General features: G+C 44.1%; 1 protein-coding gene across 1 annotated transcript; it reads left to right on the top strand.

The window, feature by feature from the left end:
* Positions 1–56911: 56911 nt before the first annotated feature.
* Positions 56912–58817, top strand: id3 (inhibitor of DNA binding 3). Its single transcript, XM_046364469.1, has 3 exons — positions 56912–57331; positions 57675–57755; positions 58293–58817. Exons 1-2 carry the CDS (start codon positions 57029–57031, stop codon positions 57726–57728), a joined length of 357 nt encoding a protein of 118 aa, XP_046220425.1. The 5' UTR covers positions 56912–57028; the 3' UTR covers positions 57729–57755; positions 58293–58817.
* Positions 58818–72089: the final 13272 nt, after the last annotated feature.

The following is a 72089-nucleotide window of genomic DNA, read 5'->3' as shown; positions in this document are numbered from 1 at the left end:
AAAAAAGTATGATCTTTGTCCCCATGTGTAGTTGCAAACCGTAGTCTGGCTTTTTTATGGCGGTTTTGGAGCAGTGGCTTCTTCCTTGTTGAGTGGCCTATCAGGTTATGTCGGTATAGGACTCATTGTACTGTGGATATAGATACTTTTGTACCTGTTTCCTCCAGCATCTTCATATGGTCCTTTGCTGTTGTTCTGGGATTGATTTGCACTTGTTGCACCAAAGTATGTTCATCTCTAGGAGACAGAATGCGTCTCCTTCCTGAGCGGTATGACGGCTGCGTGGTCCCATGGTGTTTATACTTGCGTTCTATTGTTTGTAAACGTGGTACTTTCAGGCGTTTGGAAATTGCTCCCAAGGATGAACCAGACTTGTGGAGGTCTGCAATTTATTTTCGGACGTCTTGGCTGATTTCATTTGATTTTGCCATAATGTCAAGCAAATAGGCCCTGAGTTTGAAAGTAGGCCTTGAAATACATCCACAGGTACACCTCCAATTGACTCAAAGAATCTCAGAAGCTTCTAAAGCCATGACGTCATTTTATGGAATTTTCCAAGCTGTTTACAGGCGCAGTCAACTTATTGTATGTAAACTTCTGACCCACTGGGATTGTGATACAGTGAATTAATAAGTGAAATAGTCTGTCTGTGAACAATTGTTGGAAAAATGACTTGTGTCATGCACAAAGTAGATGTCCTAACCGACTTGCCAAAACTATCGTTTGTTAACAGGAGTGGTTGAAAAACAAGTTTTAATGACTCCATCCTAAGTGTATGTAAACTTCCAACTTCAACTGCAGCTATTTTGTGAGCTATTTATCAGTCGTATTTCTTGGGGATAGAAGCTGTTTAAGAGCCTGTTAGTGTCAGATTTGATGTACCGGTACCTCTTGCTTGGCAGCAGCAGAGAAAATAGTCTTTGGCTTGGGTGGTTGGGGTCTTTGACTGCCTGATAACGAGGTCCTGAATGGCAGGGATTTCGGTCCCAGTGATGTTGGGCTGTCCACACAACCCTTTGTAGCGTCATGTGAAAGAGGGCGGTGCTATTGCCATACCAAGCGGTGATGCAGCCAGTCAGTATGCTCTCAGTGGTACAGTTGTAGAACCTTTTCAGGATTTGAAGACCCATGCCAAACTTTTTCAACCTCCTGAGAGGGAAGAGGCACTACTGCAACTTCTTCACGACTGTGCGTGTGTTAGGACCATTTTAAGTCTTTAGACACCAAGGAACTTGAAGCTGTCTACCTGCTCCACTGCCGCCCTGTCGATGTGGTTGGGGGCGTGCTCGCCCCCTCCCCCGTTTCCTGTAGTCCATGATCAGGTTCCTGGTCTTGCTGACGTTGAGGGTGAGGTTGTTGCTCCGTCACCACACTACCAGGTCACTAACCTTCTCCCTATAGGCTGACTCATCGTAGCCAGTGATCAGGCCTACAATCCTTGTATCATCAGCACACTTGATAATTGTGTTGGAGTCATGTGTGAACAGGTAGTACAGGAGGGGACGATGTTGTTGTTGTCAAAGCGTGCATAAAATGCATCGAGTTCGTCTGGTAGAGAGGCATCTTTGGGAAGATCATGTTTTGGTCTTCCTTTGTAATCCGTAATTGATTGTAGCCCGTCACATCCGGTGTAATATGATTCCACCTTATTCCTATATTGTCCTTTTGCTCATTTAATAATTCTGCGGAGGTCATAGCGGGCCTTCTTGTACTTATTCTTGTCTTTGGCCGTAGCATCAGGGTTGTCTACGATAGGTCTGTGTGCGGCAGCCTTGCTCTTTAGTTTTAGTGCCAACCTAATCCAGGGCTTTTGATTGGGGAAGCAGCGAACCCTCAGCGTGGGTACAACATCGCCAACATTTTCTAATGAAGCTGGGGATGGAGGAGGTTAGATCGTCTCAAAACATATTCCAAACATATTCCAATCCTGTACTTACTGTTTTAGTTTCTTGTTGTAAACAGAAAGCAAGAGTGCATAGTCATGACCTGATTTACCAAATAGTGGACGAGGGAGTGCCTTGTATGCTTGCTTGTGGGTAGAATAGCAGTGGTCTAGGACTTTGTCGCACCTAGTGGCGTTAGAGACGTGCTGATGGAAGTTGGGCATCATGTGTCATAGAGGATTCAAAATCTCTGGCAACCAGAAATTCCAGAAATTCCTGGATGGTTTGTCCTTGGGGTTTCGCGTGCCAAATAAGTTCTGTTATACTCACAGACATCATTTTAACAGTTTTAGAGACTTTAGAGTGTTTTCTATCCAAATCTACCAATTAGTGCCCCCTAGCCTTAAGAAGTTTTAAGCGCCAGCATGTTATCTTTATTATCTTGAGGTGGAATGTATACAGCAGTTACGATAACAGCTGAACACTCCCTCAGAAGGTAGAAGGGTCAATATTTGGCCGTCAGGTATTCCAAGACGGGTGATCAGTGGATCGACACTTACACCGCGAAAAATGTATTTGTTAAAAACTGTTAAACTATTGTCTTTCTCTCTCTTTGAGTTAATAGCTCTCCACATTTTATGCACTGCAGTGCTAGCTCGCTATAGCTTATGCTTTTAGTACTAGAATAGTACTAATTCTAGTACTAATTCTCTGGTCCTTTGATTAGGTGGACAACATGTCAGTTCATGCTGCAAGAGCTCTGATAGGTTGGAGAACATCTTCCGGAAGTTGTCGTAATTACTGTTTAAGTCTATGGAGGGGGTGAGAACCATGAGCCTCCTAGGTTTTGTATTGAAGTCAATGTACCCAGAGGAGGACTGAAACTAGCTGTCCTCCGGCTACACCATGGTGCTACCCTACAGAGTGTTGTTGAGGCTACTGTGTTTAAGTCATTTGTTTGGTGACATGAATATATTTAGTATAGTTTTATCTAAAAATGCTAACTTTTTTAATGTTTCATATTTTTATGAAATTCACAGAGGGGGATGGTCCTCCCCTTCCTCCTCTGAGGAGCATCCACTGCTGTCTACCCAAATTCTAGTTACACCCTCCAGTTCACCCAGACACACACACACACAGTCATACACATACTGAAGTACTCACACTTTCATACAGACTCACATCTCTACTCAAACACTCATGCGTACCCTCCAAAGAGTAGAGAAGAGAAATCTAGAGAAAGCTCTTTGGGTGACCGCAGCAGACAGATTTCACCCTGCTCTAGTTTTTTCCCCCTCCCTCTTTCTCTCTTTGTGTGTGTCACTTCCTGACACCTGTGTGTAGGTGGACCCGACTGGGGTGCAGGTGCACGCTCTCGGGGCTTATTTTAGTATTGGGCCACAGATTTTTGCATGGGTCTGCATGTAGCTCTCTGTCTCTCTGTGTCTCTATGCGAAGCATTTGAATGATGAGGATATGAACTATGCCCGCTAGCTCAGAGACATATGTGGTCGGGCTGGCTACCTGTTTGTTAACGTCTGTACTTGTCTGATAACCTATGATAAAGCAGCCACACACACACACACAAAGCAGACACACACACACTTACACACAGTATCTGAGTGGAATGATTTTAATCACACACTGTTGTAGTTTCAATGTCGGTGTCTCAATGAGGCCAACAGCATGCTACGGCAGCACTGTTGATTGTTTCCACACTGAGTTACAGTTTCTCTGAGCCTCTGGAGGGTTCAGAGGTCGTGATTGGCTGTGTGGCCTCCTCATTGAAAATGATGAACGCTTAAATGTATAGGGTACTAAGTCTTTATTATAGTCACAATTGAAGGGTGTGTAGTTTGAGTAGATGACCCTGTTCACTTTGGGTTGAGGGGAATTGCTGTAGGATGGGCAGGCCAAGAGTTTGACTGGTGATATTGAGGCAACGATTGTAACAGCCAAACTGTCCAGGTGCAAATGTCTCTCTCTCTCTCTCTCTCTCTCTCTCTCTCTCTCTCTCTCTCTCTCTCTCTCTCTCTCTCTCTCTCTCTCTCTCTCTCTCTCTCTCTCTCTCTCTCTCTCTCTCTCTCTCTCCCTCCCTCTCCCTCTCTATCACTCTACCTCCCTCCAGCGATTTGCCCCCACCCACTCTCTTTCTGTATCTCTCTCTCTCTCTCTCTGTCACACACACTCACGAGATGAAGACACTCAGCAGTTATTTCGGGGTTTCCTGTCTCTTGGTGGCTCAGGCTCACAGGTGCAGGGTGCCAGCGAGTTGGGCCTCCAGCCAGGCCTAGTGGAGCACGTGCCACTGGGGCCAGAGAGAGTGACACACCACACACTGCCCCCCGAGACCATCCGTGTGTGTGTGGATGGGTGAGTACGAGGGTGTGTGTGTGAGTTTGTGCATGCCCTTGCTCGAGCTTGCGGTTGTGCACGGGTGCGTGTACCCATGTGCGTGACATGCTCATGCGTGTGTCCGCCTGCATGCATGTGTGTGTACATCTCCTTTTGTGTGTGTACGCCTTCATGCATGTGTGTATTTGTGTGGAGGTTGTAGTGCTATCTCCAAGAGTTCAGAGGTCAACCATCCCAAAAAAAGAGGCAGCTTGTAAAAGCCACCAGGGAAGGCCACCGGCTCCTCCCTCGCCCCCGGGCTGCAGATGCCCAGGCCCACACAACGGTGCGTTTCTTGGGGCGACACAGAGGGCCCGCTGTGCTCCAGAGCTCCAGAGCTGTGACGCTCCGATTAAGACCCGGCGTGCCGGACGGACGGAGAGGGGACGCAAAACACATCTGGCATCCACGCACACACACATGCACACACGTACATACACACTCAGCCACACACACGTACAAGCATAGTCACACACACTGACACACGCGCTCATATACGCATTCACGCACACACACAAAACAGGACATAGTCAGAGAGGAGCTGACAACACAAGCGGAAGAGAGGAGCTGAGCAGCGAGGCTGTGTGTGTGTGTGTGTGTGTGTGTGTGTGTGTGTGTGTGTGTGTGTGTGTGTGTGTGTGTGTGTGTGTGTGTGTGTGTGTGTGTGTGTGTGTGTGTGTGTGTGTGTGTGTGTGTGTGTGCGTGTGCGTGCGCGTGCGTGTGCGTGTGCGTGTGTGTGTGTGCGTGTGCGTGCGTGGCTGTGTGTGTGTGTGTGTGTGTGTGTGTGTGTGTGTGTGTGTGTGTGTGTGTGTGTGTGTGTGTGTGTGTGTGTGTGTGTGTGTGTGTGTGTGTGTGTGTGTGTGTGTGTGTGTGTGCGTGGCTGTGTCTGTGTCTGTGTGTGTGTGTGTGTGTGTGTGTGTGTGTGTGTGTGTGTGTGTGTGTGTGTGTGTGTGTGTGTGTGTGTGTGTGTGTGTGTGTGTGTGTGTGTGTGTGTGTGTGTGTGTGTGTGTGTGCGTGCGTGTGTGCGTGTGTGTGTTTGTGTGCGCGTGTATAGTAATGGCTCCATGACTGCCATGGTATTTCTAATCAAATGGAAAAACTGGTATTTATCAATGGTACATCTGAGGTGGGTCATGATGATATAGCCAAGCTTTGTCAGGTGCACATATAACCGATTGTTTGTCCCTTTCCAAGTCTGTACATCGTGTCGCTGTCGGACGAAAACCTTCGCAACTGATTTTTTTTGCCCAATTAAATGTTTTCAAATGTTTTGAAAGCAGTAACTCCCCTGAATGCACTCTGAACATTTCATTACTCTAGGACCAAGAAAGAAAATTGAAAATAGCTTCTGAAGTTTCGTAATTGTATGTTCGAAGACGTTGTGCTTTTGTGAATTTATGTCTTTAAATAGGTTCTAACTTAGAATGTTCTAATAAAGTGACGAGGCCCTCGAAACCGAGTGTTTGGAGGATATATTGGCACAGGTGTTGTTAGGTCAGAGACAAAGTCAACTGTCGACAAACTGTGCCGATATATCCTCCAAACACCGGCTTCGAGGGCTTTATCACGTTTATGCAACGCGTTACCAACATATTCAAATAATGATTGACACACTTTCAATTTATTTATACTATTTCATCCTTCCACAGGATATAGTCCCGACACAAATCTAGGGTTGCTACCCAAGCCGACTGGTCGCTCGTTCTATCGGTTCGGTTGCTAGAGACGCGACCCAGTCGTTCAGTCTTTTTGTTCTGTATCTATCGTTCATTCTAAATGTTCCATTGCCATACTGGCTGGCAACTTTCTTATCCCGTGCTTGCTAGCTAGCCAACTACGGCTAACTTACAGTCACGTCAAAAAAGTGCAGCCAGAATCACAGCAAAGTGGTTGCATTTGCATTTGTTTATGCTGTTTTCTCGTGACATTTATTTGGATGCATCCATATCAATGAGCTAAATCATCAGGACACTGTTGTTCAGAGGAGTCAGCCAACAGCACAGTTAAAACAGTCACTTCAAAATGAAGCTGGAAAGACTGCAAACTAGCCGCACTTCGTTTCCGTTGACCTTTTTTCAACAGACATTGTTTTGTGTATACAGTATCCATACAAATTATGCCGGCTGATTCGTGATTTCGACTGGCTGAGAAACGCTGCCTGTTTGTCTCGTTCCGACTCAGGACACGTTCATTACTATGGGACAGCTGGAGATCGAATTTGAATATTGAAACAATGTTGCAAATGTCTGAGAGACAGACAGCGAGGTTTATACACTTCTCCGCTGTTGAAAAACTAAATGTCTAGATGCTTTTTATATTGGAGATCAAGTTTATAAATTGCCTGGCTGGGCTGATGAGACAGTGGATTGCGCAGTCAGATGGAACCGAGTAAAGCTGCATTTTAACGTCATCGATCTTGCCGGCGGTAACTTGTGGAATAGACACCGACTGGAATGCGGTTTTAACCAATCAGCATTCAGAATGAGACCCACCCATTGTATAATTAGTATGACCATCGTTCCCTCTGAACGACAGTCAGAATATAATTTCCAATTGTTCCCATTCCAACTGCCTAGGGGTACCATCTCTTAATTATAGTAATAATGTTGTCCCTTTCATTCAATTCAATTCAAGTAACTTTATTTTCCTGTGTGGGGTTGTGTGGAGTTTTGCATACAAATAATAAATAGCAGACATTCTAGGACAGAGCATACAGTACCAAATTGCTGTTAGCTATAATAATATCTGTGGTGTATTGAAGGGCTGAGCTCGAGGCTTATACCGTTGTGTTTTGATTCACAGGAGTGTGCAGCAGGGGTGCGTGGGTGCACCTCTCTGCATTAGGGCTGCAGTCACAGTGCAGGACGCCACTAGCTGTGGCGGTTGGGACGGGGGCGGGAAGTGGGGGCAGCGGGGGTGCAGAGATGGAGCTGGAGCTCTGGTAAACAAGATTGCATCACTTCCCTTCTGGTTGTCAACCAACTAACTAGCCACTCCCATGTCGATGACTCATTTACACCTCCGGGTTGCCAGTTTCACCTCAAACCAATAGTTGTTTTCCAGTGGGGAACCCCACCTAAAGGTTAGCCTCAAAGGACTGCACCTGGCAACCTGATTGGCTGATTGACCTTTCTTTGATTTGTGAAAACTAGTGGACTCATGTAATGAGACACCAAATGTATCAAATGTCATGTTCTCAGTCCCATTGCCTATACAGTGATATGTTTTTTCCCAGGATGATGTTATTTATTTTGTCCACTAACCACTAAGTCACAATATTGTGTGTGTGTGTGTGTGTGTGTGTGTGTGTGTGTGTGTGTGTGTGTGTGTGTGTGTGTGTGTGTGTGTGTGTGTGTGTGTGTGTGTGTGTGTGTGTGTGTGTGTGTGTGTGTGTGTGTGTGTGTGTGTGTGTGTGTGTGTGTGTGTGTGTGTGTGTGTGTGTGTGTGTGAGAGAGAGAGAGAATGACACATTGCAGAGGCATACCGGCAGGCTCTTTGTGCCCAGCTGTGGACTCAATAAAGGCCCATCTGGACACAATAGGGCCTGTCTGAGGCCTCCTGTCCTGTGACTGTCCTGTCTCGGACTGTGTCCAAACGCCATGAGCTTTGAGCCTGTATACCACTCCATCCCAGTGAGCACAAGACATTGAAAAGACGTCTTTTCAGTGTCGTGTGCTCATCGGGATCCTTCTCTCCACTAGCTAAAGACAAAGACACAATCTTAGTACCAAAAGGAAGCCATGGGGGAGTTGCCCCAACTCTCCCAAGAGTCTGACTGTGAATGTTCAGTTTATCCGTTGAGCTTGGTATGTTTGTGTCATTTCAAATTACACTGTATATTTTCTCCTTGGTTACTCTTTCCTTGTTTATGATTCTAACCATAACATCTTTCTATTATCATCAGCCACTCTCTTAGCCAAAGTATAAATAGACCTTAAACGACGTTGGACTTGTTTCAGCATTTATCATGACACGATCAGAAGGTGTTAAGTGACAACATATATATATATTTATTTTAATTTGATTGAATATTAAAACATACAATCTACCTGCAGTGAAGCCGCTCAAGATCCACATCACATTAAGTGACAATACTTACAGTTCATGAAAATAGGACACATACTTACATTACCTGTCATGCAGGTGAAAGAGGACCCAAAAGCGACTTAACAGAAACAGAGTTTATTTAAGTCCAAACAGGGAATAACAGAAATCCTCTAGTCTGTAGAGGGGAATAACTGGAGAACCGGCCACAGACTGCAGGTCGCTTCGGGTAGGCGCAGGCCGTAGTAGACAGAGACACCTGCTCACACGCAGCATCTGATGAAGGCAAAAAAACACGACAGGACAGGGCGATACACAATCACAGCAAAAACACGACAGGACAGGGCGAAACGCAATCACAGCATGGTGAATACTAAACAAGGAACCGACGGGACAGGAACGGAACACAAAGGAATAAATAGGGACTCTAATCAGGGGAAAGGATCGGGAACAGGTGTGGGAAGACTAAATGATGATTAGGGGAATAGGAACAGCTGGGAGCAGGAACGGAACGATAGAGAGAAGAGAGAGCGAGAGAGTGAGAGAGGGAGGGGGGAGAGAGAGGGATAGAAGGAGGGAAAGAACCAAATAAGACCAGCAGAGGGAAACGAATAGAATGGGGAGCACAGGGACAAGACATGATAATAAATGACAAACATGACATTACCAGTTAAAAGTAGGGTTATTCTTAATTGTCATTATTTTCTATTATCATTATATTTTATATGTCATTATTTTCTATGTCATTATTTACTATTATTCATTGTAGAATAATAGTGAAGACATAAAAACTATGAAATAACACATATGGAATCATGTTGTAACCAATAACGTGTTAAAGTAAATCAAAATATATTTGATATTGGAGATTCTTCAAAGTAGCTACCCTTTGCCTTGATGACAGCTTTTGGCATTCTCTCAGGGGAATCCTTTTCCAACAGTCTTGAAGGAGTTCGCACATAAGCTGAGCACTTTTTGGCTGCTTTTCCTTCACTCGGTAGTCCAACTCATCCCAAACCATCTCAATTGGGTTGAAGTCGTGTGATTGTGGAGGCCAGGTCATCTAATGCAGCACTCCATCACTCTCCTTCTTGGTCAAATAGCCCTTACACAGCCTGGAGGTGTGTTGGGTCATTGTCCTGTTGAAAAACAAATGATAGTGGGACTAAGCGCAAACCAGATGGTATGGCGTATCGCTGCAGAATGCTGTGGTGCCATGCTGGTTAATTGTGCCTTGAATTCTAAATAAATCACAGACAGTGTCACCAGCAAAGCACCACCACACCATCACACCTCCTCCTCCATGCTTCACAGTGGGAACTACACATGCAGAGATCATCCGTTCACCTACTCTGCGTCTCACAAAGACACGGTGTCAAATTATTCCAAATGTCACATTTTGTCCAAATGATGTCCATTGCTTGTGTTTCTTGGCCCAGGTAAGTCTCTTCTTCTTATTGGTGTCCTTTTTCTTTGCAGCAATTCGACCATGAAGGCCTTGTTCACGCAGTCTCCTCTGAACAGTTGATGTTGAGATGTGTCTGTTACTTGAACTCTGTGAAGCATTTATTTGGGCTGCAATTTCTGAGCTGGTAACTCTAATGAACTTATCCTCTGCAGCAGAGGTTACTCTGGGTCTTCCTTTCCTGTGGCAGTCCTCATGAGAGCCAGTTTCATCATAGCGCTTGAGGGTTTTTGCGACTGCACTTGAAGAAACATTCAAAGTTCTTGACATTTTTCAGATTGACGGACCTCCATGTCTAAAAGTCATGATGGACCGTCATTTCTCTTTGCTTATTTGAGCTGTTCTTGGCATAATATGGACTTGGTCTTTTACCAAATAGGGCTATTTTCTGTATACCACCACTACCTTGTCACAACACAACTGATTGGCTCAAACACATTAAGAAGGAAAGAAATTCAACAAATTAACTTTTAACAAGGCACACCTGTTAATTGAAATGCATTCCAGGTGGCTACCTGATGAAGCCGGTTGAGAAAATGCCAAGAGTGTGCCAAGCTGTCATCAAGGCAAAGGGTGGCTACTTTGAAGAATTTCAAATATAAAACATATTTTGATTTGTTTAAAACTTTTTTGGTTACTACATGATCCCGTATGTGTTATTTCATAGTTGTGATGTCTTTATTGATGTCACTATTGTTCTGCAATAGTAGAATGTAGAAAATGTAGAAAAATAAAGATAATCCCTTGATTGTGTAAGTGTGTCCAAACTTTTGGCTGACACTGTATAAGTAACAGTCTTTGCGTCAGTCCTTCGGTTTTCTCTACGCTAGTCACACAAACACACACACACTAGCTGTGCTAACTCTGCAGATTTTAATCTCCTGTTTCTTTGAATTGCATGATATGGTTCTGCTTCCTGATAAGAGCTATGGAGTGGTAAAGATAGTTGGTGGAGATGGTGTGTGTGTGTGTGTGTGTGTGTGTGTGTGTGTGTGTGTGTGTGTGTGTGTGTGTGTGTGTGTGTGTGTGTGTGTGTGTGTGTGTGTGTGTGTGTGTGTGTGTGTGTGTGTGTGTGTGTGTGTGTGTGTGTGTGTGTGTGTGTGTGAGCGCATGTGTGTGAGCGCATGTGTGTGTGTGTGTGAGCGCATGTGTGTGTGTGAGCGCATGTGTGTGTGTGAGCGCATGTGTGTGTGTGTGTGAGCGCATGTGTGTGTGTGTGTGTGAGCGCATGTGTGTGTGTGTGTGTGAGCGCATGTGTGTGTGTGAGCGCATGTGTGTGTGTGTGTGAGCGCGTGCACACAGGAGGGAGAGAGAATGAAAGAAGAGAGATTCAGGAGGAAACCATGTTTGACACTTCTCCCATGCAGCTGCTCCCAAACACCCACACTCTTCCTGTTGGAGTGTGTGTGTGTGTGTGTGTGTGTGTGTGTGTGTGTGTGTGTGTGTGTGTGTGTGTGTGTGTGTGTGTGTGTGTGTGTGTGTGTGTGTGTGTGTGTGTGTGTGTGTGTGTGTGTGTGTGTGTGTGTGTGTGTGTGTGTGTGTGTGTGTGTGTGTGTGTAGGGCTGAAATTGGATTTGTACATGGCTCTACATAGATACAAACTTACATACTTTTATGTATCGTATTATTTTTCTCGTATGTAAATACTTCGTCAAACTGTTTTGCATTCACTACAGAAAGTGAGCATATGACCATGTACAAGATACCGCATAGCTACCCTATGAGCAAAATATGTTGAAAATGCACATTTTTGGTTGAAAAGATGGCAAAGCACTAGTGCAGTCAACATGATTTCCCCGTGTTTTATATATATATATATCCACACTATGGGGTTGGAATAATACTTTGAAATTGTGAAAATTATGATAATGCGCAGTTAGTGTCAGAGCTGTTTGAAAAGACGGCCTGAAATTTCTGCCTGTTTTGGTGGGATGGAGTTTTGGCCTTCCATGGTGACATCACCAGGCAGTAAATTAGTTAATAGACCAATAAGAAAGATAGATCCATACCTGTCTGCCAATAACAACTAGTTTTCCCCTCCCCACTCAGACCACTCCCAGACAGTCCTAGCAAACTTCTTGCTCGCGACACTGCTCTTTGCTTAGAAGCCATCTTTGTTTATTTTCTATTTAGATAAAAATAGCTGCATTGGACCTTTTTAAAAATATGTTGAAAAGACATTGTGCTACCTGATACCATTCAGTAACCTATTTATGACTGAGAACAGCCACAGATATATGAATAAGTCAACTAAACCTTAACCCCCTGTAGCTCCGTGAGGCTCACGCTACGCAGCAGGATTGTCAAACAAAACTGGCCTCAAAAAACATCCGGTGGTGGCAGCTTGGCCTGGCAGCTTGTGGATGGAAAACGTTAAGGTGAGTGTGTGACCACACGCCCACACACACGTACACACACACACACACCTATATGTGTGAACCCATACTCCCACTGCGTAGGTAAGCGCCCCAGCTCATTGAGGGTGGAAGTGACTAGTGGTAGGTGGACTAGGTATAGATGGTTCAGGACAAACAGTGATGTTTGTTGTGGTGAGTTGTTTCCATTGTACATATACTGCTCATCAGCAGCGACAGCTCTAGATATGACTGGTCACATCCGAATGAACTGACTGGCTTGTTCATAGCAGCCAGACTTCTCCATTTAGGTGAAGCTTGGTTTGGGACCTTACTTGTGCTGAGAGGGTCTTACTTGACCTGTTTTTCAACACACACTACACACACACACACATGCAAATACACATGTGCGTGCACACACATACGCATACTCACCAACATACATACACAGTGGGCAAAATAAGTTACTAATATATGAATTACACATAAATGATGAATGACTAATATTACTGGCTAAAACATCATTCAGACATAACCATTAAGCATGCCCGTGTCTTATGGTGTTCATGTTGCATTACCATCCAGTGTGAGTTCAATGGGTTCTATGGTGTTTATTCGGAAAGCGAAGAGCCTTATGATAAGCAGGGCTAGCAGGGCTAGCATGTTGTCCGTGGGGCCGTTCTTCTTTTCAGTCTTTCTCTTGCTCTTCAAGGCTGTGTGACAACAGAACATGACAGGGAGAATGTGAGCTGTGGTGAGCCACAGACCAAAATAACTCTAGTACTTGTTTTATAAAAACCCATGTGCACCCACCCACACACAGATGCACACACACACACACAGTTACACACATAGCTAAGTTACACACACACACACACACACACCGTTATATATATATGCCATTTAGCAGACGCTTTTATCCAAAGCGACTTACAGTCATGTGTGCATACATTCTACATATGGGTGGTCCCGGGAATCGAACCCACTACCCTGGCGTTACAAGCGCCATGCTCTACCAACTGAGCTACAGAAGGACCACGCATGCACACACACACACGTACACATACAGATTCAAACACACAGTTACACGCATACAAGAGCACACACACAAGTGCCCCCAGAGAAGAAGGCCTCTTGTTGGGCTGATCAGTGAAGATGGTGGGAGAAGCTCCATATACACTGACTATACAAACATGAAAAACACCTGTTCTTTCCATGACATAGACTGACCAGGTGAAAGATCTGATCCCTTATTGACGTCTTTTGTTAAGTCCACTTCAATCAGTCTAGATGACGTGGAGACGGGTTAAAGAAGGATTTTTAAGCCTTCGAGACAATTGAGACATGGATTGTGTATGTGTGCCATTCAGAGGGTGAATGGGCCAGACAAAATATTGAATTGCCTTTGAACGGGGCATGGGAGTAGGTGCCAGACGCACGGTTTGTGTCAAGAACTGCAATGCTGCTGGGTTTTTCACCCTCAACAGTTTCCCGTGTGTATCAAGACTGGTCCACAACTCAAAGGACATCCAGCCAACTTAACACAACTGTGGGAAGCATTGGAGTCAACATGGGCCATCATCCCAGTGGAACACTTTCCACACCTTTTAGAGTCCATGCCCCGGCGAATTGAGGCTCATCTGAGGGAAAAGGGTGTGCAACTCAACATTAGGAAGGTGTTGATAATGTTTGGTATAGTCAGTGTATACACCACCATGATGACAACACACAGGATAAGCATTCAGGCCAACGGCATAGCATACGATACCGATGTCTGTTCTTCTCCACCTACAAATGATTTGAAACCATCACAACAGGATATTGTACCACACCTGCATTGTCATTGGTTGTCGGGGAAAAATGGACTGTGTTTTATGGTTGAGTGACAGCGCCTGGTGGCCCTTCCTCTCTGTGGTTAGCATGCTATCGTGATGCACAGTATGTGTGTGTGTGTGTCGGTCGAGGGCCACCCTGTTGCCACAGCAACGGCACCTGGCTGAGTTAGTGTGGGCGGAGGGAGGGCGTGCAGGGGGGGTGGACGGGTGGACGGGTAGAGGGATCGACCCAGCCCACCTGTCAGCAGGCCCTGGCCACAAACGACTCTTTTTCATCCTCCCCGTGCTCTACCCTTTCCTCTGTCTCTGGCATCTCTCTGTGTGTCTACAGCCTGTCACGCATGTGGCCGACACACACTGACATAATGTCCAGTATGTACACACTGACATAATGTCCAGTATGTACACACAAATTCCATACGCATACACAGGCGTACACAGATTTACACAGATACTCGCGCTCGTATGCTCATGCACACACGCACATGCACATGTTCACAAGAGTGAAAAATACCTTCAGATTGTTGAAAGTCCCTAACAAGGGGAGGCTCCTGCCTACATACAGACTTGAAATCATTGGCCACTTTAATAAGTGGATCACTAGTCACTTTAATGATGCCACTTTAATCAGGTTTACATATCTTGCATTACTCATCTTATATGTACAGTATGTACTGTATTTTATACCATCTATTGCATCTTGCCTATGCCGCTCTGTCATTGCTCATCCATATATTTATACGTATATATTCTTATTCCATTCCTTTATTTAGATTTGTGTGCATTAGGTAGTTGTTGTAGAATTGTTAGATGTTGGACATGTTGGATATTGCTGCACTGTCGGAACTGGAAGCGGAAGCATTTCGCTACACTCGCAATAACATCTGCTAACCATGTGTATGTGACCAATAAGATTTGATTTGATTTGAATCCCCACCCACACACACACATTCACACACATGAAAACATACCCAAGCTCCACACCCTTCTTAGTGACTGTGAGATTCCCACCATGGTGGCTCCCTCTCCCCCTATCTCCTCTCTCTCCCTCCTCTCTGTACCGTTATCCTAGTATCATGCTCCATGTTCCTCTAGGAAGCACTGAATAAACCAGACCAGGGAAGCTAAAGCTGATCTTGGGAGGACCCAATCTTTCTCAGTACACAGTACAATAGGCCTGATGTTGACATGGGCTGTAACACACACACACACACACACACACACACACACACACACACACACACACACACACACACACACACACACACACACACACACACACACACACACACACACACACACACACACACACACACACACACACACACACACACACACACACACACACACACACACACACACACACACACACACACACTCTGTCTTATCACTGTGAGTGGAGCTGCTTCCCGCTCAGTCAGTAACACCAGGTCTCCACCACCACTCCTAGTTCCTCTGACTGAGGAGAAAGAGGAAAGCCTCTCATCCTGTTGCCTATAAACCAAGGCCTCTTGTTTGGACAAGGCTAGAATCTCTTTGCCACACTTCCAGCTCTCCTATTCAACTCGAGGAAGCCAGAGGGATATTGAGGTTTAGACAAGGCCAGAAATTCCAATATGACTAACTGTTTGTAAGGAAGAGGAGTAGTATGAAGGATCGGAGGACCAAAACGCAGCGTGGTAAGCGTTCATGTTTTTGAATGAATAACGAACACTGAACAAAACAATAAACGTGACGTAAATCAAACCGAAACAGTCCCGTGTGGCACAGACACTAACACAGAAAATATACACCCACAACTCAAAAGTGAAACCGGGCTACCTAAGTATGATTCTCAATCAGGGACAACGATTGACAACTGCCTCTGATTGAGAACCATACTAGGCCGAACACAAAAATCCCAAATGATAGAAAAGCGAACATAGACAACCCACCCAACTCACGCCCTGACCATACTAAAACAAAGACATAACAAAGGAACTAAGGTCAGAACTTGACACTGTTGAACTGCGACGTGTGTTCCGTTAGCTTTTTTTTCTGATATACAATCTAGCTGAAGGGAGATACTCTACTGCTCCTCTCAATCTATTTTCTGAAGTAAATGCTAAATAGCACTTCATTTCTATGATTAACTCTCTCATCCTCTTTTGCTCTCTCCATATCTGTCTCTTTCTCTCCCCATCTCTGCCTCTTTATCTCTCTCTCGCTCTCTACTCAGGGAGGAAGAGTGGCAGCTCCTGCAGGCACCCTGTCACGCTGGCATAGTGGCATCATTCTAAAACTGGTATTAGGCATTTCCTGCTGTGTCCGTTGGCGGGTAGAAATCTGTGTGTGTGTGTGTGTGTGTGTGTGTGTGTGTGTGTGTGTGTGTGTGTGTGTGTGTGTGTGTGTGTGTGTGTGTGTGTGTGTGTGTGTGTGTGTGTGTGTGTGTGTGTGTGTGTGTGTGTGTGTGTGTGTGTGTGTGTGTGTGTGTGTGTGTGTGTGTGTGTGTGTGTGTGTGTGTGTGTATGGGCGGAACGCACCTGGTCCGCGCAGCTGTGGGGATCCTAGCAGGGGGGAGATAGAGGGATGGGAGGAGACGAATGAGGCCCTGTGTGTTACTATGGGGCCCGGAGAACTCTGTCTGAGAGGAAGAGGTCTGTGCGCACATATCTGTGTGCTGTCAACTCTTACAAAAAAATATTAGTACTATTGTCTGGATTGCTTGTTTGAATTCATTAAATTCATTAAAACTAGTAAAGCCAAGATTGACTTTTTCTCAGCTTGGTGACAACATTTAAAAGCAATTGGTTGACCTGATGGGGGAGATCAGAAAGGGACTTGAATGCCAAGGGTCAGATGATGACATGATATAACAATATTGTTCTTTTCTTATTAAAGTAGGGAGGGAACACAACATACTGTATGCTTTTGATCCCCTTGGCATTTTCACAATACTCTCTCTCCATATTGTTGAAAAGGATTCCTCCCTGTTTTTCATCTGAAATGATATTGGTCAGAGGTTGGACAACACAGTTTGGGAGCTTATGGCAGCAGTCAAACCATTATCCTAAGTTCAAACCATTACCTTACGAAACCATTTTTCCAGTATAAGTTTCAAGTATCTATGATCATAGTAGTGAGGTGTTAGCAGGGCCAGCCCCAGACATAAGCGACATAAGAGGTCGTAAATATTTTTTGTATATATTTTGTTTTTGGGGGGAGGGGACTGAGTCAGAGTTAGAATAATAGAATACATAAGGTACAAGTTAAAGGCTAGGGGAGTTAGGTCTAGATTCAATCCGGACTGCAGGAGATCCGCATTATAGCGCGATTGACATTTAAATTCAAAGTTGACATGCTCGCGGAGACTGCATTCACGGTAAACGCTGCATATGTCCCGCACAATCGGAAATGACCTTTAAATGTCAATGGCACTATAACGTTGATCTTCCACTGTCCGGAGTGAATTTAGCCCCTAGTTTGAGGATTGACTTGTGGTTCGTTGGGATGCAGTTGCAATTCTTAGGATCTTCTGCAGAGGGAGCAAGTCATCTGGAAAACAGGGAATACAACAATCACTTATCTCTACTAGTAGGTGTAACACACTTGACCTGGGATAGTGGTGCTTATTAAAGTGTGCTCAAGTGTTTAAAGAATAATGTGGGACACACACACACACAAACACAAACATAGATTAGACACACACACATACACAAACATAGATTAGACACACACACATACACAAACATAGATTAGACACACACACAAACACAAACATAGATTAGACACACACACACACACAAACATAGATTAGACACACACACACACACATACATAGATTACACACACACACACACATACACAAACATAGATTAGACACACACACACATACACAAACATAGATTAGACACACACACACACAAACATAGATTAGACACACACACACATACACAAACATAGATTAGACACACACACACATACACAAACATAGATTAGACACACACACACATACACAAACATAGATTAGACACACACACACATATACAAACATAGATTAGACACACACACACATACACAAACATAGATTAGACACACACACACATACACAAACATAGATTAGACACACACACACACACACACGGCAGCCCAAATGGATGTCTATCAGTGGATCTGAGTGCTGGTTATTTGATAATAGTACGGTACGGTCAACATCAAACAGGCAGAGACGACAGGACTTTCATTCACAGAGTCCGTTCATAATTATTCCAGTTGAACACAACGACCTCTATAGAAGATCTGCCTTCAAACACCAATCAATGCCCTGACCCCCTAATGTTTATATGCTAACTGTTTAGTCTTCTACTGATCCCAAGATGTCTTTTCAACGTGTTTTTAACCCAAAATATATATTTTCAACCAAACAAGATGTATTTTCAACATCTTTGCTCATAGGGGCTAGCATAATGCTTTGTACAGAATTTAGGACAGCGCCTCTACTGTAAGGCTAATACTTTGTACTTTGTCCTTATACCGTTTATGATCAATAGTAAATGGAATTGTGATTCTTATCATGTCTGAGCTAGTGTCCTTCAGTATTGAAAACCTGTTCCTGGAATTAGGCCAGGATTGTAACCCCCCTGACCTCTACCTGACCTCTACCAAGGGTCTCATGCTATGGACCAGTGATGGTCAACTGGCTGCATGGAGCCAGAGGCCCCACTTGTAGGCCCATGTCCCATTTTTTATTTTTTTTACTCAGTCGGGATATCAACTTACTGTTGAGAGTTAGAATAATAGAATACACAATGTGCAATTTCTAAATTTGGCTGTGCGTCAGCTAAACATTTTTAGATTGGTGAATGAGTCTCGCGGCCAACTATATAAACTTGTAGTAAGCATGGTTGAATTACCAACCTGGGTGGGGCCCGATTATCATCAATTATCACGTTAAAAACGTCAATCATTTGCCTCCACCCTATGGCAGAATGTGAATAATTTCAGAAAAATATCTGTAAAATTGCTAATTTTTCTCTCTTCCCCATAGAATTGCAGGAACTGCACTTTAAAAATGTAAAATGTTTCATCTTCGCTGTCACGAGAAGGGCCGCTAAAATGTTTTGCTTGTGTGCGTATGTGTGTGTGTAGTTTGTCATGTTGGGTAGTCTCCATTGAAACCACTGACTTGTCCTCTCTTTCCTGCCATACAAAGCTATGACACACACACACACACACACACACACACACACACACACACACACACACACACACACACACACACACACACACACACACACACACACACACACACACACACACACACACACACACACACACACACACACACACACACACACACACACACACTTCTCGGGCTAAAAGCCATTACCCTTCCACCTCTCCCTCCCTTATCAACCAACATCCCCACTTTTGTTTGTCTTACTTCGTTTGCTAAGTCCTCCAAATTGTTCCTAGTTGTTGTTTTTGTTATCGTTTGTTTGTTCCTCCAACGACCCTATAGCCTGAGTGGCCATATACCTCTGGTCAAACTGACAAACACACACACACACACACAACCATCTTCTTCCTTATCTGTCTCTCGCTCTCTGTTAGGGCCAATCAGACACCTCGCTGGCTGCCATAGCCGGAGACACGCGCTAGTGACCCTCACGTCAATTAGCTCCTCCGCACGGCACCCAATTTCACGGCTATAACCCCCCGCCAAGCCCCCACTAGGCTCCCAGCAAGGACCAACGCACCCCATCCATCACCTGCACCCTTTGAAGGGGACTAGGGGAGAGGGGACGGGGGTGAGGAAGGGGGCGTGCGCTGGCTGGAGTGACGGATTGCTCCTCAGATGGAGAGAGTGAGACTGGGTAACTTTGACCTGGCCTACAGGCTCTTATGAAGAGAGAGAGAGGTGGTTGGTTTTCACTACTGACTTCCTGTCCTGTGTGTGTGTGTGTGTGGATGCATAATGTGAGTGGTTTCATGTGTGTTCAGTGTTCACTGGGTTGGAAGTGTGGGGGTATGACTTTTGGTTGTGGATGGCGCGTGCGAGCGAGCGCGCACATGTGTGCGTGTGTGTGCTTGTATGCCCATGCTTGTACATTTGTGTGTTTTACAAAGGTCCTGTGGTGAGAAGACAGGTCAGTGTTTGTTGAGTGGAGCAGTCAAAACAACAACACTATTTGACCAACTGTGAAGTCGACTGTTGTCGCCAGGCAGTTATTTTTGCTATTCTGTCTCTCTCTTATTCTGTCTCGCTGCTATTTCTCTCTCCCTTGCTCATAGGAGTCCTTAACTTACTCACATATTTATCCATGCACAGACACAGACACACACACACACTCATTTAAACCCCTTACTACTAGGGTAGTGGGTTCGATCCCCGGGACCACCCATACGTAGAATGTATGCACGCATGACTGTAAGTCGCTTTGGATAAAAGCGTCTGCTAAATGGCATATATTATTATTATTATTATTATTTATCCCTGGCATGCAGTGGCGACCCATCATGCAGTGGCGACCCATCATGCAGTGGCGACTCATCATGCAGTGGCGACCCATCATGCAGTGGCGACCCATCATGCGGTGGCGACCTGTCATGCAGTGGCGACCCGTCATGCAGTGGCGACCCGTCATGCAGTGGCGACCTGTCATGCAGTGGCGACCCATCATGCGGTGGCGACCTGTCATGCAGTGGCGACCCATCATGCAGTGGCGACCCGTCATGCAGTGGCGACCCATCATGCAGTGGCGACCTGTCATGCAGTGGCGACCCGTCATGCGGTGGCGACCCATCATGCAGTGGCGACTCATCATGCAGTGGCGACCCATCATGCGGTGGCGACCCATCATGCGGTGGCGACCCGTCATGCAGTGGCGATCCGTCATGCAGTGGCGACCCATCATGCAGTGGCGACCCATCATGCAGTGGCGACCCATCATGCAGTGGCGACCCGTCATGCAGTGGCGACCCATCATGCAGTGACGACCCATCATGCAGTGGCGACCCATCATGCAGTGGCGACCCGTCATGCAGTGGGGCTGTTTTGATATAACGTGATTTGACATCATTCATCTGTGGCCAATGACCTCGACCCGTCATTCAGGGCAGGTGGGGCTGTTTTGAGCCGTACCTTTTGTGCATGTTATTTTGACATATCAGTTTGCAAACAATGTAAAGAAAAATATTTTTTGAATCATTAAGTTTATAAAGCCGCATACGAACTTGGTCTCTTTTTTGCGGAGTGTTGGTAATGTTCTCTAGTAGCGCCGTGATTGGCTCATTGTTCTGTCACTCATGGGAACACTACGTCACCGCCAAATCTAAGGGTGGAACTCAAAAATTCAAGCCCCTTGGATGCTGCCATTGAGTTACATTAGAAGTGCCCATCTAAGAAGGCTCAAGGTCATTGGCCACAGATGAATGATGTCAAATCACGTTATATCTACAGTAGCTTTGATTGGACTGTTCTTAGCTAGCAAGCTAGCAGTTATCATCATGAATCAAGTTGGCAATCTACTGTTAAATGCTTTTTAATCCTTGTCATATGAAGATAAATAATGAAGAGAAATGGCCATTGGCCATAAACATTACACAACAATCTGGAAATCGCTAATTCAACAATGAGTGGTTTGGGATGAATCAGTGGCAAATGGCAAAGCATTGCAAAGCAATCAATAGATTCAGTGGAGTGTTTGTGTGGTCCCAAGTCTGGGTTTAAGGGTCTCTTTTCCAAGCTTAAAAGGATAAACATTGGCCATGTTGTCAATCCAGCATGACTTCTGCCATGCTCAAAACAACTGGAAACCCGGAACTGGGAAATATGACTTCAATAATGATGATGATTTCAAGACAACTGGGAACTCTGAGAAAAAGGAGTTCCGACTGGGAAAATACGTTTTGAACGGTCATCCAACTCGGAATTGCAAGTCGGGAACTCTTTCTAGAGCTCTGACCTGAAAACCACTGACGTCATCATGATTCGTCCTTGTTTTTTTCCCGAGGTCCCAGTTATCTTGAAAGCACCATAAGTCCAGAAAATGCCAGACGTTGATGACAGTTTGATGACAAAATTTGTCCATGAAGGACGGTCTTTCCACCTTTCTTTTCAAGTGAGCACAGCACAACAAGGTGAGTACAAAAATGTATTGTATGCTGCTGCATAAATGATGTAATATGCCGGGAAGACACAGTGGGGAGAACAAGTATTTGATACACTGCCGATTTGGCAGGTTTTCCTACTTACAAAGCATGTAATTTGAATCATAGGTACACTTCAACTGTGGGAGACGGAATCTAAAACACATACAATCACATTGTATGATTTTTAAGTAACTAATTAGCATTTTATTGCATGACATAAGTATTTGATCACTAACCAACCAGTAAGAATTCTGGCTCTCACAGACCTGTTTCTTTAAGAAGCCCTCCCGTTCTCCACTCATTACCTGTATTAACTGCACCTGTTTGAACTTGTTACCTGTATAAAAGCCACCTGTCCACACACTCAATCAAACAGACTCCAACTTCTCCACAATGGCCAAGACCAGAGAGCTGTGTAAGGACATCAGGGATAGAATTGTAGACCTGCACAAGGCTGGGATGGGCTACAGGACAATAGGCAAGCAGCTTGGTGAGAAGGCAACAACTGTTGGCGCAATTATTAGAAAATGGAAGGAGTTCAAGATGACGGTCAATCACCCTCGGTCTGGGGCTCCATGCAAGATCTCACCTCGTGGGGCATCAATGATCATGAGGAAGGTGAGGGATCAGCCCAGAACTACACGGCAGGACCTGGTCAATGACCTGAAGAGAGCTGGGACCACAGTCTCAAAGAAAACCATCAGTAACACACTACGCCATCATGGATTAAAATCCTGCAGCGCATGCAAGGTCCCTCTGTTCAAGCCAGCGCATGTCCAGGCCCGTCTGAAGTTTGCCAATGACCATCTGGATGATCTAGAGGAGGAATGGGAGAATGTCATGTGGTCTGATGAGACAAAAATAGAGCTTTTTGGTCTAAACTCCACTTGCCGTGTTTGGAGGAAGAAGAAGGATGAGTACAACCCCAAGAACACCCTCCCAGGTCTCATGAGAGGTTGGAGTCTGTTTGATTGAGTGTATGGACAAGTGTCTTTTATACAGGTAATGAGTGGAGAACAGGATGTCTTCTTAAAGAAAAACTAACAGGTCTGTGAGAGCCGGAATTCTTACTGGTTGGTAGGTGATCAAATACTTACATCATGCAATAAAATGCAAATTAATAACTTAAAAATCATAATGTGATTTTCTGGATTTTTGTTTTAGATTCCGTCTCTCACAGTTGAAGTGTACCTATGATTTTTTTAAATAAAGACCTCTACATGCTTTGTAAGTAGGAAACACTGACGATTTTTCAGGTTATCAAATACTTGTTCTCCCCACTGTATGTATACTGTAGATAAGTGTATGTTGTGTTGCTCTTGATTTTGCCTGCTGTTCTGACTTGGTGGTGCATATGTAGCCTATAGCCTGTTTTAGATAAATGTAATCATATAATATTGTAAGAGCTTTCACTGTCTACTTTTATGCCCCCTTTTATTTATCCTATGGTTCTGACATGGTGTGCAAGGAGAATACTGTAAGATCGGCCCATTTTCTGAATTCTGTCGCTGAACAAATAGTTATATTGACTACGTCCGTCCTAGCTCGCTCATTCATGTCTTAATAAAAATTATGGATTGCCTCTCATGCGCTCGTTGTCCCCTTATGCCAAAATTTGTTCATCTCAATTGTCAATAGAAACCACATTTGTATAAGCAAGTCAGCCATATCAGCTATTTATTTTTAAAAGGCAGTAAATGGGGTTGTTTGGCTGCCAGACAAGGCTCCGCCGATAACCAGGTGTAGCAGTAGTAAGGTATTGGGACTGCTGTTGGGACTCTGTGTCATGTTTGTCATTTATTATCATGTCTTGTCCCTGTGCTCCCCATTCTATTCGTTTCCCTCTGCTGGTCTTATTTGGTTCTTTCCCTCCTTCTATCCCTCTCTCTCCCCCCTCCCTCTCTCACTCTCTCGCTCTCTCTTCTCTCTATCGTTCCGTTCCTGCTCCCAGCTGTTCCTATTCCCCTAATCATCATTTAGTCTTCCCACACCTGTTCCCGATCCTTTCCCCTGATTAGAGTCCCTATTTATTCCTTTGTGTTCCGTTCCTGTCCCGTCGGTTCCTTGTTTAGTATTCACCATGCTGTGATTGCGTTTCGCCCTGTCCTGTCGTGTTTTTGCTGTGATTGTGTATCGCCCTGTCCTGTCGTGTTTTTTTGCCTTCATCAGATGCTGCGTGTGAGCAGGTGTCTCTGTCTACTACGGCCTGCGCCTACCCGAAGCGACCTGCAGTCTGTGGCCGCTTCTCTTGTTATTCCCCTCTACAGACGAGGATTTCTGTTATTCCCTGTTTGGACTTGAATAAACTCTGTTTCTGTTAAGTCGCTTTTGGGTCCTCTATCACCTGCATGACAGAAGGAACCGACCGAGGAATGGACCCAGCGACTTCAGACGCTCGTTACACTGCCGTCAAGATCCAAGGAGCCATGCTCGGCAGACACGAGCAGGAATTGTCTGCTGCTCGCCATGCCGTGGAGAACCTGGCCGCTCAGGTTTCCGACCTCTCTGGACAGTTCCAGAGTCTACGTCTCGTGCCACCTGTTACTTCCTGGCCTGCCGAGCCTCCAGAACCTAGGGTTAATAACCCACCTTGCTACTCCGGGCAGCCCACTGAGTGCCGCTCCTTTCTCACGCAGTGTGAGATTGTGTTCTCTCTCCAACCCAACACATACTCTAGAGAGAGAGCTCGGGTTGCTTACGTCATTTCACTCCTTACTGGCCGGGCTCGAGAATGGGGCACAGCTATCTGGGAGGCAAGGGCTGATTGCTCTAACAAGTTCCAGAACTTTAAAGAGGAGATGATTCGGGTTTTTGACCGTTCAGTTTTTGGTAGGGAGGCTTCTAGGGCCCTGGCTTCCTTATGCCAAGGTGAACGGTCCATAACGGATTATTCTATTGAGTTTCGCACTCTTGCTGCCTCTAGTGAGTGGAACGAGCCGGCGCTGCTCGCTCGTTTTCTGGAGGGACTCCACGCAGTGGTTAAGGATGAGATTCTCTCCCGGGAGGTTCCTTCAGATGTGGACTCTTTGATTGCTCTCGCCATCCGCATAGAACGACGGGTAGATCTTCGTCACCGGGCTCGTGGAAGAGAGCTCGCATCAACGGTGTTTCCCTGCTCCGCATCGCAACCATCTCCCTCCTCTGGCTTTGAGACTGAGCCCATGCAGCTGGGAGGGATTCGCATCTCGACTAAGGAGAGGGAACGGAGGATCACCAACCGCCTGTGCCTCTATTGCGGAGTTGCTGGACATTTTGTTAATTCATGTCCAGTAAGAGGCCAGAGCCCATCAGTAAGCGGAGGGCTACTGGTGAGCGCTACTACTCAGGTCTCTTCATCTAGATCTTGTACTACTATGTCGGTCCATCTACGCTGGACCGGTTCGGGTGCTACATGCAGTGCCTTGATTGACTCTGGGGCTGAGGGTTGTTTCATGGACGAAGCATGGGTTCGGAAACATAACATTCCTTTCAGACCGTTAGACAAGCCTACGCCCATGTTTGCCTTAGATGGTAGTCATCTTCCCAGTATCAAATTTGAGACACTACCTTTAACTCTCACAGTATCTGGTAACCACAGTGAGACTATTTCTTTTTTGATTTTCCGTTCACCGTTTACACCTGTTGTTTTGGGTCATCCCTGGCTAGTATGTCATAATCCTTCTATTAATTGGTCTAGTAATTCTATCCTATCCTGGAACGTTTCTTGTCATGTGAAGTGTTTAATGTCTGCCATCCCTCCCGTTTCTTCTGTCCCTACTTCTCAGGAGGAACCTGGCGATTTGACAGGAGTGCCGGAGGAATATCATGATCTGCGCACGGTCTTCAGTCGGTCCCGAGCCAACTCCCTTCCTCCTCACCGGTCGTATGATTGTAGTATTGATCTCCTTCCGGGGACCACTCCTCCTCGAGGTAGACTATACTCTCTGTCGGCTCCCGAACGTAAGGCTCTCGAGGATTATTTGTCTGTGTCTCTTGACGCCGGTACCATAGTGCCTTCTTCCTCTCCGGCCGGGGCGGGGTTCTTTTTTGTTAAGAAGAAGGACGGTACTCTGCGCCCCTGCGTGGATTATCGAGGGCTGAATGACATAACGGTTAAGAATCGTTATCCGCTTCCCCTTATGTCATCAGCCTTCGAGATTCTGCAGGGAGCCAGGTGCTTTACTAAGTTGGACCTTCGTAACGCTTACCATCTCGTGCGCATCAGAGAGGGGGACGAGTGGAAAACGGCGTTTAACACTCCGTTAGGGCATTTTGAGTACCGGGTTCTGCCGTTCGGTCTCGCCAATGCGCCAGCTGTTTTTCAGGCATTAGTTAATGATGTTCTGAGAGACATGCTGAACATCTTTGTTTTTGTCTATCTTGACGATATCCTGATTTTTTTCTCCGTCACTCGAGATTCATGTTCAGCACGTTCGACGTGTTCTACAGCGCCTTTTAGAGAATTGTCTCTACGTAAAGTCTGAGAAGTGCTCTTTTCATGTCTCCTCCGTTACTTTTCTCGGTTCCGTTATTTCCGCTGAAGGCATTCAGATGGATTCCGCTAAGGTCCAAGCTGTCAGTAATTGGCCCGTTCCAAGGTCACGTGTCGAGTTGAAGCGCTTTTTAGGTTTCGCTAATTTCTATCGGCGTTTCATTCGTAATTTCGGTCAAGTTGCTGCCCCTCTCACAGCTCTTACTTCTGTTAAGACGTGTTTTAAGTGGTCCGGTTCCGCCCAGGGAGCTTTTGATCTTCTAAAAGAACGTTTTACGTCCGCTCCTATCCTCGTTACTCCTGACGTCACTAGACAATTCATTGTCGAGGTTGACGCTTCAGAGGTAGGCGTGGGAGCCATCCTATCCCAGCGCTTCCAGTCTGACGATAAGGTTCATCCTTGCGCTTATTTTTCTCATCGCCTGTCGCCATCTGAGCGCAACTATGATGTGGGTAACCGTGAACTGCTCGCCATCCGCTTAGCCCTAGGCGAATGGCGACAGTGGTTGGAGGGGGCGACCGTTCCTTTTGTCGTTTGGACAGACCATAAGAACCTTGAGTACATCCGTTCTGCCAAACGACTTAATGCCCGTCAAGCTCGTTGGGCGTTGTTTTTCGCTCGTTTCGAGTTTGTGATTTCTTACCGTCCGGGTAGCAAGAACACCAAGCCTGATGCCTTATCCCGTCTGTTTAGTTCTTCTGTGGCTTCTACTGATCCCGAGGGGATTCTTCCTTATGGGCGTGTTGTCGGGTTAACAGTCTGGGGAATTGAAAGACAGGTTAAGCAAGCACTCACGCACACTGCGTCGCCGCGCTTGTCCTAGTAACCTCCTTTTCGTTCCTGTTTCCACTCGTCTGGCTGTTCTTCAGTGGGCTCACTCTGCCAAGTTAGCTGGTCATCCCGGTGTTCGAGGCACTCTTGCGTCTATTCGCCAGCGCTTTTGGTGGCCGACTCAGGAGCGTGACACGCGCCGTTTCGTGGCTGCTTGTTCGGACTGCGCGCAGACTAAGTCGGGTAACTCTCCTCCTGCCGGTCGTCTCAGACCGCTCCCATTCCTTCTCGACCATGGTCTCACATCGCCTTAGACTTCATTACCGGTCTGCCTTTGTCTGCGGGGAGGACTGTGAGAGCCGCCAATAAACGCAGGATTAAGAGTCCAAGGTATTGTTGCGGCCAGAGAGTGTGGCTTTCCACTCGCAACCTTCCTCTTACGACAGCTTCTCGTAAGTTGACTCCGCGGTTCATTGGTCCGTTCCGTGTCTCCCAGGTCGTCAATCCTGTCGCTGTGCGACTGCTTCTTCCGCGACATCTTCGTCGCGTCCATCCTGTCTTCCATGTCTCCTGTGTTAAGCCCTTTCTTCGCACCCCCGTTCGTCTTCCCTCCCCCTCCCGTCCTTGTCGAGAGCGCACCTATTTACAAGGTACATAAGATCATGGACATGCGTTCTCGGGGACGGGGTCACCAATACTTAGTGGATTGGGAGGGTTACGGTCCTGAGGAGAGGAGTTGGGTTCCGTCTCGGGACGTGCTGGACCGTTCACTCATCGATGATTTCCTCCGTTGCCGCCAGGATTCCTCCTCGAGTGCGCCAGGAGGCGCTCGGTGAGTGGGGGGTACTGTCATGTTTGTCATTTATTATCATGTCTTGTCCCTGTGCTCCCCATTCTATTCGTTTCCCTCTGCTGGTCTTATTTGGTTCTTTCCTCCTTCTATCCCTCTCTCTCCCCTCCCTCTCTCACTCTCTCGCTCTCTCTTCTCTCTATCGTTCCGTTCCTGCTCCCAGCTGTTCCTATTCCCCTAATCATCATTTAGTCTTCCCACACCTGTTCCCGATCCTTTCCCCTGATTAGAGTCCCTATTTATTCCTTTGTGTTCCGTTCCTGTCCCGTCGGTTCCTTGTTTAGTATTCACCATGCTGTGATTGCGTTTCGCCCTGTCCTGTCGTGTTTTTGCTGTGATTGTGTATCGCCCTGTCCTGTCGTGTTTTTTGCCTTCATCAGATGCTGCGTGTGAGCAGGTGTCTCTGTCTACTACGGCCTGCGCCTACCCGAAGCGACCTGCAGTCTGTGGCCGCTTCTCTTGTTATTCCCCTCTACAGACAAGAGGATTTCTGTTATTCCCTGTTTGGACTTGAATAAACTCTGTTTCTGTTAAGTCGCTTTTGGGTCCTCTATCACCTGCATGACACTCTGTTGTTGGGACAGCTTTTTGTAGGCCTTAACAGTTTGTGGGCACCGTTTGTCACCATTATAGTGCAATTCATGTATTGTTTAGTGACTTTGTAGGCATGCATAATAATGTGTATTTTTTTTGGTTTGCCCCACCAAGATTTACATGCTAAAATCACCACTGCTGGCATGCAACCTTTCAATTATTTTCGGTATGTAAGTGGTCACCTAGACAGTGGGTGATGAAATTACATCGCCCCCCGGCTACCTTGAGAGCATATGATGGTGGTATGACATGGTTGACTGTGTCAAAATCATGGGTGGATTTCCAAATAAAACTATGTTTCTCTGTCACTATTATTATTACACTGTATCTCCTCTCTTTGCTCTCTCTCTCTCCACCCGTCTAACTTTTGTTGTCCCTCAAGGCAGGTAGCCTACTGGTCAGAGTGCTGGGCCAGTAACCGAAAGGTTGCTGGATCGAATCCCTGAGCTGATAAGGTAAAAATCTGTCGTTCTGCCCCTGAACAAGGCTGTTAACCCACTGTTCTTAGGCCATTGTTGTGAATAATAATTTGTTCTTAACTGTCTTGCCTAGTAAAATAAAGGTTAAATTGAAAAAAACTATTTCATTCTGTCAAGTCATTCTCTGATGCTGCTGGTTCCCTGGTCAGACCTGACCTTTGTCCAAAATGGCACCCTATTCCTTATTTTTTGTGCACTACTTTTAACCATGTCCATGATGGCTCTAGTCAAAAGTAGTGCACTATGAGGGAGTAGTAGGATGTCATTTGGACAAAGATCTGGTGTAAGGGGCTGGTAATGCTGTGCCATAGGGGAGCCTTCTCTGTCTCCAGCCAGTCTGCCTCCCTGCCTTCATAACATCCGAAGCTCACATCAGGCCTCCTGAGAGAAGAGGGGAGGAGCATGGAGGCCAAAGGGAGAGGAGGAGGAGGAGAAGGGGGAAGAGGTAACTTCCACAAAGCTGTGAACGAGCTGAGAGACAAGGCAACGAGGGGCCTTCTATGCCATCAAAAGGAACATCAATTAGGATCTGGCTAAAAAATACTTGAATCAGTTATAGAACCCATTGCCCTCTATGGTTGTGAGGTCTGGGGTCCTTTCACCAACCAATAATTCACAAAATGGGACAAACACCAAATTGAGACTGCATGCAGAATTCTGCAAAAATATCCTCAGTGTACAACGTAAAACACCAAATAATGCATACAGAGCACAATTAGGCTGATACCCGCAACCACCTAAAAGGAAGCGATTTCCAAACCTTCCATAACAAAGCCACCACCTACAGAGAAATGAACCTGGAGAAGAGTCCCCTAAGCAAGCTGGTCCTGGGGCTCTGTTCATAAACACAAACAGACCCCACAGAGCCCCAGGAGAGCAACACAATTAGACACAAGCAAATCATGAGAAAACAAAAAGACAATTACTTGACACACTGGAAAGAATTAACAAAACACTGTGCAAACTAGAATGCTACTTGGCCCTAAACATAGAGTACACAGTGGCAGAATACCTGACCACTGTGACTGACTCTAAACAGAAGAGTACACAGTGGCAGAATACCTGACCACTGTGACTGACCCAAATTTAAGGAACGCTTTGACTATGTACAGACTCAGTGAGCATAGCCTTGCTATTGAGAAAGGCCGCCGTATGCAGGCCTGGCTTTCAAGAGAAGACAGGCTATGTGCACACTGCCCACAAAATGAGGTGGAAACTGAGGTGCACTTCCTAACCTCCTGCCAAATGTATGACAATATTAGAGAGACATATTTCCCACAGATTACACAGATCCACAAAGAATTCGAAAAACAAACCCAATTTTGATCAATTCCCATATCTACTGGATGAAATACTACAGTGTGCCATCACAGCAGCAAGATCGGTGACCTGTTGCCACAAGAAAAGGGCAACGAGTGAAGAACAAACACCATTGTAAATACAGCCCATATTTATGCTTATTTATATCCCCTTTTGTACTTTCACTATCTGCACATTGTTACAACGCTATACATCATTTTACATGTGACATGTCTTTATTGTAATGTTTACTGTTCATTTTTTGTGTTGATTTCACTTTTGTTTATTATCTACTTCACTTGCTTTGGCAATGTTAACATATATTAACCATGCCAATTATCACATTTCAGGTAAGACCCAAGTGCAGACTGTGTTGCAGTAACCATGTTTATTACAACAACGGGCGGGCAAACGACAGGTCAAGGCAGGCAGAGGTCGGTAATCCAGAGTAGGGACAAAGGCACCAGATGGCAGGGTCAGGGGCAGGCAGAGTGGTCAGGCAGGCGGACTCAGAGTCAGGACAGGCAAAGGTCAAAACCAGGAGGGCGAGAAAAGAGAGACTGGGAAAAAGCAGGGGCTGAGAAACAAAATGCTGGTTGACTTGACAAACAAGACGAACTGGCAACAGACAAACAGAGAACACAGGTATAAGTACCTATGGGATAATGGGGAAGAAGGGCGACACCTGGAGGGGGGTGGAGACAATCACAAAGACAGGTGAAACAGATCAGGGTGTGACAGCCAATAAAGCCCTTGAATTGAATTGAATTGAAAGGAGAAGGGCATGTAGGAGGAAAGAGGAAAGGTTAGAGGAGGGGAGGGTAGAGAGAGGGGACAAGGGAGGAGAGCAGCATGGAGAGAAGGGAAGAGGGAGATGGAGAGGAATTGAGAGGAGGAGGAGAGGAGAGGTGGAACAGAACCCATCAGTGCCAGACAGGCTGGATCAAGCAAACACTCAGGGACCATGTATCATTTTACTCAATCTCCCTTAAACATACACAGATTGCAGTGCATACACACATATAGGCATACAGTACATTGCAACGTACACACACATGCCTAGACTCACACATACTAGGTACGCACACACACACTGTCACGTTCTGACCTTAGTTCTTTTATTATGTCTTTGTTTTAGTATGGTCAGGGCGTGAGTTGGGTGGGTTGTCTATGTTAGTTTTTCTATGATTTGCTATTTCTGTGTTTGGCCTGGTATGGTTCTCAATCAGAGGCAGCTGTCGATCGTTGTCCCTGATTGAGAACCATATTTAGGTAGCCTGTTTTCTATTGTGTTTCGTGGGTGATTATATTCTGTTTTCTGTTTTGTGTCTGCACCAGCCAGAACTGTTTTCGGTCATTTGTCTTTGTTATTTTGTGACACATACCACGCTGCACCTTGGTCCTCACATTCTTCCACCGACGACGGCCGTTACAGAATCATCCACCACTAAAGGACCAAGCAGTGTGGTAACAGGCAGCAGCAGCAGGAGCAGCGCTATAAGGAGGAAAGGACATGGGAGGACATTCTGGACGGCAAGGGTTGCTACACATGGGAGGAGATCCTGGCTGGAAGGGATTGCCTCCCATGGGAACAGGTGGAGGCAGCCAGGAGAGCAGAGACAGTAGGTAAAGGGAGCCAGCGCTATGAGGGAATACGGCTGGCAAGGAAGCCAGAGAGGCAGCCCCAAAAATGTCTTGGGGGGTGGCACACGGGAAGTGTGGCTAAGTCAGGTAGGAGACCTGAGCCAACTCCCCATGCTTACCATGGATATAGAAGGACCGGGCAGGCACCGTGTTATGCCGTGAGGCGCACGGTGTCCCCGGTTTACAGGCATAGCACGGTGCGATACATAGCAGCGCCTCGTATCGGCCGGGCTTGAGTGAGCATCGTGCCAGGTGCCATGAACCCGGCTCAGCGCATCTGGTCTCCAGTGCGTGTCCACAGGCCGGGGTACATGGCACCAGCCTTACGCATGGTGTCCCCAGTTCGCCAGCACAGCCCAGTGCGGGCTATTCCACCTCGCTGCACTGGCCTGGCTACGGGGAGCATTCAACCAGGTAAGGTTGGGCAGGCTCGGTGCTCGAGAGCTCCAGTGCGCCTTCACGGTCTGGTCCATCCGGTGCCACCTCCACGCACCAGCCCTCCGGTGGCAGCCCCCCGCACCAGGCTGTCTCTCCATCTCCTCCCTACAGGTGCTCCCGCCTGTCCAGCACTGCCAGAGTCTCCCATCTGTCCTGAGCTGCCAGAGTCTTCCGTCTGTCCTGAGCTGCCAGAGTCTCCCGTCTGTCCTGAGCTGCCAGAGTCTCCCGTCTGTCCTGAGCTGCCAGAGTCTCCCGTCTGTCCTGAGCTGCCAGAGTCTCCCATCTGTCAGCCAGGAGCTGCCAGAGTCTCCCGTCTGTCAGCCAGGAGCTGCCAGAGTCTCCCGTCTGTCAGCCAGAAGCTGGCCGAGCCATCAGTCAGCCAGGAGCTGGCCGAGCCATCAGTCAGCCAGGAGCTGGCCGAGCCATCAGTCAGCCAGGAGCTGGCCGAGCCTTCAGTCAGCCAGGAGCTGCCAGAGCCGTCAGTCAGCCAGGAGATGCAAGAATCGCCTGTCACGCCGGCAATGCCGGAATCGCCCATCACTCCGGAGCTGCCAGAGTCTCCTGCCCGTCCGGTGCTGCCGGAATCTCCCATCCGCACGGTGCTGCTGGAATCTCCCGTCCATTCGGGACCCGTGGCTTGGGTCCCCAGTCCGAGGTCAGTGGCGAGGGTCGCCGCGTTAAAGAGGCCACAGAGGCGGGTAAAGAGGCGGAGAAGGACTATGGTGGAGTGGGGTCCCAGACCCTCTCCTATAGGTTTAGGTTTCAAACCATTACCAAATATTCATAAATAACTGACAAATGACAATTATATTTTTGTAACTATTGAAAATGTAAAATACTTACTACAGAGCACTTACTTTTTGTGTGTGTGTCAGTCAGGGTGTGTGTGTGTGCCTGCCTGTATCCCTATGTGTGCGTGTGTGTGTCAATACATTTTTTTCTCAATCACATACAATACTTTTTTGGGGGGGGGTCTCTGTGGTTTTTTGCTAAACAGTAAATGTATTTTCAAAATATAGTTGCCCTCTCAAAACTTAAATACATTCATCAAAACTAAATTGTACTTTCAAACTTGCAAATACATTAATCAAAAGAACACGACTGCATCGATGTCATTGTTTATCCCACCAAGGGCAAATCTGGTGTTTCATTTTTAGATAGAACTCAAGATATATTAGGTCAAATCCAGACAGGAACTATTATTTTAGCAGGTGACCTAAATCGTACATAAGATAAGATTGAAAGTTGTAGTAATAAAAAAGGCACATTTGGGGAGCCTCCAAAGAGGCTGAAAAATGTAATCTCTACAAATAATTTACAGGTCACTTGGAGATTACTATTCCCAACTACAAAAGACTATTCCTTTTTTTAAATCAAAGTAAGAAAATCTCAAGAACTAACTACATTTTAATTTAATAAAATCCACTCAACAATTTCTGGATTTTAAAAAATGTATGATATACACGGGTGTCACTTAGAAATCTCCTTGTTTTTGAAAGAAAAGCACATTTTTGGTTCATTAATATAACATCAAATTGATCAGATTTATTATGGAATATCTACATAGGCGTACAGAGGCCCATTATCAGCAACCATCACTCAACGTGTGCCACAATTTGGAGAATGAACAGAGCGCATCTTCTGGAACCAAAATATATTAAACACGTAAACTAAAAATAAAATCCTTTACCATTACAAATGTAGACATAGAGGATGGAGTAAAGCCTAACCTCTATATAATCTGGGATGCCTTTACATTAAGGGAATGATAATCTCATACTCGGAAATAGCGGATTTAGAAACTAAAATTCAAGACAAATCTCTGGAGAAAAAAACCCATTAAAACATATATACAAGGTAAAGAATAAAATAAAATGTAAATTTAAGCAGGAATCCAATCTTTTACTTTTGAAGAGACACAACAAATACAGGTTAAACAAAAAAAAGCAAGAAAGTTGGAGGTTTACATACACCTTAGCCAAATACATTTAAACTCAGTTTCACAATTCCTGATATTTAATCCTAGTCCTATTTAATCCTAGTAATTGACATACAGTTAAGATCACCACTTTATTTTAAGAATGTGAAATGTCAGAATAATAGTAGAGAGAATGATTTATTTCAGCTTTTATTTCTTTCATCACTATCCCAGTGGTCAGAAGTTTCTATTGAGTTTCATGGGTGATTATTTTCTGCTTTCTGTTGTGTGTCTGCACCAGCCAGAACTGTTTTCGGTCGTTATCTTTGTTAGTTTTGTTATTTCCGTGTTCATTTAATAAATATGGACACATGCCACGCTGCATCTTGGTCCTCATCTTTTCCTTCATACGACGACTGTTACAGTATCACCCCTATTTACAGAAATGACAACACACGTCACTCAATTCAGTACTTGCTAGTTCCATGTATCAAACAGTTATTTCAGTTATATTAAAACCTGGAAAATCTGGAGAGTCGCCTATTGATTCTAGACCCATAAGTTTAATTATTTGTGACAATAAAATAATAACAAAGCTTATAAACAATAGAGAGGCAAAAGTCTTACCAGACTTGATACATATCAATCAAATTGGATTTATTAAAAATAGACACTTACAAACAAATAAAATAACATGTTTCAGTTTAATACAATACAAAAAAATAAGGTATAAATGTATCAATAATGACTGTTGATGACGAAAAGGCCTTTGACCATCTTGAATGATCTTTTCCATTGAAAACTTTGGAAGCTTTCAACTTTCCAGCTGAAATAATATATGTAATAAAAATATCATATAAATGTCCTAAAGCAAATATATACACATATAATACATTATCTGATGAAATGGTTTTAGAAAGGGCACAAGACAGGGATGTCCCCTCTCGCCCTACTGTTTGCACTGGCAATTGAACCTTACAGAAAGAATTAGACAGGAGCCATGTAACAGGTGTCAGTATTGGTAAATATGAATGTTAACTAAATGTATTTGCGGATGATCTCATGATATAACTGACCAATATTGAAAACTAAATGTCGCCTCTGCTAAAAATAATTTCAGAATACTCTATGTACTCTAGAATGCTATATTGTATTTACTTTGCCACCATGGCCTTTTTTGCCTTTACCTCCCTTCTCACCTCATTTGCCTACATTGTATATAGACTTGTTTATACTGTATTATTGACTGTATGTTTGTTTTACTCCATGTGTAACTGTGTCGTTGTATCTGTCGAACTGCTTTGCTTTATCTTGGCCAGGTCGCAATTGTAAATGAGAGCTTGTTCTCAACTTGCCTACCTGGTTAAATGAAGGTGAAATAAAGATTTAAAACATTTAAATCTAAAATCCCAGTATATAACATTTACATGGGGGGGGGGGGGTGAAATAATGGCAATAGGAAAAATACAAATAATAACTCACAATATACAGCAATCCTTTAAGAGGACCACAACCAAAATATTAGTATTTAATTACATTTAACATTTAAGTCATTTAGCAGACGCTCTTATCCAGAGCGACTTACAAATTGGTGCATTCACCTTAATAGCTGACAACAATCAACAAATGTATAAAGATAACTTTATTCCATTACTCAACAATACAAAAGCAGAACTAATTGTCAAGTATAATCAATCAAGTATAAAAGTATAATCAATTCAAGTATAATTAATCAAGTATAAATTCATATATAGAATTGAGTATAGAAGAGACAAAATTCACAAATTATGTCTGAAGTGTAAAACTAATAATGACACAATAATCAATGCCTTCTGGGAATCTTATGAAGTCCAAAGACTATGGGCGGAGTCAGAAAGTTGGCTGTCAGAAGTATTACAATGTAAATGTACTTTTAATCCGTCTGTCTACATACAGTGCCTTGCGAAAGTATTCGGCCCCCTTGAACTTTGCGACCTTTTGCCACATTTCAGGCTTCAAACATAAAGATATAAAACTGTATGTTTTTGTGAAGAATCAACAACAAGTGGGACACAATCATGAAGTGGAACGACATTTATTGGATATTTCAAACTTTTTTAACAAATCAAAAACTGAAAAATTGGGCGTATTTCAAGACATGGCATATGAGGGTGTAGTGCAAACTGGAAAACAACCAATCCTCCATCGTTTACGCAATGGAAGGGTCAAATGCTTTACTATCTAAAAAATTGCAAGGGCATGGGCTACGGAGAGAAACAAAATGGTGCAGTTTGAAGCCATGTTGCGGAAAGGGATGCAGGCGCTGGATATGGGGGGGGGGGTGCTAGTGGGTGTGGACAGGTGTGATGTAGTTGATGTTTGTATGATGTTGTTGATGTATGTGTATGTTCTGTATTGTTAAATCTTTCTTTTTTTTAAGAACACAATTGCCTGCAAAAGGAATCAATGCTGCCCTACTTACACTATATAAACTTAAGTATGTGGACACTCCTTCAGATTAGTGGATTGTGTCATTTCAGCCACACCCATTGCTGACAGGTGTATAAATTTGAGCATGCAGCCATGCAGTCTCCATAGACAAACATTGGCAGTAGAATGGCCATACTGAAGAGCTCAGTGACTTCTAACGTGGCACTGTCATAGGATGTCACCTTTCCAACAAGCCAGTTCATCAAAATTCTGCCCTGCTAGAGCTGTCCTGGTAAACTGTAAGTGCAGTTATTGTGAAGTGGAAACATCTAGAAGCAACAACGGCTCAGCCATGAATTGGTAGGCCACACAAGCTCACAGAATGGGACCTTGTGTGGTGTGAAGTTCGCCGCCATTGGACTCTGGAGCAGTGGAAATGCGTTTTCTGGAGTGATGAATCACGCTTCACCATCTGGCAGTCTTGATGGACAAATCTGGGTTTGGCATATGCCAGGAGAACGCTGCCTTCCCCAATGCATAGTGCCAACTGTAAGTTTGGTGGAGGAGGAATAATGGTCTTGGGCTGTTTTTCAAGGTTCAGGATAGGCCTCTTAGTTCCAGTGAAGGGAAATCTTAACGCTACAGCATACAATGACATTCTAGACGATTCTGTGCTTCCAACTTTGTGGCAACAGTTTGGGAAAGGCCCTTTCCTGTTTCAGCATGACAATTCCCCCGTGCACAAAGCGAGGTACATACAGAAATAGTTTGTCGAGATTGGTTTGGAAGAATGTGACTGGCCTACACAAAGCCCTGACCTCAACCCCATCGAACACCTTTGGGATGAATTGGGACAGTCGCCAAATGGAAGCAAGTCCCCTCAGCAATGTTCCAACATCTAGTGGAAAGCCTTCCCAGAAGAGGGGGAGGCTGTTATAGCAGCAAAGGGTGGACAATCTCCATTTTAATGCCAATTATTAATGCAATGGCATAACACTGTTACATCTGTTACGCCACAGCCTGACGCTTTATTTGGAGATTGGGTTGCAATATATTTTCTTTGCAGTCACAAAATCATGATGATCAAAATTGGACTACCCAAAGGTGCAGAATTATGGGCAATTACTCCTTTTATGCATATTTCACCAAACAATTTCATACGCATCCAATCAAATGTTATTCCTGATTTTAAAAAATAAGTGTGTGCATGAATTGTGTGCATGAATAATTTATACATTCAATACATATACTGGTTTGTCATCGTTTTGTAGACTTTCATTGGCACACAGATACACAGTCCACAATTGAAATAATGAAAGGTGAATACAATGGAGGTGGATATGAACATATTGGCCTACCAAGAAAAATCGTAAACATTAGACAGTCCCTATTGCTTAAATATTTCCCTATATTGTACATGGTATGACACTGATGGGGTGATTTTGACTTTTGTGCACTAGTGTTTACTGATGGCTGGACACAGTGGATTTGCATACATTTCCCTTCTGATGAAACAATGTTAACATTCTGTGAACAAAACACTTAGCAGTGAATTGTGTATTTACTGATGACATTTGTATTTAAAGTTTTGCAAAAGGTGGTCTAAGATATGCAAGTCAGGTACAAAGGCAAGAAAATGATCTGAACTTCTGTAAATGTATTTGAGCATTTGATCATTGCTGTTCTGTTATAGATACATTTCAAAACGGATCCCAAAAATTGTTTGTACGTGATCGAGAAAAAAATGTATAATACTCAAGCTAGCAGAGAGAGCACATACTGGTTAGCTGCTGTGGTGACAAACACTGTGGCAGGAAGCACCACAACCTGTGATCTCTGCAAACGCTAATGGAAAAATTCACTAAGATAGAACAACCAGTGTGTGTGTGTGTGTGTGTGCGCCTGTGTGTGTGCGTGAGAGAGAGAGAGAGAGAGAGAGAGAGAGAGAGAGAGAGAGAGAGAGAGAGAGAGAGAGAGAGAGAGAGAGGTCCTCTTGAACCATTTTTAGAGACCCCACTTTGACACATTTGCTCTCCTGCTCCCGAAGATAAGAAATCAAGTGTTTTTATAAAAAGACCAAGACAGCACAGAGATGTAAAAACACACAGAAAATAAGATAACAGCTATAATCTTTAGACATTTCTAAGTTGTTTTAACGTCTTCTATGTGTATCTCCTTTTGGATGTCTTGAGCCATATCTGATCTAACAGTGTGTGTGTGTGTGTGTGTGTGTGTGTGTGTGTGTGTGTGTGTGTGTGTGTGTGTGTGTGTGTGTGTGTGTGTGTGTGTGTGTGTGTGTGTGTGTGTGTGTGTGTGTGTGTGTGTGTGTGTGTGTGTGTGTGTGTGTGTGTGTGTGTGCGCACACGTGTGGCCTACAAGACCAGAGTTGACCGGCAAATAAATTGATTGATCATGTAAAAGTTTCAAGTTGCTTGAAATCTGATCTGAAAACAGAGTAACGTCTTCAACCTCAAAAATACATCTTCAAAGATCATCAATCAGCTGTAAAATATTGATGATTCAAACATCTCACCCTGACCAGTTGATTAATTTGACCAATCAGTCATTGACAGAATCATCATGTTGAAATGTCACTTCTCCCGCCAGTCATTTAGGTTAAAGGGCGAAGTAATCCTGATCCAAGGGTAGTTTCTTAGGGTGGTTGTGTTTTTTTTCTCCCCTATTGGGGGAGGGTAAACTGATCCTAGATCTGTATGAAAGGAGAGGAGCGGAAAGGAGATGTTCCTGACTGTGGTATCTCTACCAGCTGTTTCCCTGTACCCCTATCCCCCCACTTCCCTCCCCTCATCCCCCCATCTCGCCCATCTCTTCACAATGAAACCAATACAAAAGAACAGGAAGTGCCTCTCATTTACTAGCGGTCCAATCAAAGCCGTCATTATTCCCGTGTCACAATTTTTACAGGAAATAGCAGCTCAAAATATGCCAGCTGTGTGCAAGCGACAGGCGTAGGGGTATTCTTCTTTTTATTTTTTTCCTTCTGTTTTCTAAAAGCAGCGCGTGACAAAAAGGAGACTAGGAGGCATAGACCCAGCCTCACCCACCGCCACCGTGCGCACAATGTCGTTGTGTGGAGGGAGAAAAAAAGACCCACATTCTCTCTAGGGTTATTATTGTGCGCAATGTGAAAAGGATGGTCCCATCATGAACTGGGTGCATTGTGTTAACCCCTTCGAGCAGACATTCACTGCCTAGCCCCTTCCGTTCTGCATCTGTAACTCCTCTGCTCGGATTACAGCGTAAACAGGGATCCAGGTGAAGCCTAATGTTTTCCAGATGTTGCCGTAATGTCACCGGGAGGTTAGCGCAACATTGAGTGTTGTTGTTCGTTGAGGAGGGCGAATAATCTCCTATTTGGACAAGGGCTTACATCTGGCAACTAGTGCACAGGGAGTGTTGCACACACACGCATGCACGCACCCACGCCAACACACACACAGAACCCTTATTTACCACTTACTTACTTACTTGCCAAGCCACGACATAACACATTGTCAACTGATGCATATTTGTAACTTTAGGCCTCACATAAAAAGTTGGTGGGAGGTGGAGGTCGTTAACATGTGGGTTGCCATACATAAGGTACCTAGTTAGATTCCCACCCCTGAACTTAACCAATAACATTTATTCCCTTAGAACAAGATGGAATAAGGGAAACTAAAAATATCTACTTTTTAAGAAGATCATTCAAAAGACGGCAGCAAAGGCGTTTGACCTTCGACCTTTCCTTTACTAGCCCACTAGCATTGAGTCACGACGATGGATGAACTCTCAGTGTAAATTAATACTGGGCCAGATCCAGGCATAAGTTACATAAGTGGTCACATAGGGCCCTAGCTTTTTTGGGGGGTTCTTAACAGTTGTGTTCTCAATGTACTGTTGAGAGTTAGAATAGTAGAATACACAAGGTGCAATTTAGAAATTTGGTTGTGCATGTCAGTCACTGACAGTTACTCAATTAGCCATGTCAGCTAACAATCTTAAATTGCTAAGTTAGTCTAGCTAGCTATCTAAACTTGCAGTAATAATGTCTGAAAACCGACCAGGTACGCAGGGCATGTGCCCAGGGGCCCTGACCTCCAAGGGGCCCCCATTGATTTTGTTAGTCACTCTCACTTGGCAAAATCTTTGTAATTGCAGGAAATTAGCTTTAAAACTGCAGACATTTCTCGCCACCCAATGGCAAAATGTATAGAATTTAGGGAAATTTGCTGTAAAACTGCAAAAAATGATCTCTGCCCCATGGCAAAATTTGTAGAATTGCATGAAATTTGTTATAAAATTGCTAAACTTTTCTGTCCCATGGCAAAATGTGAAGAATTATAGAAGGCTTGCTTTAAAACTGCAACATTTTCTATACGCCCCATGGCAAAATGTGTAGAATTGCAGGAAATTAACTTTAAAACAAATCTCGCTTTGGGCCCTCGAATGGCTAGGGCCGACCCAGTTGTAGGAGGTTTGTATGAGATGTAGTTAGGTGGTTGTGAGGATGCCTATCTTGTCATGTGTTTCTCTTCTTTCTCTTATTCTCTTTCTCTACCTATGTTTCTTTTAGTTTCTCTCTCTCTGGTCTCTCTCTCTCCGGTCTCTCTCTCTCTCCGGTCTCTCTCTCTCTCTGGTCTCTCTCTCCGGTCTCTCTCTCTCTCTGGTCTCTCTCTCTCTCTGGTCTCTCTCTCTGGTCTCTCTCTCTGGTCTCTCTCTCTCTCTGGTCTCTCTCTCTCCGGTCTCTCTCTCTCTCTGGTCTCTCTCTCTGGTCTCTCTCTAGTTAAAGAAATAAAGAAATATGCCATTTAGCGGACGCTTTTATCCAAAGCGACTTACAGTCATGTGTGCATACATTCTATGTATGGGTGGTCCCGGGAATCGAACCCACTACCCTGGCGTTACAAGCGCCATGCTCTACCAACTGTCATTAACTCGAAGCCTGTAGCCATGCTGCAGAAGTCTGCCACACAGACAATAATTAACGGGAATTTATGTATTTATTTTATTTTTGTGTCAAATTGCCAGTTGGCAACCCATCTCTTATGGGATCAATTGACACATAAACAAACATTACAATAATTCACAGTGATAATTCTTCCGGTGGTCTGTGCCGTGCGTACTGCGTAAAGAATGAAAAAAATCAATAAATATTAAGGTTATTCAAGCAATAATTATAACTCTAGAGCAGTAGAAATCATTTTAAAAATGTATAAATACTGATAAATAAAAGACAGAAAAATGAAACGGAAGGCGTTTGAACACGGTCTGGCACAAAGAGAAAATTCAAGTGTGAGACAGGCCTACACACAATCTACAGTATATACGTGCCCTTTGCTATATAGGAGCTAAAGATTTTCTTTATTTAATTATGGGTCGCCCTTTTTCTTTTATTCCAGGCTTTATCTAAAAATTCAGGGAAAAACGGAAATACACAATGGACAAAAAAAAACATTTCAGTTTTTGCTGATCACTCAGCCACATATCTGGTGGGCTTTCTGGAATAAGGACAAGCGTATATTGTGGTAGAAAGGGCAATGGAGGATAACATGAATTTCATCTCTTTGAGGTCACAATAGTTACATAGTCTTTCCTCTACCGTTTCACCATTATACAGACCTGTGTCAATACGCACAGGCAATATCCCTGATCTTATCTGTGCACATAGCAATCTCTTGCTTTTAGGTAGGTTGTACATAATATCTCTGACTATTTCTTCCCTAATTTGGTTTCCGTACAAATGTTCACAGTCAGACTGTTGGGAAAGGTCAGACATTTCGGTTTCCCTGCCTCCCCCTGTGGAGAGATCCCATTGAAAAACTTTGCTGGCTATTCTGGAAATTGGCATATCTAACAGTCTATTCCAAAGTCTCACCATGCACACCTTCCACTCACAGGGTTCCCAGCCCATGTCCCCAGTTATTGCCAGGATAGGCGCAAACTTGTGGACAACTAAACAAGAACGCACTGCTCCGTTATGGGCATGTTTGTTTTTGCGCTTCCCATCCCAACTGAATGCATGAATGCAACCTCTAATAGTCTAAGCCATTCTACTAAGCTAACATATGGAATTGTTTTAAGATGGCCATTGATCATTTAGCTATTTGATTAAGAATTTTAGGAATAAAAATATATATATTAATAATATTTGAATTTGACCTTTATACTCTTGCCCATAGCAAAGGATTGAGTAACACATTTAGAAATGGCAACAAAAAAAAGACATTCAAAAAATAAATCATGAGGAATAAGGTTTTGAAGTGTCTGTCATATATCTAGGAGATATAAGAAAGCTCAGGGAATATATTTTTTTTAACACATATTTTTGTTGACACAAACCTACCTCCATACTTCATTTCATTTGTATGGGTTACCTTCGTACAAGTCCCGTGATACTTGTGGGGGTCGTAGGTTAAAACAGAGAACGCCATTGTATTCGTGAGAGTCATATTCGTTTGTAGCCCAAACCCTTAGGACACTACAGACAAAAGTTGGCACATCAGTATTACCAACTTTAGACGAACCATTCAGACGCTACAGACGTTTTTGTGAGAAGACCGGTTTTCGTGATGTCTCGTGGTCTGACGAACACAGCTGGAGCTTGGCCACCTTCCACCACAGATCCGTAAGGCCGACGTAGACGGAGGTGGTGGATTGAGATGCAGCCAATGCAAAAAATCTGATATCTCTAGCTTAAAGTAACATATTTTGATGGGGATTTTTTTTTTTACTATGTTACTTAGATTGACACACGGCTCTTAATTAACAGCCATTAGAGGGTGGTCACAAAGAGGATAAACACATGCACACACACACTAGCAGATAACCAGACACAAACATACACAAATGTGTGCATATACACACACACACACTCAATTGTTAACAACTGTCTCCTATACTGTAAATAACCATTGGCACATGGCTAGGTGTCAGTGCAAATTAAAATGTGTGTACTCTGATTAGATATACAGTACCAGTCAAAAGTTTGGACACACCTACTCATTCAAGGGTTTTTCTTTATTTTATACTATTTTCTACATGTAGAATAATAATGGAATCATGTAGTAACCAAAAAAGTGTTAAACAAATCAACATGTATTTTATATTTGAGATTCATCAAAGTAGCCCCCATTTGCCTTTCTTCAAAGTAGCCAGCCTTGGCTCCCGAGTGGCGCAGTGATCTAAGACACTGCATCTCAGTGCAAGTACCTGGTTCAAATCCAGGCTGTGTCACATCTGGCCATGATTGGGAGTCCCACAGGGCGGTGCACAATTGGCCCAGCGTCGTCCGGGTTTGGCCAGGGTAGACTGTCATTGTACTATAAATAAGAATTTGTTTTTAACTGACTTGCCTAGTTAAATAAAGGTTCAATAAAATACTGCTTCATCAGGTAGTCACCTGGAATGAATTTCAATTTGATTTTTATTTCTTCTTTATTTCACCTTTATTTAACCAGGTAGGCAAGTTGAGAACAAGTTCTCATTTACAATTGCGACCTGGCCAAGATAAAGCAAAGCGGTTCGACAGATACAACGACACAGAGTTAGTTACACATGGAGTAAAACAAACATACAGTCAATAATACAGTATAAACAAGTCTATATACAATGTGAGCAAATTAGGTGAGAAGGGAGGTAAAGGAAAAAAAGGCCATGGTGGCAAAGTAAATACAATATAGTAAGTAAAACACTGGAATGGTAGTTTTGCAATGGAAGAATGTGCAAAGTAGAAATAAAAATAATGGGGTGCAAAGGAGCAAAATAAATAAATTAATTAAATACAGTTGGGAAAGAGGTAGTTGTTTGGGCTAAATAATAGGTGGGCTATGTACAGGTGCAGTAATCTGTAAGATGCTCTGACGGTTGGTGCTTAAAGCTAGTGAGGGAGATAAGTGTTTCCAGTTTCAGAGATTTTTGTAGTTCGTTCCAGTCATTGGCAGCAGAGAACTGGAAGGAGAGGCGGCCAAATAAATAATTGGTTTTGGAGGTGACTAGAGAGATATACCTGCTGGAAAGTGTGCTACAGGTGGGAGATGCTATGGTGACCAGCGAGCTGAGATAAGGGGGGACTTTACCTAGAGATGACATGGAGCCAGTGGGTTTGGCGACGAGTATGAAGCGAGGGCCAGCCAACGAGAGCGTACAGGTCGCAATGGTGGGTAGTATATGGGGCTTTGGTGACAAAACGGATTGCACTGTGATAGACTGCATCCAATTTGTTGAGTAGGGTATTGGAGGCTATTTTGTAAATGACATCGCCAAAGTCGAGGGTTGGTAGGATGGTCAGTTTTACAAGGGTATGTTTGGCAGCATGAGTGAAGGATGCTTTGTTGCGAAATAGGAAGCCAATTCTAGATTTAACTTTGGATTGGAGATGTTTGATATGGGTCTGGAAGGAGAGTTTACAGTCTAACCAGACACCTAAGTATTTGTAGTTGTCCACGTATTCTAAGTCAGAGCCATCCAGAGTAGTGATGTTGGACAGGCGGGTAGGTGCAGGTAGAAGGGCCGGAAGTATACAGAATGGTGTCCTCTGCGTAGAGGTGGATCAGGGACTCACCAGCAGCAAGAGCGACCTCATTGATGTATACAGAGAAGAGAGTCGGTCCAAGAATTGAACCCTGTGGCACCCCCATAGAGACTGCCAGAGGTCCGGACAATTAACAGGTGTACCTTATTAAAAGTTCATTTGTGGAATTTATTTCCTTCTTAATGTGTTTGAGCCAATCAGTTGGGTTGTGACAAGGTAGGGGTGGTATACAGAAGATAGCCCTATTTGGCAAAAGACCAAATCCATATTATGGCAAGAACAGCTCAACTAAGCAAAGAGAAACGACATTCCCTCATTACTTTAAGACATGAAGGTCAGTCAATATGGAAAAATTATTCAAGTGCAGTCGCAAAAACCATCAAGCGCTATGATGAAACTTGCTCTCATGAGGACTGCCATAGGAGTGGAAGACCCAGTGTTACCTCTGTTGCAGAGGATAAGTTCATTGGAGTTCCCAGGCTCAGAAATTGCAGCCCAAATAAATGCTTCACAGAGTTCAAGTAACAGACACATCTCAACATCAACTGTTCAGGGGAGACTGCATGAATCAGGCCTTCATGGTTGAATTGCTGCAAAGAAACCACTACTAAAGGACAGCAATAAGAAGAAGAGACATGCTTGGGCAAAGAAACACAAGCAATGGACATTAGACTGGTGGAAATCTGTCCTTAGGTCTGATGAGTCCAAATATGGTTCCAACCCCGTTCCAACCCCCGTGTCTTTGTGAGATGCAGAGTAGGTGAACGGATGATCTCTGCATGTGTGGTTCCCACTGTGAAGCATGGAGGAAGAGGTGCGATGATGTGGGGGTGCTTTGCTGGTGACAATCTCAATGATTTATTTAGAATTCAAGGGACACTTAAGCAGCATGGCTACCACAGCATTCTGCCGTGTTACGCCATCCCATCTGGTTTTTGCTTAGTGGGACTATCATTTGTTTTTCAACAGGTCAATGACCCAAAACACACCTCCAGGCTGTGTGAGGACTATTTGAGCAAGAAGAAGAGTGATGGAGTGCTGCATCAGATGACCTGGCCTCCACAATTACATGAACTCAACCCAATTGAGTTGGTTTGGGATGAGTTGAACAGCAGAGTGAAGGAAAAGCAGCCAACAAGTGCTCAGCATATGTGGAAACTCCTTCAAGACTGTTGGAAAAGCATTCCAGGTGAAGCTGGTTGAGAGAATGCCAAGAGTGTGCAAAGCAGTCATCAAGGCAAAGGGTGGCTACTCTGAAGAATCTAAAATATTAAATATATTTTGATTTGTTTAACACTTTTTTGGTTACTACATGTGTTATTTCATAGTCGTGATGTATGTAGAGGGGGGGGGAATATATATATATATATGTATATATATATTTTTTTTTAACTTGAATGAGTAGGTGTCCAAACTTTTGACTGGTACTGTAAATACAGTACATAACAACACACCCAATACACACTCATACACACTAATGAACATACACAGCCTACAACAACATGTACTTTGAATACTATGCAGAGACATTAACACCTCGTGATTTGGGCCATCCGGTATCTTTAATAGCTGTCTTTGTGAGTCTGTGAGGGTTTAGTTCTTTAGGGCCTATCACAGTTTTTCACGTTTTGTCTTTATCTGAGCTCTGTATGTTCAGTTCATCAACCTATTATCTGTCTGTTCTTTTTCTCTCTCTCCCTCTCTCCCTCTTACTTTATTTCCGTCTTTCTTTTATAATTTTCTTTCTCTCACCTTTCTTCGTTTATTTCTTCCTTTCTCACACTTTCTTTCTCTCTCTCACTCGCTCTTGCTCCCTCTCTTAGCTCTGTGTGTTTGTAGTTTGGCCTCTCAGAAAAGGAAGTGATGTCACTGATGTTACTTTATGGGTTTTACTGTTCAATTAAATTTAGCCCTATCTCAGCGCATTCTTCAGACTCCAAGATTGCCTAGCTTACATTAGCAACACTCTAGCAATGTCAATGCTAAAGGCCTTGGTGACGTAATACCAATTACTTCGTTTTTATTTTAGAAATGCAAACATTATAGTTGCTTCTGTTACAGTACATATCATGCACTCAGTAGATGAGCCCCCAATATAATTTGGATTGCCACTGTGGGATTAATAAAGTTGTATTGAATTGAATACAGTAGTCTTGCAATAGCTAGTCTATAGTGTATGTGAGTTCATAGCCATGAGACTTCTCTAAAATGCAAGTTGCTCACATTCTTCTACCAGCTGTACCAATTGAACATCACTCTCACGAATATATTTTTGTATCATTATTAATGACAATGTTATTTTAAGTATAAGAGCTATACTGGTTTGTGAGAACTTTGTTTTCAAGGTCGTGCCTCTTTTGGCCATGTGAAGAGAAGAGATGAGAACATACCATTTGAGGAATCTTGAGAGCCAATGATCCTCGGCCACATTGGAAGGTCTAACCTAGTGGTGGGGAGATATTTTGAGCCAATTACGGAGTGAAGAAAGTATGCTAGGCTAGCAGGAAATGAGCACACACAGGACAATACACAGATCGGAGACGAGGAATGCATCCCAAATGACACCCTATTCCCTATATAGTGCACTACTTTTGGTCAAAAGTAATGTACTATATGGAATAGGGTGCTATTTGGGTCACAAAACCTATGCATTTCCAATTAACGTCTATAGCTCTTACACTGAGTCCTGTCTGGCCTTAGCCCAGCACTCAACACAAGAAACAATAGGCCTATCCCGTAATGGTTGACATATTTCATACACAAGACTTTCAGTGATATCTTACATCACCATCCACGCTGCATCTGTTACACTGACCCTGAGTTAAGTATACGAAACCCCTGCATACCTTCAGCTATACGTAATAAAATGAATAACATTTGTGCATGAATAATAAGATGAATTTCCATGTTTAGACACATGTCCCAGACTATCCCACCATTCAGACTGACTCGTTAGAGCGTGCGGAAGAGAGAGGGGCAGGGGCTGGACGGACAATACGAATGGATGACGGACAGACACACAGGCAGGCAGAGAGACACATAAACAGAGATAAAGACAAGATGGACCAATCGACCGACCAACCGTCCCACTGTACGAAAGACTAGACGGACGGACGGACGGACAGACAGACAGACAGACAGACAGACAGACAGACAGACAGACAGACAGACAGACAGACAGACAGACAGACAGACAGACAGACAGACAGACAGACAGACAGACAGACAGACAGACAGACAGACAGACGGACAGACGGACAGACAGACAGACATAAGGTATGTCATTATGATCCTGTAGTAGACTAGACAGACAGACAGACAGACAGACAGACAGACAGACCGACCGACCCACAGCCAGACATGGTTTCTGTTCTGATTAGCTTACTTTCTCACTAGTTTGTGCAAGACTCTCACCTAATCAGGTCACTCTGTGTCCCAGACCCCTCCTTGTGTGCAACCATCTGGAAGGGGTAAGGGTTGGTCGGAGGGGGGTAAGGGGGTGGCGGGGAGGGGGGGTATGGGGGTAAGGGAGAGATCAGTGACCCAGATTGGCAGAGGGTGAGTGGAGGAGGAGAGCAAGGGGGAGAAGGAGGGAGGAGAGGGGGATCAGCTGTGTGTCACCTCTCAATCCCATTGTTTCACTTCATTAGAGGTGTGTGGAGGAGAGGGAGTGATGAGGAGAAGGGGGGATGGGGGAGAAGATGGAAGGAGTGGAGCTGAAGATGGCTGAAGAACGAGAGTGAGCAAAGGGAGAGGGGGATGGAGAAAGTAACTGCTGTGACCCGTCTTATTTCTCAGGGACCCTCTTGACCCAGAAACACACACTAGCGCACACAGGTGCAGAGATACCCACCAGGGACCTCTTGTCCTCCCATGTTGTGTCTCTTGGAGACCTGACCAGCTGAACCCACAGCAGTAGCAGGGCCCTTTCCTTCTCCCGCACTATCTACCTTTCCCTCTTTCACCTCTTCCTCGATCTACCTCTCTTTCTGGCTCCCTCTTTAACTCCCTCTATCTGTCTATCTATACCCCTCGTCCCAACTGTCTTGACTCCCTCTTCCTCCCCCTCTCTCTCAGACACACACACACACACACACACACACACACACACACACACACACACACACACACACACACACACACACACACACACACACACACACACACACACACACACACACACACACACACACACACACACACACACACACACACACACACACACACACACACACACACACACACACACACACAAGAACTGGGTCCTCAAATTGCTTTTGCCTAAAGAGGGAATCAGATTCAGAATCCCTTTATTCAGTAAGTACATTTACACATACCTGGAATTTTACTTAGTGAGAAGGTGCTGCCAGCAATATAAAATATAGAATACAGACAGACACAAGTCAACATGGTCATCATACCATTTAAATACAGTGAGCATAAAACATAAAACTCTGGAGAGAAGCAACACTATCACTATGACTGCTAGAGTCTGTTAGGTTTCTGTTCATGTTAATCCAATATTCAAATTGTTCCAGATGGGGCTGGTTTAGCTTAACCTTAGTTTACGTTGGTCCAAGTTACATCACAATTGGCCGCACCCAATTGGCCCAGTGTCGTCCGGGTTTGGCCGGGGTAGGCCTTCATTGTAAATAAGAATTTGTCCTTAACTGACTTGTCTAGTTAAATAAAGGTTCAATTACAAATGTAAAAATCACATGGGTCTGATGGATGCTAGAAGATTCGTATGGGATCGGCATTTATTAGATTTATCAGCTGAACCAAAGTTACGTTTTCCATATGAGATGGCAGAGACATTTAACTATCTCCAACTATGCAGACTAATATAAGGCATTAACTGATTACCTGTAAAAACAAATATATTTCAGATGGGTCTAAATTTGAAACATCTCTAGTCTACTACAGGATCATAATGACATACCTTATGTCTGTCTGTCTGTCCGTCTGTCCGTCTGTCTTCCTTGTCTGTCTGTCTGTCTGTCTGTCTGTCTGTCTGTCTGTCTGTCTGTCTGTCTGTCCGTCCGTCCGTCTGTCCGTCCGTCCGTCCGTCCGTCCGTCCGTCCGTCCGTCCGTCCGTCCGTCCATCCGTCTGTCTTCCTTGTCTGTCTGTCTATGTGTCTACAGACCCAAAACAGGATTTCTCACGTGACTATGGCATCATACTGTCATTGTGTTCACCTACAAGGTCCCTCCCGCCTCCAAATGTACCTCAGGTGCGGCAGACACTAGCCTAAGCAAAGGTATGTGACATTGGACCCAGGCCCCTTTTTTCTGTGTTTTACGCCAAAGAAAAGGCGCATGTCTGAAACAAATGGCTACTCCGGCAGGTCTCTTCTTGAAAGGCACAAACATTTTGTTCTCTGATAAAGAGATAAAAAACAGGGGGCGGCTGGGCACACTATGAGCAGGCCATGTTTGGCCTTCTGTTATCTTGTTTCAGCTCGCCTTACTCCCTTGTCATTCCCAGTGCCCATCCCAATATTGTATTTATGCAACAACAACCAAAAAGAGAAAAACCTTGTACGCGGCACTGCGTCTAGGTCACGGTGCTGGTTTTGGTATTGGTATTGTGCAGTTGACAGGGACATTTCTAGCTGAGAATATGATAGCGGTGACTATTCATGTTTCCATGGTGTGGAAGTCATTACATGGGCTATTGTAAACCTACATAGGTGGTAGAATTCGGGTAAACTTTCACAAAAATTCCCAGGTTTTTCAGAAATCCTGGGTGGAAGATTCAGGATTTCCTGCTTATTCTCTTCTGATTCTGGGAATCTTCCAACCGGGATTTTAGGCCAGGGATCATCAACTAGATTCAGCTGTGGGACGATTTTTTTCTTGAGTGGATGGTCAGGGGGCCAGAACATAATTACAAATCATTTGTAGACTGCAAACTGACTGCAAGAAGCCCAAACAGATATAATTGACTGAAACATCATAATTTCAAACCTTGTATACGATCATTTCTCTTTATGTGTGGGAATACTTTAGAACAGATTCCAAAATTAAAATCACTCGATTTGCTGGTGTTTCTATAATATTTTATGTCCAGCAATGAAAAAAATATGAAAAAGCTTTTCTTTTTTTATCAGAAACCTTGAGGGGACAAATAAAATTGTTGCCAATTGGGGAACCCTGCCTTAGACTCTATATAATTGTCCTGAAGAACATTGTCTCAATGAAGATATACTATAAATACTCTTATAGCAAAACTAAATTAAGTTATTAAGCGTTATTGTTTAGTTACTATTCAGTTACTATAGGCCTTAGCAACTGTCCTGAAGAAGATCATCTCAATCATGTAATATTGTACATATCATAGCTTATGTTCAAAAGTAAAAATAGATTTCAGCAATGCCAGTTATACTGTATATGTTCATGCTGTTGTGATAATGTGACATTCTCAAATGCTGTGAATGAATATGATATTAGTTACTATTATCAGATAGACCTTATCGGAGCAAAATATTAGCAGACTTGGCATATACATTGTTCTGGAGTTAGACACAGTGGCATGAGAGAGCGCATTGGAATTTCTAAGCCCCTCAAAGCTTAAAAGAAAACTCAAGGGTCTTCTTTGATGGCAGACAGAGAGAGGGAGAGAGGAGTTGGATGACACTACAGATAACACAAATGAAGTTTCCTTCTGTAAATTACCCCGTGATACTTGTGGGAAAAGGTGCCCTTCCCACTGGGCACACACTGGTTGAATCAACGTTGTTTCCACGTCATTTCTTTGAAATGACATTAAACCAATGCGGAATAGATGTTGAATCGACTTCTATGCACAGTGGGTTTTGTCTTCAATTGCCTGCCTTCCCAACCCAACCGCCTGTGTGTGAGTGTGGGGCTAGCTCTCAGCGAGATGACACTGGACTTCTAGCTACTCTCTCCTCTTTTGTTACCAGGAGAAGAAATAGAGAGTCTTTGTTGACAGCGAATTAAAAAACGAACGCCTTGAAAGGTTTTCTTTGGGTAGAGGCGAGGGGGAGGCGACAGGGGTTACGAAGGGGGAGGTGGGGTAGGGAGGGCGATGCTAATTATGCATGGCGATTGTTGATAGCTTGATTGTCTGCGTCCAGCTGCACGGAGGACCGGGGGAGAGAGAGAGGGCGGGGATGCGGAGCGAGGCAGACTCACTGACGCCAGTCTCGAAATTCTCCCATCCATTGAAAGAGAGCCTCGTTTGTGTCGGGGCCTTTCCAACAGCGCAGCGCGAGGGCACCTGATCCCTGCCCAGACGCACCAGTGTCACACGGATTCAGAGCTCTGGAATCTGCAAATAGGAAATAAAAAAATCCTGGGTGCGTAAGGGAATGAACTTGCAGGCCACTGCGTAGGCTGTGCCATTTTTGACCATCCAGAATTATAACATTGTAGCCTACCAAAGCGAAAAAAGTGTTCATAATTTTGCAGTATGCTGTTATTCCTATAATAACAACATAACTGTATTATATAACTTTTTCTTATTCTTATAATTTCATATAGCCCAACTTTGTTCATCACAATATTCTTCCAATTTGTATTGATTTATTATTTACGCATATGCAATAATATGCAGTTGCTTGTACAGATAACACATACAGTACCAGTCAAAAGTTTGGACACACCTACTCATTGAAGGGTTTTTCATTATTTTTACTGTGTTCTACATTGTAGAATAATAGTGAAGACATCAAAACTATGAAATAACACATATGGAATCATGTAGTAACCAAAAAAATACTAAACAAGATTCTTCAGAGTAGCCACCCTCTGCCTTGAGGCTTTGCACACTCTTGACATTCTCTCAACCAGCTTCACCTGGAATGCTTTTCCAACAGTCTTGAAGGAGTTCCCATATATGCTGAACACTTTTTGGCTGCTTTTCCTTCACTCTGTGGTCCAACTCATCCCAAACCATCTCAACTGGCTTGAGGTCAGGTGTAGGCTGTTATTGTAAACAAGAATGTGTTCTTAACTGATTTGCCTAGTTAAATAAAGGTTAAATAAAAACAGTATATATATAAAAACATTGTGGAGGCCAGGTAATCTGATGCAGCACTCCATCACTTCTTGGTCAAATGACCCTTACACAGCCTGTTGAAAGACAGATTTTAGTCCCACTAAGTGCAAACCGGATGGGATGGCGTATCGCTGCAGAATGCTGTGGTAGCCATGCTGTTTAAGTGTGCCTTGAATTCTTAAGAAATCACAGACAGTGTCACCAGCAAAGCACCCCCACACAATCGCACCTCCTCCTCCAAGCTTCACTGTGGGAAACACACATGCTGAGATCATCCATTCACCTACTCTGCGTCTCACAAAGACACAGTGGTTGGAACCAAAATTCTCAAATGTGGACTCATCAGACCAAAGGACAGATTTCCACCGGTCTAATGTCCATTTCTCAAGCAAGTCACTTCTTCTTATTGGTGTCCTTTAGTAGTGGTTTCTTTGCAGCAATTTGACCATGAAGGCATAATTCATGCAGTCTCCTCTGAACAGTTGATGTTAAGATGTGTCTGTTACTCTGTGAAGCTTTTATTTGGGCTGCAATTTTTGAGGCTGGTAACACTAATGAACTTATCCTCTGCAGCAGAGGTAACTCTGGGTCTTCCTTTCCTGTGGCAGTCCTCATGAGAGCCTGTTTCATCATAGCGCTTGATGTTTTTTGCGACTGCTCATGAAGAAACTTCAAAAGTTCTTGAAATGTTCTGGATTGACTGACCATGTTTTTAAGTATTGTTAGACTGTCATTTCTCTTTGCTTAGTTGAGCTGTTCTTGCCATAATATGGACTTGATATTTTACCAAACAGTGCTATGTTCTGTATACCACCCCTACCTTGTCACAACTGATTTTCTCAAACGCATTAGGAAGGAAAGAAATTGTACAAATTCACTTTGAACAAGACACACCGGTTAATTCAAATGCATTCCAAGTGGCTACCTTATGAAGCTGGTTGAGAGAATTGTATTGTTTGCAAAGCTGTCATCAAGGCAAAGGGTGGCTACTTTGAAGAATCTCAAATACATTTTGATTTGTTATTTAACAAGGCAATTCAGTTAAGAACAAATAGTTATATACAATGACAGCCTAGGAACAGTGGGTTAACTGCCTTGTTCAGGGGCAGAACAACAGATTTTTACCTTGTCAGCTCAGGGATTTGATCTAACAACCTTTCAGTTACTTGTCCAACACTAACTACAAGGCTACCTGCCGCTCAGCACTTTTTTAATTACTACATGATTCCATATGTGTTATTTCATAATTTTCATGTCTTCACTATTATTCTACAATGTAGAAAATAGTTTAAAAAGTAAAGAAAAACCCTTGAATGAATAGGTGTGTCCAAACTTTTGACTGGTACTGTATAAATAGTAATTTTCCTACCAGGCCAGAGATTTTAGGACAATATTTGTCCACCCTCCTACCCTTGACATATTTAAGAAGTCGAAGTCTTGTTGGGACAACAAATAACGTTCACAAAATGTATTTTTAATATAGCAATGGACCGAAGACTGGTCACACCACACGTTATAACATGAGTGGTTCCCTCTTGAATGAGGTCATTGAATGACTTGTAGTCATTAGGGGTCAATGAGTGTGGGGGGGTTATTGCCTAGCTGCAGAAGGCAGCCTACCCGCTGACATTAACATCTGTGCAACCACTGCAAAGGGGCGGGCTATTGGGCCAACTTCCCCGATAGTGCTTATCCATCAGAAAACAATTAAGCTACCTCTTTATTTGTTCATAATATAAAAATACTGAGCGTGAAAGCTCCTTACTAAATCTATATTTTTCTATGTTTGTGTGTTTTAATTTAATCTTTAACACATCCTGGGTTTCACCAACTGATGACAAATATGTACTCCCTCTTTCTTCAGATTATGCACACACCAACATAAATGTTATCTACTACTATTATTATTGACTCTAACAAGGATTGGTTGCGCTGTCAGAGGAGAGGAACCAAATGGGTTATTTTTAGGGAGTCAGCGTATTGTCAATCTCATGCATTATAGGTCGTGAGTCGAGACAAATCTCAGTGGGCTGCGGCAACAGAAAGAGAGAAAAGGGGGCAGGTCCACGACTTTGAGTGAAGGGCCCAGTAAGCGAGCTCCACGAAGAGGTTCTGGTGAGGGCGGGCGTTTGCCATGAGGGGCGCGTTGGAGCGGGTGAATGGATGACGTCGGGAGACTGGCGCCAGGCTGTCTGGGACTGGCGCGTTAGATCAACACAGCTGGGGTGGAATAGGACACACAGCTGGCGCAAGGGTGCATTCCTCCACAAAACAGGATTGTGAGAAAAGGGAAAATAAGACCAAAAAGGAACAGAGGGACACACTTTGGTTTAAACAAAAAAATTCATGGGTTAAAAAGAAAGAGAACAATTTATAACTTATTTTCAGTAAGTGTTCATCCCGAATTGTATTCACAACATCACCCAAAGGATTTTTTCGTCTGCCGTGACTAACTAGATTTCATTTTGTTTGGATTTTGTTCCTATCTTTTATCTTTATTTTAATTGAGAGGAAAATTAACAAGGAAAATCCTTGAGAGTGGTGGGGAGATATAGACACTGTTCACAATTTAGCCATAAAACAGAGAGGGTTGCTGGGGCTATAACAAAACAAAGATAATAATATGATAGCTAATAATAGCAAATTCAAAACTGTAATTCACAATGAAGGGAGTTTGAACTTTTAAGCACTCATGTATGATACGTTTTATAACTGTTTGGATAAATTATCTAATTTCTTGTGAATGGAAAGGATTGTTATTCCTTATAAAGCCCACATCTTTTAGATAAAGAAATTTGGAGTGAATGGTGTGAAAACCATCACCTTTAATACAGCTTATAATTATAGGATTTTCAAGCTGTCTGTCTGCTCTCTGTCTTGTCTCTTGACATCTTTTAAAATCGTGTGACGCCAAGAGAGGTGAAAAAAAAAGATTCCAGACGCCGAGATGTCTGCAAAGTCATGAAGCTGTAAAGGTAACGTGTGGCTTCAATTTGATAAAGAAAGAAGATCCAGTGTGGGCCCTAAGTTTATATTTGTCTTGGCACAAACTATGTCAGTGAGCAGAATAGTAGCCTAGACACATTTAGGCCTGTTTATCAAGTAGAAAAGCCTATCATGTGTTGTCATCAGTATTCAGTGCTCACCAAAATATGCTTTGTTGATTGTGGTCTACCTGAAATCAAGTGTCTAATTGTTGGTCAATCCCTCATAGCCCCCCCCCCGTAAGTGACGTTTGAACATCCAATCAGAAACCCTATGCTCCTCAGAACCACCAGGAAGTCTCTACACTCGCTAATCAGAGTTCGAGGGTTTATTTATTTGTGAGAAGGGGGCGGCGACTGGTTGACAATGTTGTATAAAGCCGTCCTCACACTAACAGAACTACTGTAGCTGGTTGTTGCCTGGGTGAGAATATTGTACCCCTCTTATTCGAATCGGAACGTCATTTCGAATTGAAATAATTCATTGTAGCCTACTCACAAACATGAAAGCCATCAGTCCAATGAGGTCTGTCAGAAGCTGCTACGAAGCTGTTTGCTGCATTTCGGATCAGAGTCTCTCCATCACCCGGAATAAGCCATCTATGGAGGAACCCGTGGGCGCGCTGTGCGATATGAATGACTGCTACTCGAAACTCAAGGAGCTGGTGCCGAGTATCCCACAGAACAAGTCAGTCAGCCAAGTGGAAATTCTGCAGCACGTTATCGACTACATCTTCGACCTGCAAATCGCGCTAGAAGACGAGTCTACCGCGGCAACCACGCCTGACTTGGTGCTGTCACTAAAGGTGAAGATGGTTACCCCGCTTCCGTCCCCGTTATGCTGAATTTGATTGCATGTCTCTTTAATTCCTATTGTATCAAATGGAGGAATAGACGTGCATGTAAAGGAAGTCATGTTTTTCGCTATGTATTACATGTGAACAATGTGATGTTGTCGGAAAGAGATGCTGTAACGCTGTAACGTGATGAACGGTCCAAATGTATTTATCAAGTATCGGTGCGTGATGCCATTATATGTAACCACAGCGTATCCACTCCATGCGTCACTGTTTATATCTTGTTGTCAAGTCTGGCTAAGAATTTCGATTTCAGTGGCTATAATATTTCTAATTTTCCTTTTCCATGAAGACTGCAGACCTTGCACGCAATTTCTCCCAAGAAGATGGACGATTGTGCCATTAAACAGGAGGAGTGTGACTTCCAGAAATGGTAGGTATCTATACATCTATTTACATCTATTCATGTGTTATTACTGTTGCATTACATGTTTGCTGTGAATAGGCTGGCACATGGCATTGGACTGTTCAGGGAAAAAAGTGTGTGAACAAACTCAATACTTCTTCAAATGATTAACAACAACAAATAGCAATATCAGACACTGGTTTTGTAGATGAAGGGGGCATTGCTATGCAGGGAAAGAGTCTAGTCCCCTTTACCCCTCTTTTTCTTACCCCCCCCCCCCCCCCTCTCACCATGGTTGCCAATTAGCCAAGCCAGTGAATGTGTAGGGGATTCATTGCTATCAGCCTGGGGTTAGTGAAAGTTCCACACTAGGCGCCAGTCTGTCTGCTCCCTTTCTCCAGTGGAGGGAGGGTGAGAGGGAGGGGAGCGTGAGAGAGAGAGAGGGAGAGGCAGAGAGAGAGAGAGGGAGAGGCAGAGAGAGAGAGAGGCAGAGAGAGAGAGAGAGAGAGGCAGAGAGAGAGAGGACTGACTTAACTTTTTCCTTCCCTTTCTCTCTGTGTGCAGGTGCAGAGAAACACATGTCTCCACTTCACTCTGGGTTCGAGGATAAGAGGGGTAGAAAGAAGGGGTAGTATTTGGAGTGTGTGGGGGGGGGATCGACAGCTTCTCTACACTCCTCCAGTCTCTTCTCACCGGACGTGGCGTAAACAAACACCAAAGCAGAAAAAGATTTGAATGGATATATTCGCTACTTGTTCCTCTCAGTTGTTTTTTTTTGTATATGTGTGTGTACCCCCCTCCCCTTGTTATCTTATAATTTGAAGGTTTTTCCAACTAGGTCAAATTGTGTACATATCTAATTTGTGAAAGCAATGAGGGAGATAGTTCAGAATAATGTGGTCTGGGGGGGGGTCCTGTTGTTAGTTGTTAGAATCACAACTCTATACTAGAGTTGATTGTAAATGTTTGTAGGGATTGTGTATTTCTACGGACAATGTCAAATAATTGCTGAGTTTTATCAACTTTTTATAAAAGTGTGTTTTGTATGTACGTTCTTATGTAATAAAATTACTAAATGTTCTGACCGTTCTGTGAAGTACTGTAGCTTTTTTTTCTTGGACAGTAATAACCTTAGGGTTGCGTCCCAAATGGTACCTTGTTCCCTTGGCAGTGCACACTTTTAGTCAAGGCCCATATCAGTGCCCTATATAGGGAATAGGGTGCCATTTGGGAAATATTCTGTATATATATATATATATATGGTGGTTGATTAGCTTGAAAAACTCTTATGATTTCATAAAATACTTTGAGATGACAGGATGTATTCAACAGGCGATTGAGGTCTTGTGGTTGGAAATCACATGACGAGTGTTTCCTGTATCTATCTCAGTTTTTCCATGAGCATAGGCCCTAACTTAAGCAGCACGCTCTCTAGGTGCTAATCATGATGGTATTCAGAGGAGTTGACACCTAGTTACAAATAACATTACTCTTATTATATCCAATCAACACAACACAATGGATCAAAACTGGTTCGATCGCCTATACTTGTGTTTGTAGCCTAATGATTTTCACCTACCCTAACAGAAGTCAACAGCTTTCCCACTGGGCACAGACGTTTCATTTTGATTTACATTCCGTTGAGTTGTCAACTAACGTGAATTCAAAGTCAAATCAACAAAACAAATCCCCATGTCATTGGATTTAGTGTAAAAGTCAGGTGAAAAAAAAGACATTTTCCTCGCGTTGATGACTTTTTGCAAATCCCATCAGTTTTTGACATTGATTCAACGTCATCACATTGCATTTTTGGGTTGCAATTACGTGCAAACAACATTGATTCAACCAGTTTTTGCCCAGTGGGTTGTCACAATGGATCTCAACATCAGACCTAAGCTTTTTTGGAGACTATTGCCATATATCTATGATTTGTTTATTTTGTGATGTAGGTAAATGATTACTTCTAAGGCTTTCAAGGTCTAGTTGACCAGCTGGTCCAGAGACAGTACAGAGATCAATATTCAAATCATATCAAATCTTATTTGTCACTAGTGCTGAATACAACAGTTATAGATAGACCTTACCGTGAAATGCTTACTTACAAGTCCATAACCGACAAGGCAGTTTTAAGTAAATAGAGTTAAGAAAATATTTACTAAATAAACTAAAGTAAGAAAAGAAGAAACACAATAAAATAACAATAATGACGGTATATACAGGGAGTACCAGTACCAAATCAATGTACTGGTTAGTCGAGGTAATTTGTACATGTAGGTAGGGATAAAGTGACTATGCATAGATAATAAACTGCAGGTAGCAGCAGTGTAAAAACAAAAGGGGGTTGGTGTCAATGCAAATAGACCGGGTGGCCATTTTATTAATTGTTCAGCAGTCTTATGGCATGAGGGTAGAAGGTGTTAAAGAGCCTTTTGGACCTAGACTTGGCACTCCAGTACCGCTTGCCGTGCGGAAGCAGAGACAACATGACTTGGGTGACTGCTTTGACAATTTTTTGGGCCTAGAAATGTCCTTGTTTTTGAAAGAAAAGCAACTTTTTGGACCATTAAATGAAAATCAAATTGATCAGAAATACAGTGTAGACATGGTTAATGTTGTAAATGACTATTGTAGCTGGAAACGGCAGATTTTTAATGGAATATCTACATAGGCGTGCAGAGGCCCCTTATCAGCAACCATCGCTCCTGTGTTCCAATGGCACATTGTGTTAGCTAATCCAAGTTGATCATTTTAAAAGGCTAATTGATCATTAGAAAACCCTTTTGAAGTTGTAGCTGGAAACTATTGTAGCTGAAAACGGCTGGAAACACTAGTCTCAACGTCAGCAGTGAAGAGGCGTCTCCGAGATGCTGGCCTTCTAAGCAATGTTTCTCTGTCCAGTGTCTATGTTCTTTTGCCCATATTAATCTTTTATTTTTATTGGCCAGTCTGAGATATGGCTTTATCTTTGTAACTCTGCCTAGAAGGCCAACATCCCGGAGTCGCCTCTTCACTGTTGATGTTGAGACTGGTGTATTGCGGGTACTATTTAATGAAGCTGCCAGTTGAGGACTTGTGAGGCGTACGTTTCTCAAACTATACACTCTAATGTACTTGTCCTCTTGCTCAGGTGTGCACCGGGGCCTCCCACTCCTCTTTCTATTCTGCTTAGAGCCAGTTTGCGCTATTCTGTGAATGGAGTAGTTCACAGCGTTGCACGAGATCTTCCTCAGTTTCCAGCTACAATAGTCATTTACAACATTAACAATGTCTACACTGTATTTCTGATCAATTTTATGTTATTTTCATGGATGAAAAATGTGCTTTTCTTTCAAAAACAAGGAGATTTCTAAGTGATCCCAAACTTTTGAACAGTATTGTAGATCCTGGATGGTAGGAAGCTTGGCCCCCGTGATGTACTTGGCCGTACGCACTACCCGATGTAGCGTCTTACGGTTGGATGCCAAGCATTTGAAATACCAGGCGGTGATACAACCATTCAGGATGCTCTCGATGGTGCAGCTGTAGAACCTTTTGAGTATCTGAGGTCCCATGCCAAAACTTTTCAGTCTCCTGAGGGGGAAAAGGCATTGTCGTACCCTCTTCACGACTTTCTTGGTGTGTTTGGACCATGATCTTTTGTTGGTGATGTGGACACCAAGGAACTTGAAACTCTCGACCTGCTCAACTACAGCCCCGTCGATGTGAATGGGGGCGTGTCCGGCCCTACTTTTCCTGTCATCCACGATCATCTGCTTTGTCTTGCTTACTTTGAGAGGTTGTTGTTCTGGCACCACACTGCCAGGTCTCTGACCTCCTCCCTATAGACTGTCTCGTCGTTGATCAGGCCTACCACTGTTGTGTCGTCAGCAAACTTAATGATGGTGTTGGAGTCGTGCTTGACAACGCAGTCGTGGTTGAACAGGGAGTATAGGAGGGGACAAAGCACGCACCCCTGAGGGGCCCCTGTGTTGAGGATTTAAGTAGTTTGCAAGCCCTGCCACATCCGACGACCGTCAAAGCCGGTGTAGTAGGATTACATTTTAGTCCTGTGCTGACGCTTTGCCTATATGATGGTTAGTCTGAGGGCATAGCAGGATTTCTTATAAGCGTCTGGATTAGTGTCACACTTCTTGAAAGTGGAAGGTCTAGCTTTTAGCTCGGTGCGGATGTTGCCTGTGAACCATAGCTTCTGGTTGGGATATGTGCATAAGGTCACTGTGGGGACGACGTTGTCGTGGCACTTGTTGATGAAGCCAGTGATTGAGGTGGTATTCTCCTCAATGCCATTGGATGAATCCTGGAATATATTCCAGTCTGCGCAAGCGAAACAGTCTTGTAGAGTAGCATCTGCATCATCGGACCACTTTAGTATTGAGCGAGTCACTTGTACTTCCTGCTTTAGTTTTTGCTTGTAAGTAGGAATCAGGAGAATAGAATTATGGTCAGATTTGCCAAATGGAGGGCAAGGGAGAGCTGTGAACACACCTCTGTGTGTGGAGTAAAGGTGGTCTACAGTTTTTTTCCCTCTGGTTGCACATGTGACATGCTGGTAGAAATTAGGTCAAACGGATTTAAGTTTGGCTGCGTTAATGCCACTGGCCATTAAGAGCGCCTCTTCTGGATGAGCATTTTCTTGTTCACTTATGGCCTTATAGAGCTCGCTGAGTGAGGTTTTAGTGACAGCGTCGGTTTGTGGTGGTAAATAGACGTCTACGAAAAATAGAGATATAAACTCTCTTGATAGATAGTGTGGTCTACAGCTTATCATGAGGTAGTCTACGTCAGGCGAGCAATACCTCGAGACTATCTTAATTTTAGACATTACAGCTGTTATTGACAAATAGACACACAACCCCACGCCTCATTTTAATGGACGAATCTGTTCTGCCGATGCACGGAAAACCCAGCCAGCTGTATATTATCCATGTCGTCGTTATATAATAATAATTATATAATAATATAATAATATAATAATAATATATTATATTATTATTATTATTATTATTATATTATTATTATATTATTATTATATATTATTATGTCGTCGTTCAGCAACGACTCGGTGAAGCATACAATATTACAGTTTTTAATGTCCAGTTGGCAGGATAGTCTTGAACGGAGCTCATCCAGTTTATTCTCCAGTGATTGCACGTTGGCTAATAGAAAGGATGGTAGAGGCGGGTTACCCACTCGCCAACGAATTCTCACAAGGTATCCTTATCTCAGCCCCCCTGTTTTTCCTTATTTTCTTCATGTGAATGACGGGGATTTGGGCCTTGTCTGGGAGCAACATTATATCCTTCGCATCAGACTCATTAAAGAAAAATCTTCATCCAGGTCAAGGTGAGAAATCACTGTTCTGATATCCAGAATCTCATTTCGGGCATAAGAGACGGTAGCAAAAACATTATGTACAAAACAAGTTACAAACAATGTGACAAAACACACAAAAAAGCACAATTGTTTAGGAGCCTGTAAAATGGCAGCCATCTCCTCCGGCGCCATTCTTTACAGCAATAGAACTTTGAGGAAAATTCAAGCCTGCTTCACCTCCGAACCTTTTTATGCCTAGAATTGGGGATTTAGGTATCCCACCTTTATGTTGCAATAGGTAGTTCTCATTATTACACAAAACATTAGGAAATAATATCATGAAATTGCTATTTCTACAATTTCAAACTCCATGTGTTGTGTGCCAAATGTGTGCAATTGCTCCTTTGAACTATATGATGAGAATAAACATGCTAATTATACCTGTACCTATTTGGTTTGTAAATGCTTTTAGAAGACATAAGAATGTCACAAGTATTTGTATTTTTATTTATTATGGATCCCCATTAGGGGGTCCAGCAAAATGAAGGCAGTTTATAACAAGTACTCTGACCTCTGAGACTACCTGTGCCAATGAAATAAAAGCACTGGCCTCTCTTGCCCTACTTGACCTAATTTGTGAATATGTACTGACATGTAGTGGTTAAACTTAAAATTGCATGCTGCAAGTCAGTATGGCAAAGACCATAGAGCACCACAGTGGAGGTGTCATAATACCCATAAAACCTAGCGGTCAAACAGGCTTATGGTTCAAATAAATTAGTGGTGGGAAAATGTTCCCAAAGCAGATTTTAGAAACACTTCAAATGAGGGCTGTGTTTCGTGTAGGCTTACCCTGGCATGATGTTTTAATAACCATGTAAACTCTGTCGGACAAGGTGACTTTTACCAATATATTCAGCTCTATTTACTCTCAGATTCGAAGATGCCAACTAGCATCAAAGTAGAAATCATGCAAAACTACAAATCCCTGCAAGCTCCTGCATGACACCTTTGCTAACAGGTATTGTGTCAATTTAAAACTTGCACAAGACAGTTTAAAGAATTGTCTTGTTTAAAAAAAATTGGCAATTTATTCATTACTACATTTAGTTAACATGATATAGTTAATTCAAAGAATCTTATATTTGCCTCAATTCAGCAGTCTCGTCCAGATCATCATGGAATTTGTAGTTCTTTATCATAGCCACATTAGCAGCTAATTAACATTTAATTATTTGAGGGGTAAATACAGGCGAATGTATTGATAAAAGTCACCTTGTCCTTGAGAGATTTACACGGTTATCAAAACTCCACGCCAGGGTAGGTCTACATGAAACACAGCTCTTATTTTAAGGGTTTCTAAAATCCCCTATGTGAAACATTTATGGTGGAAAAACTATTGGAACCATTTACCTGTTTATCCGCTAGGTTTTATGGGTATTATGACTCATACTGTTGTACTCTATTGACACATTGCACATATTGCAAGATGATGATCCTAGGACATATCGATTGAAGTCTATTGAAAACTCGAGATTTCACAATTTTTGATTTCCATTAATTAGTTTTTCACCCTATATGATTTGAAGGTTGAATAAAATTGTGTTGGCTGCTGGCATCAATGCCCTATGTTTACCATAGATCACATACAGTCAGGTTCTTTATAGAAAAACATTTGTTGTTTTTGATGTTGAACATTCCTATAACACGTAATCTGTCTTTTTTCAAGGTTCTAAGCATGTTTCATTTGGTTCTGGGAACAATCTGGTGGGATCATTGTGGAGACATCACAAAAGATATGTTCCCAAAACACAAAAACTGTCCAGTTTTGTGGATGATTCTACAATGTTTTTTTAGGTTGTAAAAAAAACATTCACCTGATGTTACAAGAATGTTCCTAGAACACATTTGGTCTGTTCTTTGAAGGTTCCCGGAATGTTTCATTAGGTTGTGGGAACAGTTTAGAGGGAACATTGTGGGTACATCACAAAAGATATGTTCCCAAAACACAAAAACTGTCCAATTTTGCGGATGATTCTACAATGTTTCTTTTAGGGTGTAAGAATTAGGGTGTAAGAAACATTCACCTGATGATACAAGAATATTCCCAGAACACATTTTGTCTGTTCTTTAACGTTCCCGGAATGTTTCATTAGTTTGTGGGGACAGTCTGGTGGGAACATTGTGGGGACATAGTAAAGGATATGTTCCCAAAACAGCAAAACTGTCCAGTTGTGCAGCTGAATCTACAATATTTATTTTAGGGTGCAAAAAACATTCACCTGATGTTACAACGACATTCCCAGAACACATTCAGTCTGCTGTTTAAAGGTTCCCAGAATATTTAATTCAGTTGTGGTAACATTGTAGGGACATGACAAGAGATATGTTCCCAAAACACAAAAACTATCCAGTGTTGCTGACATTCAGATAATGTTTGTATCATGGTGAGCAAAACATTTCTTTGATGTTGCAAGAATGTTGACAAAACAGCCTTTCTGAATACTTTAACCTCCACAGGACCGGTGTCGCGACCTCGGGACGGTTGAGCTAACGTAGGCTAATGCGATTAGCATGAGGTTGTAAATAACAAGAACATTTCCCAGTACATAGACATATCTGATATCGGCAGAAAGTTTAAATTCTTGTTAATCTAACTGCACTGTCCAAGTTACAGTAGCTATTACAGTGAAATAATAGCATGCTATTGTTTGAGGAGAGTGCACAGTTATGAACTTGAACATTTCTGTGTGTGGAGTAAAGGAGGTCTATAGTTATTTTCTTCTCTTGTTCCACATGTGACATGCTGGTAGAAATGAGGTAAAATGGATATAAGTTTACCTGCATTAAAATCCCTGGCCACTAGAAGCACCGCTTCTGGATGATCATTTTCTTGTTTGCTTATGGCTTTATACAGCTCGTTGAGTGCAGTCTTAGTGCCAGCATCGATTTGTGGTGGTAAATAGACGGCTACGAAAAATATAGATGAAAACTCTCTTGGTAGATAATGTGGTCTGTAGCATATCATGAGGCGCTCTACCTCAGGCGAGTAATACCTCGAGACTACCTTAATATTAGACACTGCGCACCAGCTGTTATTGACAAATAGACACACCCCTCGTCTTACCGGACGTAGCTGTTCTGTCCTGCCGATGCACCGAAAACCGTTCAGCCACGACTCGTTGAAACATAAAATATTACAGTTTTTAATGTCCTGTTGGTAGGATTGTCTCAAACTTAGCTCACCCAGTTTATTCTCCAGTGATTGCACGTTGGCCAATAGAACAGATGGTAGAGGCGGGTTACCCACTCACCAAAGAATTCTCACAAGGCACCCCTGTAGGTGTGACGGCTATTACATGGCTTATCGACAAAGGACACATTCACAATTTATTCAGCGAAGACATACTGTCATGCAGGTGAAAGAGGACCCAAAAGCGACTTGGCGAAAACAGAGTCTTTAATCCAGTAACGTAAATACAAACAAAAAAACACAACTTTCACTCGATATGACGAGGACAAACTGGAGACTCGAACTTGAACAGCAGGTGAACAGCAGGTTGCCTCGGGAAGGCACTTGAACCAGACAGACTCAGACACCTGCTCACCACGCAGCATCTGAGGAAAACACGACACGACAGGGCGATACACAAACACAGCACGGTGAATACTAAACAAGGAACCGACAGGACAGGAACGGAACACAAAGGAAGAAATAGGGACTCTAATCAGGGGAAAGGATCGGGAACAGGTGTGGGAAGACTAAATGATTGATTAGGGGAATAGGAACAGCTGGGAGCAGGAACGGAACGATAGAGAGAAGAGAGAGCGAGAGAGTGAGAGAGGGAGGGGGAGAGAGAGGGATAGAAAGAGGGAAAGAACCTAATAAGACCAGCAGAGGGAAACGAATAGAATGGGAAGCACAGGGACAAGACAAGATAATAAATGACAAAACATGACAGTACCCCCCACTCACCGAGCGCCTCCTGGCGCACTCGAGGAGGAATCCTGGCGGCAACGGAGGAAATCATCAATGAGTGAACGGTCCAGCACGTCCCGAGACGGAACCCAACTCCTCTCCTCAGGACCGTAACCCTCCCAATCCACTAAGTATTGGTGACCCCGTCCCCGAGAACGCATGTCCATGATCTTATGTACCTTGTAAATAGGTGCGCTCTCGACAAGGACGGGAGGGGGGAGGGAAGACGAACGGGGGTGCGAAGAAAGGGCTTGACACAGGAGACATGGAAGACAGGATGGACGCGACGAAGATGTCGCGGAAGAAGCAGTCGCACAGCGACAGGATTGACGACCTGGGAGACACGGAACGGACCAATGAACCGCGGAGTCAACTTACGAGAAGCTGTCGTAAGAGGGAGGTTGCGAGTGGAAAGCCACACTCTCTGGCCGCAACAATACCTTGGACTCTTAATCCTGCGTTTATTGGCGGCTCTCACAGTCTGTGCCCTGTAACGGCAAAGTGCAGACCTCACCCTCCTCCAGGTGCGCTCACAACGTTGGACAAACGCTTGAGCGGAGGGAACGCTGGACTCGGCAAGCTGGGATGAGAACAGAGGAGGCTGGTAACCCAGACTACTCTGAAACGGAGATAACCCGGTAGCAGACGAAGGAAGCGAATTGTGAGCGTATTCTGCCCAGGGAGCTGTTCTGCCCAAGACGCAGGGTTTCTGAAAGAAAGGCTGCGTAGTATGCGACCAATCGTCTGATTGGCCCTCTCTGCTTGACCGTTAGACTGGGGATGAAACCCGGAAGAGAGACTGACGGACGCACCAATCAAACGACAGAACTCCCTCCAAAACTGTGACGTGAATTGCGGGCCTCTGTCTGAAACGGCGTCTAACGGGAGGCCATGAATTCTGAATACATTCTCGATAATGATTTGTGCCGTCTCCTTAGCGGAAGGAAGTTTAGCGAGGGGAATGAAATGTGCCGCCTTAGAGAACCTATCGACAACCGTAAGAATCACAGTCTTCCCCGCAGACAAAGGCAGACCGGTAATGAAGTCTAGGGCGATGTGAGACCATGGTCGAGAAGGAATGGGAGCGGTCTGAGACGACCGGCAGGAGGAGAGTTACCCGACTTAGTCTGCGCGCAGTCCGAACAAGCAGCCACGAAACGGCGCGTGTCACGCTCCTGAGTCGGCCACCAAAAGCGCTGGCGAATAGACGCAAGAGTGCCTCGAACACCGGGATGACCAGCTAACTTGGCAGAGTGAGCCCACTGAAGAACAGCCAGACGAGTGGAAACAGGAACGAAAAGGAGGTTACTAGGACAAGCGCGCGGCGACGCAGTGTGCGTGAGTGCTTGCTTAACCTGTCTTTCAATTCCCCAGACTGTTAACCCGACAACACGCCCATAAGGAAGAATCCCCTCGGGATCAGTAGAAGCCACAGAAGAACTAAACAGACGGGATAAGGCATCAGGCTTGGTGTTCTTGCTACCCGGACGGTAAGAAATCACAAACTCGAAACGAGCGAAAAACAACGCCCAACGAGCTTGACGGGCATTAAGTCGTTTGGCAGAACGGATGTACTCAAGGTTCTTATGGTCTGTCCAAACGACAAAAAGGAACGGTCGCCCCCTCCAACCACTGTCGCCATTCGCCTAGGGCTAAGCGGATGGCGAGCAGTTCACGGTTACCCACATCATAGTTGCGCTCAGATGGCGACAGGCGATGAGAAAAATAAGCGCAAGGATGAACCTTATCGTCAGACTGGAAGCGCTGGGATAGAATGGCTCCCACGCCTACCTCTGAAGCGTCAACCTCGACAATGAATTGTCTAGTGACGTCAGGAGTAACGAGGATAGGAGCGGACGTAAAACGTTCTTTTAGAAGATCAAAAGCTCCCTGGGCGGAACCGGACCACTTAAAACACGTCTTGACAGAAGTAAGAGCTGTGAGAGGGGCAGCAACTTGACCGAAATTACGAATGAAACGCCGATAGAAATTAGCGAAACCTAAAAAGCGCTGCAACTCGACACGTGACCTTGGAACGGGCCAATCACTGACAGCTTGGACCTTAGCGGAATCCATCTGAATGCCTTCAGCGGAAATAACGGAACCGAGAAAAGTAACGGAGGAGACATGAAAAGAGCACTTCTCAGACTTTACGTAGAGACAATTCTCTAAAAGGCGCTGTAGAACACGTCGAACGTGCTGAACATGAATCTCGAGTGACGGAGAAAAAATCAGGATATCGTCAAGATAGACAAAAACAAAGATGTTCAGCATGTCTCTCAGAACATCATTAACTAATGCCTGAAAAACAGCTGGCGCATTGGCGAGACCAAACGGCAGAACCCGGTACTCAAAATGCCCTAACGGAGTGTTAAACGCCGTTTTCCACTCGTCCCCCTCTCTGATGCGCACGAGATGGTAAGCGTTACGAAGGTCCAACTTAGTAAAGCACCTGGCTCCCTGCAGAATCTTGAAGGCTGATGACATAAGGGGAAGCGGATAACGATTCTTAACCGTTATGTCATTCAGCCCTCGATAATCCACGCAGGGGCGCAGAGTACCGTCCTTCTTCTTAACAAAAGAACCCCGCCCCGGCCGGAGAGGAAGAAGGCACTATGGTACCGGCGTCAAGAGACACAGACAAATAATCCTCGAGAGCCTTACGTTCGGGAGCCGACAGAGAGTATAGTCTACCCCGAGGAGGAGTGGTCCCCGGAAGGAGATCAATACTACAATCATACGACCGGTGAGGAGGAAGGGAGTTGGCTCGGGACCGACTGAAGACCGTGCGCAGATCATGATATTCCTCCGGCACTCCTGTCAAATCGCCAGGTTCCTCCTGAGAAGTAGGGACAGAAGAAACGGGAGGGATGGCAGACATTAAACACTTCACATGACAAGAAACGTTCCAGGATAGGATAGAATTACTAGACCAATTAATAGAAGGATTATGACATACTAGCCAGGGATGACCCAAAACAACAGGTGTAAACGGTGAACGAAAAATCAAAAAAGAAATAGTCTCACTGTGGTTACCAGATACTGTGAGGGTTAAAGGTAGTGTCTCAAATCTGATACTGGGAAGATGACTACCATCTAAGGCGAACATGGGCGTAGGCTTATCTAACTCTCTGAAAGGAATGTCATGTTTCCGAACCCATGCTTCGTCCATGAAACAACCCTCAGCCCCAGAGTCTATCAAGGCACTACATGTAGCACCCGAACCGGTCCAGCGTAGATGGACCGACAAAGTAGTACAAGATTTTGATGGAGAGACTTGAGTAGTTGCGCTCACCTGTAGCCCTCCGCTTACAGATGAGCTCTGGCTTTTACTGGACATGAATTAACAAAATGTCCAGCAACTCCGCAATAGAGGCACAGGCGGTTGGTGATCCTCCGTTCCCTCTCCTTAGTCGAGATGCGAATCCCTCCCAGCTGCATGGGCTCAGACTCTGAGCCAGAGGAGGGAGATGGTTGCGATGCGGAGCAGGGAAACACCGTTGATGCGAGCTCTCTTCCACGAGCCCGGTGACGAAGATCTACCCGTCGTTCTATGCGGATGGCGAGAGCAATCAAAGAGTCCACATCTGAAGGAACCTCCCGGGAGAGAATCTCATCCTTAACCACTGCGTGGAGTCCCTCCAGAAAACGAGCGAGCAGCGCCGGCTCGTTCCACTCACTAGAGGCAGCAAGAGTGCGAAACTCAATAGAATAATCCGTTATGGACCGTTCACCTTGGCATAAGGAAGCCAGGGCCCTAGAAGCCTCCCTACCAAAAACTGAACGGTCAAAAACCCGAATCATCTCCTCTTTAAAGTTCTGGAACTTGTTAGAGCAATCAGCCCTTGCCTCCCAGATAGCTGTGCCCCATTCTCGAGCCCGGCCAGTAAGGAGTGAAATGACGTAAGCAACCCGAGCTCTCTCTCTAGAGTATGTGTTGGGTTGGAGAGAGAACACAATCTCACACTGCGTGAGAAAGGAGCGGCACTCAGTGGGCTGCCCGGAGTAGCAAGGTGGGTTATTAACCCTAGGTTCTGGAGGCTCGGCAGGCCAGGAAGTAACAGGTGGCACGAGACGTAGACTCTGGAACTGTCCAGAGAGGTCGGAAACCTGAGCGGCCAGGTTCTCCACGGCATGGCGAGCAGCAGACAATTCCTGCTCGTGTCTGCCGAGCATGGCTCCTTGGATCTCGACGGCAGTGTAACGAGCGTCTGAAGTCGCTGGGTCCATTCCTTGGTCGGTTCCTTCTGTCATGCAGGTGAAAGAGGACCCAAAAGCGACTTGGCGAAAACAGAGTCTTTAATCCAGTAACGTAAATACAAACAAAAAAACACAACTTTCACTCGATATGACGAGGACAAACTGGAGACTCGAACTTGAACAGCAGGTGAACAGCAGGTTGCCTCGGGAAGGCACTTGAACCAGACAGACTCAGACACCTGCTCACCACGCAGCATCTGAGGAAAACACGACACGACAGGGCGATACACAAACACAGCACGGTGAATACTAAACAAGGAACCGACAGGACAGGAACGGAACACAAAGGAAGAAATAGGGACTCTAATCAGGGGAAAGGATCGGGAACAGGTGTGGGAAGACTAAATGATTGATTAGGGGAATAGGAACAGCTGGGAGCAGGAACGGAACGATAGAGAGAAGAGAGAGCGAGAGAGTGAGAGAGGGAGGGGGAGAGAGAGGGATAGAAAGAGGGAAAGAACCTAATAAGACCTGCAGAGGGAAACGAATAGAATGGGAAGCACAGGGACAAGACAAGATAATAAATGACAAAACATGACACATACACAACTACAGACATACGTACGTACGTACATACATACATACATACATACATACATACATACATACATACATACATACATAGGTACGTACATACATACATACATACTTAAACGTATACATACATACACTGTGTAAACTTCAGCACAACTGCAAAACCACCATGAAATCTCTATCTCCAGAAAGGTGAATTTCGGTGCAATTGGCTGCCCTCCGATCCAGTTTCTCTGTATTGCCCATGATTTCTGCCAGAGGTCTAATTTGTGTGC

This window comes from Oncorhynchus gorbuscha, linkage group LG10, assembly GCF_021184085.1.
Source record: "Oncorhynchus gorbuscha isolate QuinsamMale2020 ecotype Even-year linkage group LG10, OgorEven_v1.0, whole genome shotgun sequence".
Taxonomy (NCBI): Eukaryota; Metazoa; Chordata; class Actinopteri; order Salmoniformes; family Salmonidae; genus Oncorhynchus; species Oncorhynchus gorbuscha.
Note: the sequence above shows the minus strand (reverse complement) of the source record. Positions and strands in the feature narration are given on the sequence as shown.

Coding starts and splice junctions, on each gene's coding strand:
- id3 (XM_046364469.1), top strand. CDS start 57,029: ATGAAAGCCATCAGTCCAATGAGGTCTGTCAGAAGCTGCTACGAAGCT. Junction 57,332..57,674: donor ACTTGGTGCTGTCACTAAAG/GTGAAGATGGTT, acceptor TTTTCCATGAAG/ACTGCAGACCTTGCACGCAA.